We start from the raw sequence: 72,089 nt of genomic DNA, 5'->3' as shown, positions 1-72,089 counted from the left end.
AAATAAATGTCCGTGAGGTGCCACCTCACGCCAGTCAGAATGGTCATCATTAAAAGTCTACACGTACTAAATGCAGGAGCAACAGGAACCCTCCTACCCTGTTACTGGGCATGTAAATTGGTACAGCCACTATGGAGAACAGTATGGAGGTTCCTAAAACAACTGAAAATAGAGTTACCATATGATCCAGCAATCCCACTCCTCGGCATATATCTGGAAAAGGCAAAAACCTAATTCAAAAAGATACATGCGCCCCAGTGTTCATAGCAGCACTGTTTACAATAGCCAAGATGTGGAAGCAATCTAAATGTCCATCGACAGATGAATGGATAAAGAAGATGTGATATACATACACACACACAGACACACACAGACACACACACACAGACACATGCACACACACACACACTGGAATATTACTCAGCCGTAAAATAGAAATAATACCATTTGTAGCAACATGGATGGAACTAGAGATTATACTGAATGAAGTAAGTCATAGAATGACAAATGTAATATGATTTCACTCATATGTGGAATGTAAAAAATTTGATACAAATGAACTTATTTACAAAACAGAAACCGAATCACAGACATAGAAAACAAATTTATGGTTTCCAAAGGGAAAAGGTGGGGAGGGATAAATTAGGAGTTTGGGATTAAGATACATACTACTATATATAAAATAAACAACAAGGACCTACTGTATAATACAGGGAACTCTATTCAATATCTTGTAATAATCTATAATGGAAAAGAATCTGAAAAAGAATAGCTCTAAAATATGAAAAAATATATGAAAAACATAATTTAAAAGATGATATTCTCCCAACACTAACAGTCATCATAGCACTACTCCACCTATGTTTATACATGTGGCTAAAATCCTCCACACCAGTAACTATACTTTCATTGATAAACAACAGAAACATAAAATGAGAATTCTAACATACAAAGTAAATAAACTTCCTATCATTACTAATCCTAATAGCCACATTATTACTACCCTTAACACCCATTCGATCAGTGCTGGACTAGACGCTTGGGTTAATATAGACCAAGAGATTTAGAAGGTGTGAGGAAGTATAATTTACTTAATTCCTTAAAATAAGGATTACAGAACTCTATACCAACTGAATGCAAATCAGTTTAAGTTAAATCCTTACTGTATTGATGTGCTTCCATCCCACACACATTTTGTTGACAGGTAAATCCTGTAGTCAACTGGCATCAATCTGTTTCTCCTGCCATCCAGAAGGAAAAGGTGGGAAAACGATTGGCAACATTGAAGGTGATATTTTTTTTGGATTTGCAATTCACCACAGGGCTTGGCACAAAGAGGGCATAACCTGTCTTTAGATTTACATTCCCAGGCTTGCTCAGCCATTTTACGTATGTTGACACACTGCTGATTATTCTGAACAAATCACAAAGATCAGCACTTTATATTTACTATTTGGTGCTTGAGCTGGAATCGTAGACACCGCTTTGCATCCATTACTCCATGCTGTAGTAGGCGAACCTGAAGCAGTACCTGAAGACGAACGAATTTACAGTGTCGTCATAACATGCCGTGCATATGTAATCATGTATTTAGTTATGCCCTTTATAATTGGAGGACTTGGAAACTGACTCGTTCCACTAATAATTGGAGTACCCAATGCAGCATTTCCTTGACTACATAATAGAAGCTTTTGACTACTTCTTCCAACATTCTTACTCCTACTCCTGTCATCAATAGAAGCTGATGCCAGCAGTCTGTGAACCGTACACGGATCTCTACTATCCTCAGGCTATACACTTAACACAACACGCACAAAGTTCAGTTCATGATTATATTTGTAGGAGTAAATATGACTTTCTTCCCGCAGCACTTTTTGGCTTTTCATGGATGCCCCCGAGTTGTTTCCGACTGCTCTGATGTATACACAAAGTGAAATATCTTTGTATTTATAGGCTCACTCATGTAACTAACAGCAGTAATGCTAACACTTTTCTTAATTTGAGAAGCATTTGGATCCAAAGAAGAAATCTCAGTAGTATAGGTAACTGTCACTAATCTAGAATAATTACATGGATGCCCTCAACCATATCCTATGTTTGGGGGGTGTATTTATGCAAATTTAAAATAAGAAAGGAAGGAATCAAAACCTCTTCAACTGGTTTAATGCCAACACCATAATCATTATGTCTTTTTCAATATGTGAGATGTTAGTAAAAAAATTACATAACTTTATCAAAGTTAAATCAGAGGTGAAAATCCTGTATATCTCTATAGTATATCCATTTCAACGAGGCTTCACAATGCAACATCACATATTATGAAAGAACTTTACATTTTCATGATCACCCATTCATCATCCTTTTTTGATAAGTTTTCTAGTTCTCTATATTATTTCTCTAATATTGACAGCTAAACTGACTCATACGCATACAATAGATGCATAAGAAGTAAAAACAAGTTAAATAATTCTACCAGCCATCATTCTAATCTTAATTATCCTACCATCATTATGAATTTTTTACATAATAAATTAGATTAATAACCCTTCCCTAACCGTAGAAGCTATAGGCTATCAGTGATATTGAAGCTAGAAATACACAGATTACGAAAACTTAAGTTTTGACTTTTTTTTTTTTTGCGGTACGCGGGCCTCTCACTGTTGTGGCCTCTCCCGTTGCGGAGCACAGGCTCCAGACGCGCAGGCTCGGTGGCCATGGCTCACGGGCCTAGCCGCTCCACGGCATGTGGAATCTTCCCAGACCGGGGCACAAACCCCTGGCCCCTGCATCGGCAGGCGGACTCTCAACCACTGCGCCACCAGGGAAGCCCCAAATGTGTTGATTTTCTTTCTTTTTTTTTGCGGTACGTGGGCCTCTCACTGTTGTGGCCTCTCCCGTTGCGGAGCACAGGCTCGGGACGCGCAGGCTCAGCGGCCATGGCTCACGGGCCCAGCCACTCGGCGGCATGTGGGGTCTTCCCGAACCGGGGCACGAACCCGTGTCCCCTGCATCGTTAGGCGGACTCTCAACCGCTGCGCCACCAGGGAAGCCCTTGACGTCTATATACTACCCACACCAGGTCTGAAAACCAGAATTGTGACTACTAGAAGTAGACAACTGAGTAGGTCTACTTGCTGGGATAACAATTCATACATAATTTCATCTGAATGTATTTTACACTCATGAGCTGTTGTTTCTTTAGACCTAAAAACAAATGCTATCCAGGGACGCTTAAATTAAAGAACCCTTATATTGACAATCAGGCCTCTATTGTGAGCAATGCTCAGAAATTCGTGGGTTAAAGCATAGTTTTATGCCTATCATCATTGCGTCCACTCCACTAAAATGTTTTGAGAAATAATCTCTGTTCACACTATAGATTCATGAAGAAGTTAAATAGCATTACCCATTTAAGTTGAAGACTGGCAGTTTAAACCTCCTGTTAATGATATGCCACAACTACGTACACCAACATGATTTATTATCATTATATCAATATTTTTAGTTCTATTATATTTTAGGTAAAAATGTGAATATTTATTTATATATGAAGCTACGAAGTAAGATGAATTCAAATACCAAAATACTCCACCCCTTGAGAAACAAAGTGAATGAAAAATCTATTTGCTTTGCCTAATGTTATTTTAAATATTAGGTTTCCAAGTATCTTATTCACCACACCCAAGTGAGTGATTAACAAATGTATAATTTCTCTTCAACAATGAGTAGTTTAACTCATGTCAGAACAAATAATGGCCATCAAGAACTATAAAGTATAAATTTGAAAATTACTGCTTGTATTATTCATCAGCTGGACAAACTTACTAGCTGTCTTACCACATCCATTTACAATTCTGACGCCGCTTTCAATACATTTGGAAATAGCCATCTCTTTGTGAGCAGGAACCGTAATAAGCAGCTTCTGTCATAAAACAAAATCATCTCTATCCAACTTTCTACCACAAGGAACATTAACCCTTCTAATCCCTGTGCTAATAATTATTGAAACTATTGGGTTACTTACCCAACCGATAGTTCTAGCCATATGACTACTTGCGAATATCATGGCTGGCCATGTATTTATTTACTTAATTGGAGGGGCAATCCTGGCCCTAATAAGTAGTAGCCTTCATGAAATTTGTTATTCTAATTCTACTCACTTTACTTGAATTTGCAGTGTTATTTGCAGTATTATTCAAGCTTACATATTCACGCCGTTAGTAAGCCTCTACTTCCATAATGACCCACCAGACCCATGCATATTATGTAGCAAATCCCAGCCCCCGACCTCTTACAGGAGCCTCTTCAGCCCTTCTCGTAACAATTAGTCTAACATGTGGTTCCATTTAAACTCAAGTGTTTTTTATTATACTTGTGCTTGTGACGAAACATCATCCGAGAAGGCACTTTATTTATTACTTTAGAAGCTCTCTTTTTTTAAAAAAAATAATTTATTTTATTTATTTATTTTTCGCCGCATTGGGTCTTCATTGCTGCGCGCGGGCTTTCTCTAAGTTGCGGTGAGGGGGGGGCTACTCTTCATTGCAGTGAGCGGGCTTCTCTTGTTGTGGAGCACGGGCTGTAGGCACGCAGACTCAGAAGTTGTGGCTCAGGGGCTCTAGAGCGCAGGCTCAGCAGTTGTGGCGCACGGGCTTAGTTGCTCCGCGGCATGTGGGATCCTCCCGGAGCAGGGCTCGAGCCCATGTCCCCTGCACTGGCAGGCAGATTCTTAACCACTGAGCCACCAGGGAAACCCCCTATAAGCTCTCTTTTTTTTATCCACTTCTTAAAAGCTGTAATCACTCAGGTCTTGCCCCTACACTTGTACTAGGCAGTTGCTGACTACCGACAGGCATTTGCTCCGTAATGCAGTAGAAGTAAGTACCACTTCCCAACATCTCCGTCTTACTGGCCTCTGGAGTGTGTATTCCTTGAGCTCACCACAGCCTGGTAGATGGAAACTGTAAGAATATACTTCAAACAGTTTTTATTGCAATCTGTTTAGGAGTTCACTTTACACTCCTGCAAGCCTCAGAACATTACTAAGCACCTTTTCCGGTCTCAGATAGAGTATACAGATCAACATTCTTCATAGCTACAGGCTTCCATGGCCTATGCATGATCATTGGCTCTTGTTTCCTAATTATCTGCTTTTTACATGAACTAAAATTTCACTGTATCTCTGATCATCGTTTCGGCTTTGAAGCTGCTGCGTGATATTGACACTTCTTAGATGTATTATGGCTGTTCCTGTACATCTCCACTTATTGATGAGGGTCTTATTCTTTTAGTAGTAATTACTAAAATTGACTTCCAGTCAAATAGTTTTGGTAGAATCAGAAAAAGAATGATCAACTTTCTATTATTAGCATTATTCATGAATATATTACTAGTTTCGTTACTTGTGTTTATTACATTCTGATTTCCTGAAGGAAAGAGATAGAAAAATCAAGTCCGTATGAGTGTCTGGCCCTATAGGATCACCATGCCTATCTTATTCTATAAAATTTTTTTAAGTGGCTGTTATTTTTTTCCTCTGTGATGTTGAAATTGCCCTCCCTTTGCCTCTGCCTGTAGCATCCCAAAGAAACAAATCTGTAGCAACACTAATTATAGCTCTAATCCTAATTTCACTGTTAGCAATAAGTGTAGCCTACAAGTGAAGACAAAAGAGGTTAGAGGGTTCCAAATATGATAATTAGTTTAAATTAAAACATACAATTTTGAGTCATTACATTTGATTAAATTTATAGTTACTAAATTCCTTTAGTATACATAAATATTCTTCTGTCCTTTCAGTTTCCCTCTTAGGGCTATTAATGTACTGATTCTGGTTAACACCGTTCCTACTATGCCTAGAGGGAATAATATTATCCTCATTCATTATAGCAACTCTAATAACTCTTAACACTTATTTCACTCAAGCTAGCTTAATACACATCATCTTAGTAGTATTTGTTGTTTGTGAGACTACGGTACTTTTATCCCTTTCAGTAATAGTATCAAACACCTATGGCATAGGGGCAGGACAGGAATAAAGATGCAGATGTAGAGGATGGACTTGATGATATGGGGAGGAGGAAGGGTAAGCTGGGACGAAGTGAGAGAGTGGCATTGACATATATACACTACCAAATGTAAAATAGATAGCTAGTGGGAAGCAGCCGCATAGCACAGGGAAATCAGCTCGGTGCTTTGTGACCACCTAGAGGGGTGGGATAGGGAGGGTGGGAGGGAGACACAAGAGGGAGGGGATATGGGGATATATGTATACATATAGCTGATTCACTTTGTTATACAGCGAAACTAACACACCATTGTAAAGGAATTATACTCCAATAAAGATGTTAAAAAAAAACAACAAACACTTAGGGCATCAATTATGTATACAATCTCAACCTTTCTCAATTTAAAACATTACTATTCAAGCTATTATATTAATACCACTGGCATAATTGTCCAGAAATAATACAATTTGAATTAATACAACTTACAATTTGCTAATTAGTTTTATTATCCTATTTCTTTTTAACCAATTTAATTGCAATAGCCTTAACTTTTCATTAACCTTCTTTGACTGTCAGCGTCTTTACTGCCTCTAAAAATACTCCTCATCAGCTCATTCCATCTACCTAAAGACTTACTACTTTTTACCTTTTTTTTTTTTTTTTTGTGGTATGCGGGACTCTCACTGTTGTGGTCTCTCCCGTTGTGGAGCACAGGCTCCGGACGCGCAGGCTCAGCGGCCATGGCTCATGGGCCCAGCCGCTCCGTGGCACGTGGGATCTTCCCGGACCGGGGCACGAACCCGTGTCCCCTGCATCGGCAGGCAGACTCCCAACCACTGCGCCACCAGGGAAGCCCAACACTTACTACTTTTTAATAATTCAGTACTGAGCTCAAACATTATCTAAGTCTTCATCCAGTGTTTTCACTTGATTATCATGCAGGTTAGCTTTTATAGTCAAAATACCCCTGAATGGGTTAGAGCTCTGACTGCCAAAAGTGCATGTAGAAGCTTCCATTGAGAAATCTAGAGGTCTTTCAGGTATGCTACTGCAATTGGTGCACGAGGTATACCATGAATTACAATTCTAAACCCATTAACATACTACACAGTGTACCTAATGCTTATGTAATTTTTATGAGGAATAATTATAACCAGCTCAATCTGTGTGTTCCTAATAGACTTACTGCTTCACTGGTCAAGGGCACTTGTCATTGTATTATCCTCATCCAAACACCCTGAAGTTATATAGGGAACCACTCTCTAATAATTGCCCATGGACTCACATCACGTGTACTCTTTTGCCTGGAAAACGTTTGATATCTTTGCCTGTGCTTGTTGACAAATCATACATCTCATCTAGGGAAAGGTCTATTCAAGTCCTTTATTCATTTAAAATATGGGCTTGTTTGTCTTTCTGTTGATCAGTTGTAACAGTTCTTGATATATTCTGGATGGCAGTGTTTTATTACATATATAATGTGTCAGTATTTTCTATTTTTATTTTCTTTACACTTTATGGATAGTGTCTTTTGATGCACAAAAGTTTTTAATTTTGAGGAATTGCATTTATTTTTCCTTTCATTGATTGTCTCCTGGTGTCAGATCTAAGAAACCATAGCGAAACCCAAGGTCGTGAAGACTTATAGCCTTGTTTTCTTTGCGATTTGATATAGTTATTCTTCAGTATTCCTTGAGGAATGGTTCCAGATGTGCCCCGTGGATACCAAAATCCACAGATGTTCATGTCTCTTATATAAAATGGTGTAGTATTTGCATGTATCGTTCGTGCATAATCTCCTGTATACTTTAAATTATCTCTAGATTAGTCATAATACCTAATATAATGTAGATGCTATCTAAAGAACTAACTGGAAGTGAAATTCAGTATTTACACTTTGGAACCTTTGGAATTGTTTTCTGCAATATTTTATATCCATAATTGTTTGAATTCATGGTTGTAGAACCCACGAATATGAAGGGCTGATTGACATTTATTTTAAGTGTCTTTATGGTGTGAGGCAAGGGCCAAATTTCATTCCTGTGCACGTGGATAGTCAGTTGCCTAGCACCATTTGTTGAAAAGACCATTCTTTCCTTAACTGAATGTTGTCTGCCTATGTCAAAAATTATTCTAGCAGGATGGGTTTATTTGGGGGTTGTTTATCCAGTTTCATTTATATGTATATCTTTATGCTAGTATCACAGTGTTTCATTTATGTTGCTTTGTACTGAGATTTTAAATTGGCAAATGTGTGCCTCCAACTTTGATTTTATTTTTCAAGTTTGTTTTTGCTTTTTAGGGGTCCCTAGAAAATCCATATGAATGTTATAATCAGCTTGTGTATTGCTTCCCAAATTTTCACTGAGATCACCTTGACTCTAGATCTCTTTGTGCATTATTGCCATATTAACGATATTAAGTTTTCCCATCACCACGAGATGGCTTTGTATCTATTTAGGTTTTCTTTCATTTATTTCAGCCATGTTTTTTCATTTCTGTGTACCAGTCTTGAACCTTGATTAAAGCTATTCCTAAATATTCTAATCATATTGACATTATTTAAAATGGAGCTCCCTTCATAAATTCCATTTGAGTTTATTAAGTGGTAGTTATAAAAGTAAGTAGAGGGACTTCCTGGTGGTCCAGTGGTAAAGAATCCACCTTGCAATGCAGGGGACGCCGGTTTGATCCCTGGTCAGGGAACTAAGATCCCACATGCCTCGGGGCAACTAAGCCCGTGCCACAACTACTGAGCTCTCGCACCTCAACTAGAGAGCCTGCGTGCTGCAAACTCCAGAGTCCACGTGCTCTGGAGCCCGTGTGCTACAGTTAGAGAGAGAAAACCCGCATGCCACAACTAGAGAGAGAAAACCCGCGTGCCACAACTACAGACAAGGCTGTGCACCGCAACGAAGGTACCGTGTGCTGCAACTAAGACCCGATGCAGCCAAAAAAAGTAAATAAATAAAAAATAAATCTTTAAAAAAGAAGTAAATAGCTTTTTGTGTATTGATATTTTGTCTTGTTAATTTGTGAATTAGTTGGCTAGCTGAAATTATTATTATTATTATTATTATTTGAGGTACGCGGGCCTCTCACTGTTGTGGCCTCTCCCGTTGCGGAGCACAGGCTCCGGACGCGCAGGCTCAGCGGCCCTGGCTCATGGGCCCAGCCGCTCCACGGCATGTGTGATATTCCCGGACTGGGGCACGAACCCGTGTCCCCTGCATCGGCAGGCGGACTCTCAACCACTGCGCCACCAGGGGAGCCCTGAAATTATTTATGCTTTAAACTTGTATATATACAGATGTTGTCAACTGTATAGTGAAAAGACTTGGTTTTAATTTCTACTTTCATATCTGGATCCCTTTTATGTCTTTCCTCATGGATTTGGGTAGAACTTCCAGTACAACATTGAGGAGCAGTGGTTAAAGGCACCATCCTGACCTTGTTTCTGATGTTCAGAAGTAAACCCTTCAGTCTTCAGTAATGACATTTGCTGCATGGTTTGCACAATGCTCCGCATCATTGTGAAAAAATTTGCTTTTACTCCTACTTTTGGAGTGTTTATATCATAAAATAGGACTGGAATTTGTTTAGAGCTTTTTCTTCATCTAGTGATATAATCATGTTTTTAAAAAATATTTATTTATTTGGTTGCACCGGGTCTTAGTTGCGGCAGGTGGGCTCCTTAGTTTTGGCTCTCTGGCTCCTTAGTTGCAGCATGTGGGCTCCTTAGTTGCGGCAGGCAGGCTCCTTAGTTGTGACTCGACAACTCCTTAGTTGTGGACCACGGGCTCCTTAGTTGTGTCATGCGAACTCTTAGTTGTACATGCATGTGGGATCTAGTTCCTGACCAGGGATTGAACCCAGGCCCCCTGCATTGGAAATGTGGAGTCTTATCCACTATGCCACCAGGGAGGTCCCTAATCATGTGTTTTAACTTCTCACAATTATTGTCATGTATTGCATTGGTTGGTTCTATTTAATAATTTATTACATTGCTTGGTTTAAATGTTAATGATGTGGAATTTCTGGTGTAGAGACATTTGTTAGTGGTGCAAAATCTTTTCAGTGGGGTGTCGTTTCATACCACTATTATGTTGTGGAAGATTCTTACGTCCATTTCTGAAGTTTTATTGCTCTTTTTGTTTTTGTTATATACTTATGTGCTTGGATTACACTGTGGATGCCGTAGGTGGTTCAGAGAACTAAGACTCTGGCTGCAGGTAGTGTGGAAGCAGACCGGCTGTAATGAGGTTAGGGTTTATGGCTATAGTATGTGGCAAAAAGTTTTGGTTGGGGGTAGGAAGATGAGGGAATAGGGGTTGAGGGTTAGGGTTAATGTTAGGGGTACTCTTTAGAGTTGAGGGTTAGGGGTTGGGGGTCGGGGTCAGGGTCAGGGTCTGGGTCCAGGTTCTGGTCAGCCTCGAGGTCAGGGTTAGGGTTAGGGTATGTGTGTATTGTTAGGGCCCATGGCAGGTCACTTCAAAATATCTCTTAAAGACATATTGATTATTTTAAATTAATGTTACTGAAGAAAAGACACATGCAAGACAGACACTTTCCACCTCCTGTTTGTCTCCTTGAAAGCAGGGAATAACTCTCTCCTGCAATAGGTACACACCTGGGGCTGAGGTCTGAGGGCTCAGGGCTGCAGGTGTGCTGGCTCCTGCAACTCAATTCATTCTGGGAACCTTATGTCGTGACTACTGAGGTGCCAGTTAGCTTTGTGGCGACCAAAGCCAGCTCCTCTCTCTGCCTGTTTCTGAGAAAAGGCCTGAGTCTGAGCCACTCTAGACTCTGGATTTCTTGGCATATGGACTGACCCGCACCCTCTCATCCTGCTAACCCCTCATCCAGAAAATAAACAATGCGTGCACCCCCCTTCCCAATACCCAACAAACAAGCAGATATCCAGCTGCTCTCTTCCACCTCAGCCTCTCCAGAGGGTCACTCTCTTAGAAATATCTTAAGCTCAATGACATACCGCTGTCTCCCTCTCTCTGGCACAATGCCATCCTTGGGTGAGCCCCGTCTTACGTTGGCACGATGGCCTTGCTCAGGTGAGCTGGAGACAAAACCCAAAGTGGCCCAATGGTAGCATTGTACATCGAAAATGACCTACACACCAAATGGGCCATAAACGTGGTGCCCAGAGACCAGAGATGTGCGTGTGCCTCCAGCGAGGATGTGCGTGTGCCTCCAGCAATGCTCAGGAGACCCCGGCATCTCTCATCCATCTTCTTCACGGTGTTCTGACCTTTGGTCTTCTTCTTTTCAGCTGGTATCTTGCTAGATTGTTCATGGAGAAGTTAGATCCTACCTTGCAAGAGCAGAATCATCTTCCAAACACATGAGAAGGGAACAGGCACGGTCTGCACCCATCTCATCCTCCTCTGCCTGCCCAGCCCATCATGTCAGAAACATGTGTCCCTCCTCCTGTCAGAAGCCAACCCCCAGGGAAAGGACTTGGATGTGAAGGAAACCAGAATATTGTCTTGAGCTACAGACACTTTAAAAAACAGCAAAAACAAAGCAAACCCCCCCTATACGGCAGGTGCAGAAGGGCGTGCTGGGCCTTCCCCTCTTTCTTCCTGGAAGCAGGAGGTAACATCTCCGTCTCGCCATCCACTGACCCCCATGGAAGATGTCCATCCTCTGCTGGAAGGGGAATGACGTTGTTGTCAAGGGCAGAGCGTGGAGAGTGAGAGAATTCTGTGCAAACAGACCTTGTTCAACATAATTCTCAACCTCCTTAGCCTCCCCACATAGTGTAGTTCCTTTTCCGCAATCACCTCTCTTTGTTCAACCCAACGGAAAAGCATTTAGGTTTTGCCACTTCTCTGGATCTTTCTTCATTTCCTTAGGAGGGCGCCCTGGGTCATGTAAAACTCATGGGAAATAAATGTGGATGCCTCTCTCCTGTGAATCTATCTCATGTCCATTTAATTCTCAGGACAAGCTGTCAACCCTAAGTGGATGAAAGTATGGTTTTGTCTTGGCGACATCTTTCTTGCCGACATCATTGAATTCTACCTCCTTCTTTGGCTTGATTCCTCAGTATGCTGACATACTCTCAGCTACCATCTTCAGAAACTGAAAACGAAGCACATTCTTACCATGTGATCCAGCCCTCGATCTCCTTGGTATCAATGGACCCAAATGAGTCAAATGCTTATATCTACACAGAAACCTGCACCCAGACAGTTAGGGCAGCTTTATCCATAAGTTGCAGAACTTGGAAGCAACCACGATGTCCTTTAGCAGGTGAATGGACACACAGACTGGACTGCATCCATGCAACAGAATGCTCTTCAGCACTGAAAAGAAATGAGCGATACGGAGCCATGGAGAGATGGGAGGGGCACCTTAAGTGCATATCACTCACTGAAAGAAGGCAATCTGGAAAGGTGGCATAGCTTAGGGTACCAGCTGCATATGACCTTCCAGAAAAGGCCAACCAAGAAAGGGTGAAAAGAGCAGTGCATAGCCAGGGGCTTGTGACAGGGTTGAGTGGTGGTGGGTGATAAATAGGTCAAGGACAGAGGATTTTTAAGGCAGTGAAGCTATACAGTGTGGTACATTCGTGGTGAGATACATTTGTCAAAACGCATCGAATGTACAACACTAGGAGTGATACCTAATATAAACGCTGGACTCGGGTGTCCGGTGGATTCATCTGTAGTAACCAGCACACAGAATGCTGATAGGGTAGTTGGGGAGGCGGAGGCTTTGAGCACCTGTGTGTGGGGCTGGGGGTGGGAGGGTGGGATGACGGAATAGCAGCAGCAGAGCAGGGTCCACATGACACTTCTCTGCACTCCACCCAACTTTGCTGTGAACTCAAAACTTCTTTAAAAAAGAAAGCCTATTTACAGAAACAAACATTACAGTAGTATCCCTTGGCTGCTCTCTTAAAGTCCTGTTTGTGCCACTTGAGAGTCAAACTTCAGCGGACATTGTCCTTTCAACCCGCACCCTTTATTTATTTTTAAAATTTATTTATTTTATTTGTTTTTAATTTTGGCTGCGTTGGGTCTTCGTTGCTGGGTGCGGGCTTTCTCTAGTTGCAGCAAGCGGGGGCTACTCTTTGCTGCAGTGCGTGGGCTTCTCATTGCAGTGGCTTCTCTTGTTGCGGAGCACGGGCTCTAGGCGAGCAGGCTTCAGTAGTTGTGCCTCGCAGGCTTTAGAGCGCAGGCTCAGTAGTTGTGGTGCGTGGGCTTAGTTGCTCCGTGGCATGTGGGATCTTCCCGGCACCAGGGCTCAAACCCGTGTCCCCTGCATTAGCAGGCAGATTCTTAACCACTGAGTCACCAGGGAAGCCCAACCCGCATGCTTTTAAAGTTTCATCTGACATCTGCTTTTTATCTCACTACACTCTTTTCTTTTTTTTAAGATAGTATTTTTTTCTTCTTTTTTATTTTTAAAATTAATTAATTAATTTTTTGGCTGTGCTGTGCGGCTTGCGGGATCTTAGTTCCTCAACCAGGGATTGAACCTGTGCCCTCGCCAGTGAAAGTACCGAGTCCTAACCACTGGACTGCCAGGGAATTCCCTTTTTCTCTCTCTTTTTTAAAAATTGATGTATAATTGACAGGTAATATTATGTTAATTTTCTGGTATACAACATAGTGATTCTATATTTTTAGACATTACAAAATGATCACAAGGGTAAGTCTAGTTACCATTAGTCACTGTACAATGTTATTACAGTATTATGGACTCTATTCCGTATTCTGTACATTACATCACCCTGACATTTATTTGTTTTATAACTGGAATTCGGTACCTCCAATCTTTCTCACCTTTTGCACTCATGCCCCCACCCCTCTCCCCTCTGGCAACCACTAGCATGTTCTTGGGATCTATGAGTCCATTTCTGTTATGTTGTGCTTGTTCACTTTTTTTTTTAATTAATTAATTTTTGGCTGCGTTGGGTCTTCGTTGCTGCGTAGGCTTCTCTCTAGTTGCAGCAAGCGGGGGCTACTCTTCGTCGTGGTGCATGGGCTTCTCACTGCAGTGGCTTCTCTTGTTGCGGAGCACGGGCTCTAGGCATGCGGGATTCAGTAGTCGTGGCTCGCAGGCTCTAGAGCACACGCTCAGTAGTTGTGGGGCACAGGCTTAGTTGCTCTGTGGCATGTGAGATCTTCCCAGACCAGGGCTCGAACCCGTGTCCCTTGCATTGGCAGGCGGATTCTTAACGACTGTGCCACCAGAGAAAGACCTGTTCACTTATTTTGTTTTGTAGTTTCTACATATAAATGATGTCATAAGGTATTTCTCTTTCTCTGTCTGCCATATCTCACTTAGCATGATAGGTCCATTCATGTTGTTGCTAGATATCATTTTTTTTATGGCTGAGTCATATTCCATTGTGTGTGTATATGTGTATGTATATATATGAAAACTTCTTTATCCACTCGCCAATCGATGGACACTCTGGTGGCTTCCATGTCTTGGCTATTGTCAATAAAGCTGCCGTGAACATAAGGGTGTGTATATCATTTTTCTTTTTTAAAAATCTTTATTGGAGTATAATTGCTCTACAATGGTGTGTTAGTTTCTGCTTTATAACATGGTGAATCAGTTATACATATACATATATCCCCACATCTCTTCCCCCTTGCGTCTCCCTCCCTCCCACCCTCCCTATCCCACCCCTCTAGGTGGTCACAAAGCACCGAGCTGATCTCCCTGTGTATATCTTTTTGAATTCGTGTTTTTGTTTCCTTCAGAAAGATACCCCCAAGTGTAATTCCTGCGTCATATGGTAGTTCTATTTTTAATTTCTTGAGGAACCTCTGTACTGTTTTCCACAGTGGCTGCACCAATGAGAATCCCCAAGAGAATGCGTAAGGGTTCTCCTCATCCTCGCCAAGGCTTGTTATTTGTTGTCTTTTGGACCATAGCCAAGTTTTTAGGTGTGAGGTGATAATCTCATTGTTCTTTTGATGTGCGTTTCCATGATGATAAGTGATTTTGGCCATAGTTTCATATGTCTCTTGGCCATCTGTACGTACCCTTTGGAAAAATGTTCGGTCCTAATTTTTAATTGGGTTTTTGGTTTTTGGAGGTTCAGTTGTGTGGTTCTTCACCTATTTTGGATATGAACCCCTTTTCAGACATATTGTTTGCAACTATTTTCTCACATACGGTAGGCTGCCTCTTCATTTTGTGGATGGTTTCCTTTGCCACTGAAAAGCTTTAAAGTTGGGTGGAGTCCCATTGGTTTATTCTGCTTTTGTTCCCCTTGCTTGGGGAGACAGATCCAGAAAAAGTTGCTAAGACAGATGTCAAAGAGCATACTGCTTATGTTTTCTTCAAGGAGCTTTATGGCTTCAGGTCTTACGTTGAAGTATTTGATTCACTTTGAGGTTGCTTGTGTAGGTGGTATAAGAAAGGATTCCAGTTTGATTCTTGTGCATGTAGCTGTCCTGTTTTCCCACCGCCATTCGTTGAAGAGGCTATCTTTTCCCCATTGTATAGTCTCACCTCCTTTGTCATAGATGAATTGACCATATATGCATATGTTTATTTTGGGGCTCTCAATTCTGTTCCATGGATCTCTGTGTATTTCTTTTGTTCCTATACCATACTGTCTTGATTATTCTAGATATGTAGTATAGTTTGAAACAGGGAGTGTGATATGTCCAAATTTGTGCTTCCTTCTTAAGATCATATTGACTATTCAGGTTCTTTTCTGTTTCCTTACACATATCAGAATTCTTTGTTCTAGTTCTCATAAAATTCCATTGGTATTTTGATAAGAATGGCATCAAATCTCTAGATTGCTCTGGGGTGTGGAATCATTTTAACAATATGAATTCTTCCAATCCATGAACACATTATATCTGTCCATTTGTTTGTGTCGTCTCCAATTTCTTTCATCCGTGTCTTCCAGTTTTCTGAGTACAGGTCTTTTACCTCCTGGGTTAGATGTATTCCTAGGTATTTCATTTTTGTTAATACCATTGTCAATGGGGTTGTTTTCTTAATTTCTCATTCTGATAGTTTGTTGCCAGTGGATACAGATGCAACCGATTTCTATAGGTTAATTTTGTATCCTGCAACTTAACTGAATTTTCCAATGAATTCCATTTGTTTTTGGGGGGGGTCATCTTAAGGATTTTCTAAATAAAACATCATGTCGGGACTTCCCCGGAGGCGCAGGGGTTAAGACTCCACGCTCCCAATGCAGGGAGCCTGGGTTCGACCCTTGGTCAGGGAACTAGATCCCACATGCATGCCACAACTAAGAGTTCGCATGCCACAACTAAGGAGCCCACCTGCTGCAACTAAGGAGCTCACGTGCCACAACTAAGACCCAGCGCAACCAGAATAAATAAATGAATAAATAAATGAAATATAAAACATCATCTCATCTACAAACAGTGACAGTTTTACTTTTTCCTCTGCCATTGGATTCCTTTTATTTCTTTTTCTCATGTAATTACTATGTCTAGGACTTCCTAGACCATGTTGAATGTAAGTGGTGAGAGTGGTCAGGGTTAGACTTAGGTTTAAGCACAATTCGCCTTCTTCCCCTTCCTCCCTCCCCATCTCTCTGAGGACTCCAGGAAGGACAGGACTAGTCCTGGGTCACACATGACTCAGGGAGTTGATCTGGACCACTGTTTCTCTGCCCCCTCAGTCCTGGGGATAGTTTTGTGTAATATCTGTGTACCTTCTTTGACCAGGTTTCCATTTAGAGGTTTCCCTATTTTTAATGGGGTTGTGTTGTAGTGCTTTTTATATTTTGAGACAAATTCTTTATTAGATACGTTTGCAATTTTTTTCCCCCAGTGTGTGTTGTCTTTCGATTTTCTGAATGAGGTTTTTCACTCAGTAAAAATCTTTAATTTTATAAAGTCCACAGAATCCCTTGTTTTTCTTTCTGGACTGCTTTTTTATGTCGTGTGTTAAAACCACAAAGCTTGTGATCTACATGACCAAGCCCAAGCTCATATCAATTTTCTTTTATGCTTTCTACTATAATTTTGAATAGTTTTGCATTTAATACTTGTCTCTGAATCATTTTGAGTGAATTTGGTGTAAGCTGTAAAGCTTGTGTCTACATTCATTTTATTCCATATGGTTTCCAATTCATTGTTCCTTAACTACTTTGAAGAAACTATGGCATATTGTCTTCCTTTGAATTTCCACAATTTAATGGGTTCAGCCAGCATGGGGCGTTGTCTCCAGTGAACCCTGTGGAAGCGCGGCCAACACTTCCCGCACCGACCACAGGGTGGCGCTGAGCCCGCCTGTCTGACCCACAGCGCATGCGCGTTCCCCGCAGACCCGGCTCTGAGCGCAGCTGAGCGGAGTTGTGTGTCCTCAGGCAGCGCCAGGCTGCGGTTGCTGACGGGCGCTCGGGCTCCTCAGGACTCGCTGGAGTTTCGGCTTCAGGACAACGTGGGGCTGCGTCCACGCTGACGGGACCTGGGTTTCCTGAGGACGGAGGCGTCGCCGGAGGAACAGGTGAGGAGACAGTGAGGAAAAGTGTGGAGAAGCTTCCTGGGGGCGACTGACGGATGAGGGGGCCCGTATTCGTGCGACCCAGGAAGGGCTTGGTGTGCAAAGCTGGGGTTTTGGTCAGGCTGGTGCGTGGTGGAGCCGCGTGGGTTATGGGCTGTGCAGTCTTCCCCGCACCGTTTCCCGAGGGGCTGCCCTTCCGCTCGGCGTGTCCCTGGCCCCCTTGTCGTAACTTAACGGCCCCCTCCCCCGCCACAGTGCGGGGTGGGTTCTGGGCTCTCCGTCCCGTCCCTCTGGTCTGTGCTCCTGTTTTGAGCCAGTTCCACACTGTTTTGGGGACTGTAGCTTCGTGATGAAGTGTGAAGTCAGGGAGGGAGATGCGTGCGGCCCGTTCTTCTTTCTCAGGGTCGCCTTGGCTCTTCGGGGTCCTTTGTGGCTCCACACACATCTTAGGAGGATTTGCTTCATTTCTGTGAAAAACACCGTTGGAATTTCAGGACGGCCTGCCTTCCCTGTGTGCACCGCTTTGGGTAGAACGGACATTTTAGCAACAGTAATTCTTGCATTCCATGAGCACGGGGTGTCTCTCCACCGACTTGTATCTGCTTCAGTGTCTTAAAGTTTTCAGGTCTTTCACATCCTCGGTGAAATTTATTCCTTGGTATTTTGTTCTTTTTGATGCAGTTGTAAATAGGGTGTTTTTCTCTTTCTGATGGTTCATTATTAGTGTTTAGAAAGGCAGTTGAGTTGTGTGTACTGATTTTGCGTCTTTACTCAATTCATTTATTATTTCTAACAGTTTTTTTTGGTGGAATGATGTGGAAAATTGAACTTCCAAAATCCCGCTGTTTCTACCACATCCAAGTCATCCACAACAGGGAAGAAAGGGAAGTCCTTTATATTGGCAAGTCCTAATAAGTCTTTCCACAGTGCCCCTAAATGACATGTGGACTTGGGGTGAACTGGATCTGGGTAAGGCTTGGCCTCTGTATGGAAGTTTGATGTTTCCTCTGCCTTTCTGGCATGGTTTTGACATGGTGTTTTGAAAAGTACTTGACTTTCCAGTAATTTCAAACATACAGACAGCTTTACATACAGAAAAGCAAGTCTTGTATCTTGATTAAATATATTCGTAAATATTAATGTTGACATTATTTAAAATGGAATTGTTTTCATAAGTTCTTTTTCAGATTATTTATTGCTAGTATATATGTATAAGATAGATTTTTTGTGAATTGATTTTTTTTCTATAATTTTGCTGAATTACTGCTTAATCAAATAATTTTTTGTTGTTATAGGAAGCTTTATATATAAGATGGTGTGATCTGTGTTCTGTGAATAGACACAGTTTTAGTTTTTCCATTCACATATGGATGCCTTTGGTTTCTTCCCTCAAAACTCTGGGTAGGAACTTCCAGTACACTATTATCAGTGGTGGAGTCCGGCTTCCTGGCCTTGTTCTTTATTTCAGGAGTGAATCTTTCAGTTTTTAACATTGAGCATGGTGTTTGCTGTGGCTTTGCATACTACTCTTTTTCATATTGAACAAACATCCTTTTATTCCTACCTTCTTGAGTGTTTGTATCATGAAATAGCACTGGAGTTTGATTATAGCTTTTCCTGCAGTAATTGATAGGATCATGTGCTTTGACTTCACTTCCTTATAGTTCTTCAGTACATTGCTTAGGTTTACTATGTTGAACAACCTGACATTTCCAGTGTGGAGATACTTGCTTATGGCATCATCCATTTAATATTCTGTTGGCTCCATGTTGTTCTAATTTTGTGGAGGATTCTTGTGTTCATATTTGTAAGGTATACTGGTGTACTTTTCCTTCTCATGATGTATTTGTGTGACTTGATTAGATGTGGCTTGGTGTTGGTGCTTTGAAGGGTCAGCATTAGGGCTGGGACTGGGTTATGGTTGCCCTAAGCGACCCCGCCCGTCGCAGCCCGGGTCGCCAGCCTCTGACCGCCGCGTCCCCCCCGCCCCGCCAGCTCCGGCCCGGCCCTCTAGAGACTCCCCCGTACCCGGAGGGCAGGGCTGACCGTCCCTTGGACTCCCTCTCCCCTCTGCCCGTCCGTCCGTCCTCCCTGAGTCAGGACACCGCGTCCTCCTTGAGGCTCCTGGATTCCGGCCTGGGGGACCCACACGCCCCCACGAGCTGTGTCGAGCACGAGGATTGTCACCTGAAGAGGCCCCGGAAGACAGACTCCCGGGACCTCAGCATGGGACTTTGTGTGCAGATGGACCACTGCAGAGCTGCCCAGGGTGAGCCGAGGTCACTAACCTGTGTGCGGGCATCCTCATGGGGGGCATTTGGAGCCAGACACATGGGGGAGAAGGCGATGTCATGGCAGAGACGGAGACGGGGCTGGGAGTGGCCTGGGACCGACTGACCCCAGAACCCGCGGAGGAGCGGGCCCCCAGCACCTTGACCTCGGGCTCCAGGCCTGAGAGGAAGTGTCCCCTCTCCGAACCCCGCCCCTCATCTGGTGTTCTGTGCTGGGGCCACAGGAATCCCACACCCGGCCTTCGGGGCACGGCACTGTGCCTGCTGACACCCAGGACCGTCACTGGTCGCCCGCCCTCTGGGCATGACCCCCACTCCTCCTCAGGGAGGGACCCAGGGCCCAGGAACCCCGTCCCACACTTCCCCATCACAGCAAGCTCCCCTGCTCCCCCAGCCACCCCTGGGCATCTCAGGCCCCAGAAAGGAGCCGCAGCAGTGAGGTGACCTCGGGGAGTGGCCACAGGCCACCGCACCCACCCAGAGGCCTGAGTGTGGCCATCTGAGAAGGGACCCACCAGCCCCCTGACCCAGGCGCCCCGTTTCACAGGGCAGGTCCTGTTGCCAAGTCTCTGGAGGGGGCTGTCGAGCAGGGGTGACTGAGGCCTGTGAACATGTGGGCCAGAGAGGTCCTCCCCAGGAGCCCAGGCACAGTGAGCCCGGGGAGTGTGCATCCCTCCCCTCCTGTACTCCATGGAGTGAGGATAAAGCCCCAGTGACCCCGAAGAAGAGACAAGACACCCAGAGGAGTAGACCATCCATAGACAGGGGACTGAGTGTCCGCCTCATTTCCCCGGAGAGAACAATGTCTTCACCGGGACTGCAGACAGGCCCATGTGCCCACAGACAGCCAGCTTTAGTGAACCAGCCACACAGAAAACCCCCTTCCAGGGGCCCCTGTGTTAGTAGATGCAGCCTTCGGGGGAGGGGGCCGGCCCGAGCAAGAATGCACATGCTCCAGCGCCGGACATGCACTGCCTGTCCCCCTGCCCATCCCCCTGGCCCTCTCCTGCGCCCTGTGGCCTCACCCCCTCAGGAGCCCTCCTCTCCATTCTTCGAGCACCTGCATTTCCCACCTCCACCCCGTTACTCTCCACTTCAATGTGCCCGTTTCCCCGCCAGGTGAAGAGCACGGCAAACGTCCCGCACTGGTGTTTTCAGCAGCATAGACCGAGCTTCCTTTCTCTTGCCGGCTGGGGTCTGGCTGGACACCAGGAGCTTCCATCGGTGTGGGGCTAGGCGCCGCCCTGCAGGGAGCAGCCCTGATCCCGCCCTGAGTATAACAGCTTCAGGGAATTCTGGGAGCAAGAAAATAGAAGCCGCGGAAGGGGTCCCCTACCCTGCAGTTGGGGGTCAGAAGTCGGTGGGGAGGATCTTGTGGCCCTGGAATCTGAAGGGCCCCCCTACCAGGGGAGGGGTGGGAGACCCTGGGTGGTAGTTAAGCTGAGTCCAAGGCCCTCCTGCGTAGGAGGCTTCCTAGCCCCGGGGATCCTGAAGAGGCCAGCTCCCTCCTCCCGTCCACCCCCAGGCCTGGTCCCTGCTCTTGAGAGATTCCCTAGGGTGGGGTCCTGGTGCTGGAGGTGCCCCGATGCTGTGGCCTCCTGAGTCTCCAGTGAGGATAATGCGAGTGGGGGAAGACCTGTTCACAGAAAGGGAGCTTCTGCCGGAACAGAGCCTGGGTCTGCTGCCCCCGACGCCAGGTGCACTGGGGCAGGAATGTGGGAGCTAGAATTTGGCTAGAATGCAACTGTGAGCCCCTGAGGGGCGAGGATTGGCTGACCTGGGCAGCCTCACCCTGCCGGCCAGCCCTCTCCAGGTGTGCCTGCGTTGAGGTCAATATAAACACCGCTCCAGGTAGCAAGAGCCCCTGCAGCTGGGCCTGACGCCGTATTCTCTGCCCCGTCAGCAGTCTCGGGGCTGGGCTTGTGGTAGGGAGTGAGGGGCCACGGCTCTGTTGGTGGACCGGTGTGAGTGGGGCTCTGCTGGACTTTCTGCAGGAGTTGCTGGGCTGTCACCTTCTAAAGGAGAGGATGTGTCACCCATACCTTCTGCTGGAATTTCTCCCTGGGCAGAGGTGAGGAAGGAAAAATGCAGTGGGGGCCGGGACAGGAGGGGTACCTCAGGCAGGGAAATGGAAAGCTTCCAGAAGAGCGCCCGGGGCCAGGACCATCCTGGCTGGCCTGCAGGCACCAACTCGGCCTGCGTGCTGTGGCTGGTGTGACTCCAAGCCCTTTTCTCTAGGCTTTCAAGTCCTTGCACACATTCAGGTGTTTTACCTGGGAAGGGTGGGAACAGTTCAGCAGCAGCTGGCCTGGGGCTCAGCTCACGTTTACTCACAGATGTCTCGGAACCGTTCCCCAGCCTTGCAATGAGGACACTCCTTGCGGGGGGGCTGCTGGCTGCATGGGAGACGATTCCCCACCTCTGACCAACTTCAGAATTGTTTACCACTGGAGCAAGTGCCCTGATAGGGTTTTCATCTGTATAACTAGTGGGTTCTTAATTAGCAACGTGAAGGGTGACATCAGAAGTCCTGAATCAGGATGGAAATACTTATCCCGAACAGGTACAGGCGTAAAAACCTGGGGAGGCCGTGTGCAGCCGGCACCCTTAGGGATGGGTTTCCGACTGACCCCTCAACATTATGGTGTCCAGCCACTGCTTTAGGATTTCTGAGGCTGAATGCTGACCCTAAGGGTTCTGTAACCCAGCCTCTGTTGGCCTTTAATGAGACCCGCACTCTAGGGTCCTACAGAGCAGGGTCTGTGTGACCGTTGTGTGGCTTCTGTAACAAATGACCACAAGCTGGGTGGTTCAAAACAAGAGGAATTCATCCTCCCCCAGTCCTGGAGACCAGACATCTGAGATCAAGGTGTTGCAGGATAGAAGTCTCTCCAAAGGCTCCAGGATAGGGTTCTTCCTGCCTTTTCCAGCTTTTGGGGGCTCCAGGCATTCCCAGGCTTGCGGCTGCATCCCTCCCGTCTCTGCCTCTGTCTTCACGTGGCTTCTCCTCTGTGTCTGTGTTTCTCCTCTTTTGTCTCTCATAAGGACTTTCTCAGTTGGATTGAGGACCACCCTAACCCAGGATGACCTCACTTCGAGCTCTTTAACTACATATAGAAAGACCCTTTTCCCAGATATGGTCCTGTTCACGTGTTCTGAGGGGTGCACATCTTTCGGGGCCAGCATTCAACCCATTGCCTGTGTATAAAATAACCCTCATTTTAGGAGATTGCCAAGGTCCCGTATAGACTGGCACAGACAGCAGCCATGTGGGTGGGGTCTGGGCAGAGTGAGGACCCTGGAATCACCTGGAAAGGATGAAGTCCTGGCTGCATTAGGTGAGCTCTTCTACCACGGGGCACGTGGAAACAGCCACTCCACTCTGTCCATGGAAAGGGACCCAGTGCCGAGTCCAGAAATGGTTATATTGGAAAGCTGGCTCTCCTGGGATTTCATCATCAATAGCATCCTGTAACCAATAGCTACGGGCTTGGAATCGTTTTCTGGCACGTGATGACAGCACTGTCTCTTTAGGCTCATCCAGCCTAGAATAGGAATGTTTGAAGGAGAAGAGTTTGGGAGATTGTGAAGCTTGGTTGTCAAGGAAACTGAGAAGGTTTGTCAAGGAAACTTCTCCCTTAAACTGAAGGCAGGGCTGGGAGAGCTGAACTCCAGGGATCTTTTCAAGGGGCTTCTCTGAAGCACCATCACCCGAGAGGTGGTCTCAGCGTGAGCTGGGGTTTGAGAAAAGTGTGATGAGATGAAGCCTGACTTTCTGTGACAGCTGGGGAGGGCTTTGTAAAGCACCTTGGCTTTTAAGGTAAAGTTTGTTGCTGGAACAAAGTGTCTCCCCAATCTGGGCTGGAGCTCAAGATGTGTCTGTCCCCTTCTTGTGAGAGTCCAGGGCAGGTGAGTGTCAGGTCCCAGGCTCTGGCCCCCTTGTTTCTCCTCCCTGCTTCCAGGTGAGGTCTCCAACCAGCAGGCTTGGGTGATCAGCTGGGCTTCATGCCCTCTGTTGTAGGATGCAGGCTGGCCAAGGCCCTCACCACCTCCACCCGTTTACCTTGGTAATACGAGACACTACACCCCAGCTGGAAGGGGTGGGAAGGCTGGGAGGTGCAGGGTAGCTGTGAACAGGAAAAAGGGAAATGGGTTCTGATGGCCAGCTGCACGGCCCTGTTGTGACGGTCACCTGGACGGTAGCGCACAGACACTGGGTCCTGTGAAGCTTCAGTGCTTTGTGGTTCTGGAAATCCTATAGGAGACGGTCCACAGCAGGTGAAGCTAATGCTCTCAGTGGAGTTGGTGAAGCCAAAGGTCTGCAGTTCAGACTGAAGGTGCCGATGTACATACAGGACAAAACCATCTCGTGTGATTGGACTTCAGGCACATTTAACACGAATGCAGCCATGTTAATGCCTAGCATCTTCTATCTTGTGCCTCCCTTCAGGGACCCCCTCCTCAGTTCCTGGGGTTCCTGTAACTCACGTACAGGGGGATAGAGAGTGGGCTCCGTCCAGTCTGAGCCCTGAGTTAACCCTGCGTGTGAGTCTGCTCAGGCCCGCCGTAACAAATAGCACAGACAGGGCAGCTTGAATAACAGACCTATCTCCCAGTCCTGGATGCTGTCGGAGATCAAGGTTTGTGCATACTGGCTTCTCCTGAAGTCTCTCTCCTTGGTGCTTAGAAAGCCATCTTCTCCCCAGATCGTCACATGGTCTCCCCCTGTGCCTATCTGTGTCCTAATCACTTCTTATAGGACATCAACCTTATTGGATTAAGATCCACCCTAGTGACCTCATTTTTACCTTGATCACCTCTTTAAAAATCCCATCTCCAAATACAGCCACATCCTGGGGTCCTGGGGGTTAGGGATTCAGCATGTGAATTTGGGGGGACGTGATTGAGCCTATACCATCCTCCTTAGGAACCAAGTGTGCTTCAGTCCTTCCTTCCCTCAAATCACACGAGGTGATGTAATGGCTCAAGGAGAGGCCACTCGTGCAGAGTTTGTGTCCCAGCTGGGGACCCCTTCTCTGCTGTCTCTGATCAGGCCGTGGCAGTGCCTGCCGCGTCCTGAGGTGAGCAGTTCTGGGGTTTCTTGCCGTGTCTCCCAGCATGCTGAGGTGCTCATTGTCACAGAACTCAGGAGCCAGCAGCCTAGTGGGGATGCCGGGGACTCTCAGGGCCTTGGCAGATGTCTCTCCCGGCAGATACCCTAGCGAAAGTGGGGAAACATTTGGGGGATTACAGGCGGGAGAGAGTCAGTCTCGTTTATGCTTCAGAAAGACCAGGTTGGGGTGGGATGTGAGATGCACCATGCGGGCAGGGAGCTTTGTCAGGCCTGATGGAGGAACCAGGCACAAGATGGGGCTTGGGCCAGGGCTGTGGGCCTAGAGGGGAATTAGCGTGGGAAGTGGCCACAGACTGTTGTCGAAATCTCGGCTTCCCTGTGCACCGAGGCCAAACAGAAATACGGAGACAGGGATTTTGGAGGAAGAGAGAGATGGCTTTATTTTTCTGCTAGGCAGAAGGGAAGACACAGCTGGATAGCGCCTCAAGAACTGAGCACACCCGTCTCCTTGAGAATCAGGGAAAATTTTATACGTGGGGCTCTCGCAGTCCGGGGTATAGGGTGAGGATAAAAGTAGTGAAGGTCTTGCATTCTTCCTTTCCTTTGCATTATTTCAAAACAGTCATAGCTGGCATCAGGCCGCCTGGTAATTGGGGTCCAGCAGTCTGGTAATTGCATACGTTTGCCTCTGATTTATCGGCGGTGACCTGGTTTCTGAAATGCAAAAGCTATAGGGGGTGATTTGTTATGAGGGGCGTATAGAATGTAAGTGCTGGACATAATAAGTTTAGGGGGTTGGAGGCAGGGGATGTAACTCACAGAGTCAGGGGTGATGGGTGCTGAATGTAAATTACAAAGTGTTAGGGAGTGAGGTTAGCTTTGTAAAGTACAAATGTAGTTATTACATATTAGTGACAAAGTAAAACAAGGAGTGATGAACTCTTTCTGGCCAGGTTATGTTTCTTCTCTAGCCTGTTCGCTGTTCCCTTTGTTTTCCGTGTTCTTAGGGGAAGGAAACTTCATTTCTACTTTTGCTGCAACAAGACTGGAGGAGCAGATGACAGCTACTGGGGCACAAGGAGGGTGGGAGCCTGGGAGGCCCCAGTGTTACCAAACAAAACTTGGGTCCCCTTGCCCGAGTGCAGTAAAGCCAGTCTGCTGACACCGGGTGTGGTGGAGGAAAGTGCAGCTTTAATTGTAAAAGTGCCAATACAAGGAGGCCAGGTGGCTTGTGCTCTAAAACCCCAAACACCCTGAAGGATTTCAGTAAAGCAATATTAAAGGCCAGGTGAAGGAGGGGCGTCGCAGGGTATGTGATCAGCTGGTGCACAATTCTCTGGTTGATGGTGAGGTAACAGGCGGTTAACGTTATAAATTCTTAGGCTCCAGAAGCTCCGGGGCTACCTGTTCTTGATCATCAAGTAGTTAATTTCTTCCACTTGGTGGTGGAGGAAGTGTGCATCAGACCCTGTTATCCAGGCACTTCAGAGAGGAGCTACAGCAGAGGCTGTGGGGGAGGGGTCTGTCCTGGGAAGGCCCCGTAGGGCCCTGCTTGGTTACACCTGGTGCCTGGGCTCAGCAACCTGGGAAGTTGGGGCTACTCCTGAGTGTGTGGAGCTGCAGGCCCAGTCCTCTGAGGGGCCTGTTAGCCCCCAAGGTGAGATGGGGGTGCAGCGGCTGGACAGAGGCATCTGGCCTGGGAGAGGGGTCAGGGCTGGAAATGACACGGGAATCATCACAGGGAGGGAGAGGAAAGGCCAATGGGGGCAGGTAAGTCACAGCAGACTACGTGCAGGTGACTGCGGTCCTGGTGGAACCAACTCAGTGACAGAAAGGAGTGGCCATCAGGGTCTCAGCTCCATTTTCCTGTCCCTTTGTAAAACTGCTGTGTCAGAGTTTGAGACACGGCCAGGAGAAGTCTGGGCCCTGTGCTGCCATGGCTTCATCAAATGGCCCAGTGGGAACAGAGAACCACTGCAGGCCCTGCCCATGTCCGCACTGGGAATGAATCCCATCGGGGCTCCTGGGCTCACAGACTTGGGGGAACCTGTGTCCTCAGGACCGGTCTTCCTCCCTCCTCTCACCTGCTGGTCAGAGGCCCAGGAACCCCCAACATGGCTCCACACCCAGGGCCTGGATTCTGGGACAGCTTAGGGGTAAGCAAGACCCTCATCCTCCTTTATCTGCCTGGGGGTGAGAATGTCTTAAACGCTGCAATTGACTGATTATGGAGGGCTGAATGTTTCTAGCAGGTATGGGTGGAAAGATGGGGTGTGAAATTCCTATGTCTGCAGGGTCTTCCCAGCATGAAGATCTGTGTGTGTTTCCCCCGGCCAGTCAGCATCCTCCCAGGAAGCCCAGATCCAGGATTACGAGGGCAGAGGCTCTCCCCTTGCTTATCTGTAACTTCCCACTGGCACAGCAAGGCTGTGGCTGGCTCCCTGGCTCCCACCATCTGCCATTTATCTGTGCATTGCTCCTTTCCAGGTTACATGTGCAGAGGTTTCAGAATTGTTAGCTACTACACCCTGGAAAGAACTTCGTAGAATAAAGCCCACTGTTTATATACAGTCCATTTTGCCTTTAGTCTACAGATTCCATTCATTTCCAAAGGTAACTTAGGTCAGCACCTTTTATCCCATCCCCTACAGTGAGTTGTTTCCATATATTTCTAATACAGTTAGATTCTGTGACATTATGTATTCCATCCTGCAACACTCCTACATCCTAAATAACTAAATTTGAATAGATTATGATTGGCCCCTTGGGCTATGCACATCTGTGGGCTTAGACAAATGCATAGTGACAGGTATCCACCCTAGAGTATCACATGGACTACTTCAAAACCCCCACTCCATGATCTGCTTATCATCTACGTAGCTTTGCCTTTCCCGGAATGTCATCAATGGGATCATACTGTGTGCAGCCTCCGCAGACTGGAGTCTTTCCCTTAGCAGTGTATACTGAAGATTTATCCATGTCTTTCCATAGGTTGGTGGTGCATTCCTTTCTGCTGAGTAGTATTCCACTGCACGTGTATGGGAGGAAAAACAATTTTCCCTCTACCTTTCTAGGTTCTTGGTTGAGGCCCCCCCTGCCCCTGTAATAAAAGACAGATTACCAGGAGAGAAGCCGAAGTTTAATCACATGTATACCTTCTGAATACAGGGGGGATACCACGGAAAACTGAGTCACTCCTTGAAATGACCAAAACCATCCCCTTAAATACTGTCTTCAGCTAAAAACAGAAGAAAGATGCTGGGGAAGGGGTAAGGCTAGTTATGGCAGGTTATCATGCAAAGCACAGTAAACAAGGGTATGACTATTTGCACATTTACGTCAGGACTTCCCCATTGAAAAGAGTTGCTTAAGATTTAATTATCCTTCTATTTTTGGTGCAAAGAGGGACATACCCTTATAAATGGAGATTTCTCTGTTGTAAATGCCCTTCATAAAACGGCAATCTCAGTTTTCTGAGAGTTTTTTTTAAATTTATTATTTTTGGCTGCATTGGGTCTTTGTTGCTGCGTGCAGGCTTTTCTCTGGTTGTGGCGAGCAGGGACTACTCTTCATTGTGGTGGTTTTTCTTGTCGCGGAGCACAGGCTTTAGGCGTGTGGGCTTCAGTAGTTGTGGCACACAGGCTCAGTAGTTGTGGCTCGCGGGCTCTTGAGCGCAGGCTCAGTAGTTTTGGCTCACAGGCTTAGTTGATCTGCAGCATGTGGGATCTTCCTGGACCAGGGCTCGCACCTGTGTCCCCTGAATCGGCAGGTGGACTCTTAACCACTGAGCCACGAGGGAAGCCCTTTTTTTTAAAGCAGACCAATAATGCTTATGCCAGAGAGACATATTTTGGGGTGGCATATTTTACTCGCCTTGACATGGATGTACCCCAATTTGCTTATGCATTGATCTTTTGAAGGATATCCTGATTTCTTCAAGTTTTTAGCCATTACGGAAGTGCTGCTGTGCATAATTGCATCCTTCTTTGCATTTGGACATAGATTTTCAAAGCAGTTTCCTAAATACTGGGAGTGTGATTGTTGGATCCCAACGTGAGACTTGTCTAGCTTTGGAAAAAACTGCCAAATTTTCTTACAAGGTGGCTGCACATGCATCCCCCCAGCTATGAGGGAGAGTTCCTTTTGTTCCTCACCCTCTAGCAATTGGTATTCTCATATATTTGGAGCTTAGCAGTCCTAATAGGTGTGCTGTGATAGTTCATGATTTTAATTTGTAATTCCCTAATGGTATATGATGTTGAGCTTGTTTCTTTTTCTTTTTTTTTTTTTGCAGTACGCAGTCCTCTCACTGTTGTGGCATCTCCCATTGCGGAACACAGGCTCTGGACATGCAGGCTCAGCGGCCATGGCTCACAGGCCCAGCCGCTCTGCGGCATGTGGGATATTCCCGAACCGGGGCACAAACCCGTGCCCTCCGCATCAGCAGGTGGACTCTCAACCACTACGCCACCAGAGAAGCCCTTGAGCTTGTTTCTGTATGACTTTTACTATCTGTATATCTTTTTTGGTGGGATGTCTGTTCAGATCATGCTGTTCGTGTTCATGCTGAGAGGAGCCCTGTCTCCTCAGGACCTGCTGGGGCTTTGGCTTCTGGAACACGTTGGGCTGAGTCCATGCTGATGTCCAGGCTTCGGGACAAGCCGGGGTTGAGTCCACACTAACAGAAGCCAGGTCTCCTCAGGACCCGCTGGGCCTTCAGCTTTGGGACACTGTGGGGTCCAGTTCATGCTGACAGGAGCCTGGTCTCCTCAGGACCTGCCGGGAGGTTATGCCACTGAGGGAGAAGGTGAAGAAAAGTGGGCAGAAGGTTCCTGTGCGTGGCTGACCGCTGAGGGTGTCTGTCTTCCGAGGACCCAGGAGAGGAAGGGCTTGATGTGGAAAACTGGGTTTTTGGCCCCTTTTGTGTGTGGTGTAGACCGAGTGCAGTGTTGTTCTTTGGCATGTGGCGTCCGGTTTTCCCAGCACCGTTTATTGAGGGGACTGTCCTTTCCCTGGTGTATGTTCTTGGCTCCTTTCTTATGAATTGACTGACCACATACCTGTAGGTTGATTCGTGGGTTCTCTGCTCTGTTCCTCTGGTCTGTGTGCCTGTTTTTGTGCCAATTCCACACTTTTTGGGGACTGTAGCTTCGTAATGTAGTGTGAAATCAGGGAGGGAGACGCCTCCAGCCCGTTCTCCTCCCTCAGGGTCACTTTGGCTCTTCTGGGTCCTTTGTGGTTCCACACACAACTTAAGATTATTTGTTCTGTTTCTATGGAACATGTCATTGGACTTTTGGGAAGGATTGCATTGAATGTGTACATTAATTTGGCTAGACTGCATATATTTTTTTAAATTAAACAAAAATTTGGGTCACACCATGTAGCATGCAGGATGCAGGATCTTAGTTCCCCAACCAGGGATCGAACCCACGCCCCCTGCAGTGGGAGCGCAGAGTCCCAATCTCTGGACGGCCAGGCAAGTCCCACCTTAGAATGCATATTTTCACAGTATTCTTTTTTTTTTTTTTTCTTTTTGCGGTACGCGGGCCTCTCACCATTGTGGCCTCTCCCGTTGCGGAGCACAGGCTCCGGATGCACCGGCTCAGTGGCCATGGCTCACGGACCCAGCTGCTCCGTGGCATGTGGGATCCTCCCAGACCGGGGCTATAACCCATGCCCCCTGCATCGGCAGGCGGACTCTCAACCACTGCACCACCAGGGAAGCCCTAGTTTTTTTTTTTGCGGTATGCGGGCCTCTCACTCTTGTGGCCTCTCCTGTTGCAGAGCGCAGGCTCAGCGGCCATGGATCACGGGCCCAGCCGCTCTGTGGCATGTGGGATCTTCCCGGACCGGGGCACGAACCTGCGTCCCCTGCATCTACAGGCGGACTCTCAACCACTGTGCCACCAGGGAAGCCCCTCCATTTATTTTTGTCTGTTCTGTTTCCTCTGTCAGTGTCTTCCAGTTTGCAGTGTGCCAGTCCCTCACGTCCTTGGTTAAATTTACTCCTAGTTATCTCTTTGGATGCAATTGTAAGTGGGATTTTTTAAAAAAATCTTTTTCTGATGGTTCATTATCAGTGTATAGAATCACAAATGATTTTTGTGGATTGATTTTTCTTTTCTTTTTTTTTGTATCCTACAGCTTTACTGAATTCATTTTTCAGTTGTAACAGTTTTTTGGTGGTTGAATGTGGAAAACTAGAATTCAGAAATCTCACTGTTTCATCTACATCCAGGTCCTCCACAGCTCCCAAGACATAGTGGCTCCCAATATAATCTTCCCATGGTGCCTCTTCTAGTATGTGGACTCCTGCAAGGGTGATTAGCAACCCCACTGTGGGTGAACTTTATCTGGGTAGGGCTTGGCCTCTATAACAGAGTTTGATGTCTGTATTTCTGGCATGGTATGACATGGTTGTTTTGATAAGTACTTTATTTTCTAGTAAATTTCAAGTGTATAAACGACTTTAAATTGCAGTATAAAGTTTTCCACCTTCACAGAATACTCCAGTTTGTTTTACCTTGTGAGAGTGAGAGGGCCACTCTCTCAGGGAACTAGCACATAACCCCAAAGTGAGGAATAATTAAGGTTTCCACATTATAATCCTATCCACAGACCCGCTTCAACTTTCACCAGCTGCCCCAGCTTTGTGGAAATGTATTTTTCTATTCGAATCCAGTTTTCTCTTCTTGGAACCATCACTGGGGCTTTTCCTCACTTTAAAAACCATGCTGGATTGAAAGTGTACAAGATGAGCATGATCTGGGTGGGTTGTCTGTATGGCTTCTTTCACTTGGGATGTTTCACTGTTTATCCACATTGTAACATTGATCATTATTTCATTCATTTTGTCCATTGTGATTAAAAACACATAACCTTTGCCATTTAAACCATTTTTTAAAACCTTTTTAAAAAATTATTTTATTTTATTTTCTATTTTTTGGCTGTGTCGGGTCTTTGCTGTTGCATGCAGGCTTTCTCTAGTTGCTGCGAGCGGGGGCTACTCTTCGTTGCCGTGTGCAGGCTTCTCATTGCGGTGGCTTTTCTCGTTACAGAGCACGGGCTCTAGGCGCATGGGTTTCAGTAGTTGTGGCACGAGGGCTCAGTAGCTGTGGCTTGCGAGCTTAGTTGCTCTGCGGCATGCAGGATCTTCCAAGACCAGCCCTTGAACCCGTGAGTCCTGCAATTGGCAGGCAGATTCTTAACCATTGTGCCACGAGGAAAGCCCCATTTAAACCATTTGTAAGTATCCAGTTCTATGGCCTTAAGTACATTCACATTGTTGTAAAAATGTCGTCACCGTCCATCTCCAGAACTTTATTTTCCGCATGTGAAACCGTAGCCATTCAACACTAACTCCCCTCAACCCCTGACAACCTTATTCTACTTTGTCTTTGGATTTGACTTATCTGGATACCTCATACTAGTGGAATCATAGAACGTTTGTCCTTTTTGTGTCTGGCTGGTTTCACTTAGCATAATGACTTCAGGGTTCATCCACATTGTAGCATGTTTGAGAATTACCTTAGTTTTAAAGGTTGGATCGTATTCCATTGCGTATATACTACGCTGTACTTATCCATTCATCTGTTGAAGGATGTGTTGTGTTGCTTCCACCTTTTGGCTATTGTGAATAATGTTGCTATGAATATGGGGTACAGATATCTGTTCCAGTCCTTGCTTTCTAATATTCTGGGTGTACACCCTGGAGTGGAATCAAGGGATCATACATTTTCCATGTTTCTGAGGAGCCACCATACAGTTTTCCACAGCGGCTGTATAATTTTACTTTATTCCTTTACATGACAGAATAATGCAGCTTATGGATCTACCTTATTTTGCTTATCCGTTTACCTGCTGATGGACATTTAAATCTTTCCTACCCTGGGCTATTGTGAACAGTGCTGCTATGAATAACTGGTGTACAAGTTTTTGTTTGAACGCCTGTTTTCCATTTTTTTGGTATATATCTAGGAGTGGAGTTGTTGAACCACATGGTAATTATATTTTATATTTTTGAGTAAATGCTAAAGGTTTGTACACATAGACTGCACCATTGTACATCTCCACAAGTAACTTTAAGGGTTCCAATTTCTCTGCATTGTTGCCAACATTTGTTATTTTTATTTACATATTTTAAAATTTATTTAAAAATTTATTTTTATTCTAGTGTGTGTGAAGGGGCATCACACTGTGGCCTTAATTTGCATTTTCATCATGACTCCTGACATTTGACATCTCTTCATGTTCTTGTTGACCATTTGTATGTCTTGCCTGGATAGCAGTCCATGCAAGTTATTTGTCTGTTTCAAAAATTGTATTGTTTGTCTTTTTGTTGATGAGTTGGAAAAGTCCTGGGTCCATTCTAGGTAAAGAGTCTTATGAGATATATAATGTGCCAATATTGTCTTCCATTCTGTGGGCTGTCTTTTTACTTCCCGGATAGCCTCTTTTGATGCACAAAGGTTGGTAATTTTGAGGAAATCCAATTTATCTTTTTTTTTTCTTTCATTTCTTATGCTTTACTGTCAAATCTAAGAAACCATTGCTAAATTCATGGTCGGGAAGATTTAATTCCTCGGTTTATTTGAGAGTTCATTCAGTCATCCGTCGGCGCCCACTAGGCCAGGCTTTAGGCCTGGGGCTGAGTCAGTGTGAGGGTTCAGCGGTCACGGTTTAGGGTTATGGGTCGTCGTTGGAGAGTCATGGTAGAGGGTTGTGGTTAAAGGGTCAGGGATTATTGTTTAGGGCTCCGTGGCGAGGATCTAGGGGTCTGGGGCTAGGGTTGTTAGGGGGTTACGGTTAGAGGTTAGGGTTCTTAGGGTAAAGGTTAGAGTTAGGTTTAAGCACAATTGGCCCTCATTGCCCTCCCCTGTCCTTCTCTGTGAAGCCTCTTGCCCAGGGTCATGGATAGGATTTGCCCAGGGTCAAACAGGAGTCAGGGAGCTGAGGTGAATAACTGTTTTTCTGGCCTCCCTTCCCCGAGTCCTGGGCTCTGAGAGAAGAATGAAATGTCTATTCTTGTCTAGGACTGTTTCTCATCCAACTCAACCTCTGTCAAGGATTGGGGAGGGTGTCAGAAGCCATGCATGGTTTCCTTCTGCCCTCCTACCTGGGAAGGGTGATGCTGGCCCTACTCTGCCTGGGCAGCCCCAGGTTCCAGCAGAGCCCAGACAGGAGGGCACTCAGTGGACATGTGTGGATTTATACCGGACTGGGTGCAGTGACCTGCCAGCCCCCAGATGCTGCCTTCTTGAGGGCTGGTGGAGCCCTCCTGGCACTGGAAGCATCCTTTGTCCCATCTGAGTGCGAATGAATAGATGATCAAGTCTCAGGCAGGACAGCCCTCGACCTCTGACTATCCAGGCAGGCATCTGTGGTCCTCTAGCTCAGTCCAGCCTGAGCATTGTCAGGCCCTCATGTACAGTTACGGAGCTGACCATGATGCTGGGCAATTGCAGAGCTACCTGGGCAGTGTAGACATTCCTTTGAGAAGTTTCAACTACCAACATGCATGTGGCTGAGAAAAAGGCCTCCCGCTCACAACCTCATAGGCTGCCAAGAGAGGTGATAATCCTCTAGACATTGCAGTGTGGCCCTGACACAACACCCATACAGAAGACCATGGCCCTGCAATCCTTTGTCCTTTCAGTCATTAGAAACTTTTGACATGCATATTCATTAAGAATCAAAGATATGGGAGCAACTGGACCTCCCAGTGTGAGGTTTACACTGCCACTCGCATAGTCTTGGAGAGCCATATGCATCCATGTGGGCTCTGGAAAGCCTGTCAATTATGGGTTCCATGGCATGGAATAATTCTCAAGCCTCCCGTTACGTCATTGCACAAGAGTTTCCTTAGCACCCTAGCATTTGGTTTCTTCCTCTTAGTAAAGGAGAGAGAAGAAACTGGAAAAGGAACAGTATTGTGTTTCAGGGATGGGCAATTAATATGGCCGGGGAGATGGCATAACTCAGGGCTCCCACCTCTCAGGGGCAGGAATGAGGTGTGTGTGTCTTCTGATGGCACACGGGCTGCTCTGGGCCAGCCTCTGAGATGTGAGGACCTGATGCTCAAGGAAAGAGACTTGAGTTTACCACCACCAATGATCCTGACTTTTCAGCAAGTGAAAGAACTTCTTGCCGTCTTGGGAGGGACCGTAAGAGCACTGGATGAGTTGCTGCAGCCCCTGACCCTAAGTGAACCCCTTTCTTCCTTTTGTGTCAGATTCTGTGCTGTGCAGTGAGCCTTCAATGACATAGAATATGGTGCTTTCTCCCAGCCAGCATCTGTTCTCAGGCCCAAGGGCCTCAGTTTTCCTTTGGGAATTACATGTCACCTGCTTCCAGTCCAAACAGTTGCAGAAGGATGACCCCATGTTCCACCCAGCCCGAGGATAGGTTTACAACCCACATCTAGCCAGTCCCATTTTCCATCTTCTGGTGATGGGTCAAGGATGAGAATGCAACCCAAGCCAGACCAAAGGTATTTAAAACCATGACTTTCTTGGAATCCAAGAAAAGGAGAAACTCTTTCTCGGAAAATGGGTGGTGAGTGGTTGTCAGCCTAGAACTGCTGTTGGCCCAAGTGCAGTGAGAGAGCCTGTGCCTGTGAATGGGGTCCCCCAAAGGCACTGAGCGGGACAAAGGTTTGGAGAGAAGGAAAGTCACACTGAGACAGTGTGAGCCCCTGGACCTGCCAGGTCCAAACCCATTCTTCAACTTGCCACTTGCAAGTATTAATGTATTTCTACCCTTACAATAAATACTAATTTATTTTACTTCCGTAAGTGTGTCCAGTCACTGGGAAAAGAAAAAGTCCTGGTTGATACATCTGAGTCAATAATCCCTGACCCTTCCTCAGGTGTCCTCACTGGGTAGGCGTGGCTGGGATAGGTGAAGACACTGGGTGGGGTTATATACTAAGGGAGCTGCCAAACAGCTCTGTCCCTGCCCCTTCCCTGTCCCGGGAGAGGGAAAGCCTGGAACAGTGATAGGATAGCCAGTAGGGGAAGAGGTTCCTCAGTGGTTAATTGGCCTTTTTGTGTTTTCCTTCATTTAGGGTCCATTTTGGTAATGTGTTTTTACAAAGAAATCCCCCTTTTCCTCTAGATTTCCAGTTTGTTTCAGTAGGTTTCTCTTATTTGATGTTTAATTTTTCCTGTCTAATTTTCTACAGAATCATGACAAATAATGAACAAATACTGATACTTTACTATTAACCGAAGTCCCTATTCACATTCCCTTTGTTATACCTTTCCTTGTTCCAGGGTCTCAGAGGACATGGGGTCATCATGTCTGTTTAGTCTCTTCTGGGCTCTGACAGTTGCTCAGACTCTCCTTGTTTCCATGACCTTGACAGCGTGGAGGAGGGCTGCTCAAGTATTGTATAGACTGCCGGGCGCTGGGGTTTGCTTGGTGGTTTTGTCGTGGTTAGACTTGGCTTTGAAAAAGCAGACCACAGATGTGAAGTGCTTCCTCTTCACTATATATCAAGAGGACGGGCTCTTAAGGGAAGTTCTCCCTTCTATTCTTAATTTGGTCACCCAGCCGAGGTAACGTTTGTCAGGTTTTCCCACAGTGAGGTTAATTTTTTCCCATGTCCATCCTGTGTGTCTTATGTAGGAGGCAGTCATAATGCAGAAGCCACACTTGAGGAGAGAGGGGTTAGCTTCACATCCTTGATGGACAGCTGAGTGGCTATATACATTGTTTAGAAGCTTTCTGCATAGGAGATTTCTATTTAACACCATTCATTTAAAACTATGTAATTTATTTGTACCAGTTTGGACACGTGAATAATTATTGTAAACTTTTGTTTATAATCCAGCACTACATTATTAGACTGCTTAGTTAATTCTTGCTTTGGCTGTTGAGAGCTTCTTCCATTTGCTCTTGTTTTCATTTTACATATTTTTTCTTTTGTGGGTTTAAAAAAGTTTGGTACTTCTTTACTTTCTGATATTTTAAGTTTATCCTGCTTCATATATTTACTGTCTCAGCCCTAGCAGCAGCCCTTTCTTCACAGAGCCCTTGTTCCTTTTATTAGAGAATAGTATTAAAAACTTACATGTGGGAGCTAAATATGCTCAGCCGACAGTGCATAGAAATACATGCATGTATCCCAGCCTGTGCATGTACACATAATTATAAAGATTTCCATGTGGAACTATGTGTAGGCTAAAGAGAGTTTATACTGATATCTCCAAGCGGATCTGTTGGGACATGGATATTGTAACCTTCTCCCTTTGTTTGACTGTAACATCCAACTCCAGTGGTAAGAAACCTGGCTTCCACCATTTGTCATTTATGAAATTCAGTGCCTGTTCCATTTGATGACTGACGTAGTTTCAGTATTGTTAGCTGCTACCCCTCATGGGAAAGAACATAGAGTCCACTGTGTATGTATGGCACATTTTGTCTTTGGCCTACAGATTCTGTACATTTCCAAAGTTAACTTAGGTCAGCCCATTTGTCCCACTACCAACAGTGAGTTTTTTCATACATTTCTGAATCAGTTAGATTCTTTGTTACATTCTGTATTCCAGTCTTTGACACTCCCATATCCTAAGTAGCTAAGTTTGAATAGATTGTAAATTACTTATTGGGTTGTAAAAATCTGTGGGTGTAGCCAAATGCATAGTCACAGGTATTCACCACTAAAGTATCATATGGACGATTTCAACCACATATTCCGTAAAGTGTTTACCGTGTCAGTTTTGCCTTTTCTAGAATGTCATATAAATGAGGTCATACACTGTGTAGCACTTCAGAATGGATTCTTTCACTTAGCAATGTAAGTGTTAGATGCATCTATTTTTTTTTTTTTTTGCACGGGTTGATGATCTATTCCTTTATATCTCTGAATACTATTGCACTGCATGTATATGAGAGGAAAAATAATTTTCCCTCTACACTTCTATGTTCTTTATTGAGATCCCCCTTGTAATGAAAAAGAGACGAACTGGAGAAAACAATCAGAAGTTTAATATATACCATGCGTACCTCCTGTATACTTGAAAGATACCCAGGAAAACTGAGTCACTCCCTGAAATGGCCCAAGCCGTTACCTCAAATGCTTCTGCTGAGAACAAAAAAAGATGTTAGGGGATGGAGGCAGCCATTTAAGGGATGTTATTAGGCAAAACCCAGAAAACAAGGGTATGGTTGTTACACAGGTTTCCATCCAGGCCTATTTCATTGACAAGCTTTCTTTTTTTTTTTTAAACATTTATTTATTTGGCTGCGCCAGGTCTTAGTTGTGGCCTGTGGAATCTTTAGTTGTGGCATGCAGGCTCTTAATTGCAGCATGCGGGATCTAGTTCCCTGACCAGGGATTGAACCCTGGTTCCATGCATTGGGAGCATGGAGTCTTAACCACTGGACCAGCAGGGAAGTCCCAACAAGCTTTTCTTGGTATTTAGTCATCATTCCATTCCTGGTCCAGAGAGGGACATACCCTTACAAATGGAGATATCCTTAATAAATGTAAATTTACCTCCTAAAAGGGCATTTTCTACTTGGTTTTGAAAGATTCTCCTGGGTCTGCTGTTTCTTAAATTAATCTGTCCAAAATAATCCTTTTGGCAAATGGGCATATTTTGGGGTGGTGTATTCTGCTCCCCTTGACATGTATGTGCCCTAATTTGCTAATGAATTCATCTACAGAAGGACATACTGATATCTTTAAGTTTTTAGCCATTATGAATAGAGCTGCTATGTATTACTTGATGCTAGTTTTGGTTTGAACACAGTTTTTCAAAGCAGTTGTCTAACCACAAGAGGTACACTTCTTGGATCCTAAGGTGAGACTTTTTGATTTGGATAAATCTGTCAAACTGTCTTTCAAAGTTGGTTGTACATGCATTCCACCAGCATCTTGAGTTTATTCTTGTATGCTTATTTACTGCCTGTTTATCTTCTCGGGCCAGGTGTGTGTTTCAATCTTTACCAGATTTTAATGGCGTTGTTGGCATAATTTGAGTACAAATCCTTTATCAGATATGTGTTTTGGAAATAGTTTCTTGCAGTTTGTGGTTTGTCTTCCGGTTTTCTGAATAAGGTCACCAGACCCAAAGTCATGTAGATTACCTTTTTTTTCCTAGGATTTTTATAGTTTGGTAATTTAAATTTGTCTATGGGCATTTTGAGTGAATTTTGGTTTAAGTCGTAAAGTTTGTGTCTGCATTCATTTCATTACATATGGTTTGTAATTAATTGCTCCTTAACCATCTTTTGGGAAGATACAGTGAGATACTTGTCTCCATTTCAGTTTGGATTTCCGAACTTAGCATATACAACAGAACTGCCTCCCAGACCAGGCCTCTGGGTTTGTGAGTGCGGCACTCCCGGCACTTTTCTCACATCCCACAGGGGGCGCCGAACCCACCTGTGTGACCCTGGGGGCACAGGTGCACCCTGCCCACAGACTTTGCTCTGTGACAAGCAGACAGGCGCTTTGTCTCCTGTCAGGGCCTAGGTTTCTGGACCGTGAGGCATTGTGCACACTGACAGGAGCTGGGTTTTCTCAGGAACCACTGGTGAGGAGACTCCACAAGAGGAAAAAATGAGCAAGTTTGGAGAATCTTCCTGTGCAGCTGACTGCTGGGTGGGTGGGGTGCATCTTCAGGGGACTCAGGAGAGGAAGCGCTTAATGTGGAATACTGTGCACTTTTAGTTAGTTTTATGTGCAGTGTAGATGGTAACCAGTGTCGTTCTTTGGAGACTGGTGTCTACTTTTCCAGGCACTGTCTGTTGATGGCTTTAGGTAGAATAAACATTATTTTTTTTACACCTTTATTGGAGTATAATTGCTTTACAATGGTGTGTTAGTTTCTGCTTTATAACAAGGTGAATCAGTTATACATATAAATATGTTCCCATATCTCTTCCCTCTTGCCTCTCCCTCCCTCCCACCCTCCCAATCCCACCCCTCCAGGTGGTCACAAAGCACCGAGCTGATCTCACTGTGCTATGCGGCTGCTTCCCACTAGCTATCTATTTCACGCTTGGTAGTATATATATGTCCATGCCACTCTCTCACTTTGTCACAGCTTACCCTTCCCCCTCCCCATATCCTCAAGTCCATTCTCTAGTAGGTCTGTGTCTTTATTCCTGTCTTACCCCTAGGTTCTTCATGACATTTTTTTTTTCTTAAGTTCCATATATATGTGTCAGCATACGGTATTTGTCTTTCTCCTTGTGACTTAGTTCACTTCGTATGACAGACTCTAGGTCCATCCACCTTATTACAAATCGCTAAATTTCATTTCTTTTTATGGCTGAGTAATATTCCATTGTGTATATGTGCCACATCTTTTTTATCCATACATCCGATGATGGACAATTAGGTTGTTTCCGTCTCCTGGCTATTGTAAATAGAGCTGCAATGAACATTTTGGTACATAACTCTTTGAATTATGGTTTTCTCAGGGTATATGCCCTGAGAAATGTAATCCTTGCCCAGTAGTGGGATTGCTGGGTCATATGGTAGTTCTATTTGTTGTTTTTTTAAGGAACCCCCATACTCTTCTCCATAGTGGCTGTACCAATTCACATTCCTACCAGCAGTGCAAGAGTGTTCCCTTTTCTCCACACCCTCTCCAGCATTTATTGTTTCTAGATATTTTGGTGATGGCCATTCTGACTGGAATGAGATGGTATCTCATTCTAGTTTTGATTTGCATTTCTCTAATGATTAATGATGTTGAGCATTCTTTTATGTGTTTGTTGGCAGTCTGTATATCTTCTTTGGAGAAATGTCTTTTAAGGTCTTCTGCCCATTTTTGGATTGGTTTGTTTGTTTTTTTTGTTATTGAGGTGCATGAGCTGCTTGTAAATTTTGGATATTAATCCTTGGTCAGTTGCTTCATTTGCAAATATTTTCTCCCATTCTGAGGGTTGTCTTTTTGGTCTTGTTTATGGTTTTCTTTGCTGTGCAAAAGCTTTGAAGTTTCAGTAGGTCCCATTTGTTTAGTTTTGTTTTTCTTTCCATTTCTTTAGGAGGTGGGTCAAAAAGGATCTTGCTGTGATTTATGTCATAGAGTGTTCTGCCTATGTTTTCCTTTAAGAGTTTGATAGTTTCTGGCCTTGCATATAGGTCTTTAATCCATTTTGAGCTTATTTTGGTGTATGGTGTTAGGGAGTGATGGGATCTCATACTTTTACATGTACCTGTCCAGTTCTCCCAGCACCACTTATTGAAGAGGCTGTCCCTTCTCCACAGTATATTCCAGCCTCCTTTATCAAAGATAAGGTGACCATATGTGCATGGGTTTATCTCTGGGCTTCCTATCCTGTTCCATTGATCTATGTTTCTGTTTTTGTGCCAGTACCATACTGTCTTGATTACTGTAGCTTTGTAGTATAGTCTGAAGCCAGGGAGCCTGATTCCTCCAGCTCCATTTTTCGTTCTCAAGATTGCTTTGGCTATTCGGGGTCTTTTGTGTTTCCATACAAATTGTGAAATTTTTTGTTCTAGTTCTGTGAAAAATGCCAGTGGTGGTTTGGTAGGTATTGCATTGAATCTGTAGATTGCTTTGGGTAATAGATTCATTTTCACAATGTTGATTCTTCCAATTCAAGAACATGGTATATCTTTCCATCACTTTGTATCATCCTTAATTTCTTTCATCAGTGTCTTATAATTTTCTGCATACAGGTGTTTTGTTTCCTTAGGTAGGTTTATTCCTAGATATTTTATTCTTTTTATTGCAGTGGTAAATGGGAGTGTTTTCTTGATTTCACTTTCAGATGTTTTCATCATTAGTGTATAGGAATGCCAGAGACATCTGTGCATTAATTTTGTATCCTGCTACTTTACCAAATTCATTGATTAGCTCTAGTGGTTTTCTGGTAGCATCTTTAGGATTGTCTATGTATACTATCATGTCATCCGCAAACAGTGACAACTTTACTTCTTTTCCGATTTGGATTCCTTTTATTTCTTTTTCTTCTCTGATTGCTGTGGCTAAAACTTCCAAAACTATGTAGAATAAGAGTGGTGAGAGTGGGCAACCTTGGCTTATTCCTGGTCTTAGTGGAAATGCTTTCAGTTTTTCACCATTGAGGACGACATTGGCTGTGGGTTTGTCACATATGGCCTTTATTATGTTGAGGAAAGTTCCCTCTATGCCTACTTTCTGGAGAGTTTTTATCATAAATCGGTGTTGAATTTTGTCGAAAGCTTTGTCTGCATCTATTGAGATGACCATATGGTTTTTCTCCTTCAATTTGTTAATTTGGTGTATCACATTGATTGATTTACATATATGGAAGAATCCTTGCATTTCTGGAATAAACCCCACTTGATCATGTTGTATGATCCTTTTATTGTGCTGTTGGATTCTGTTTGCTAGTATTTTGTTGAGGATTTTTGCATCTACGTTCATCAGTGATATTGGCCTGTAGTTTTCTTTCTTTGTGACATCCTTGTCTGGTTTTGTTATCAGGGTGATGGTGGCCTCGTAGAAGGAATTTGGGAGTGTTCCTCCCTCTGCTATATGTTGGAAGAGTTTGAAAAGGATAGGTGTTAGCTCTTCTCTAAATGTTTGATAGAATTCGCCTGTGAAGCCCTCTGGTCCTGGGCTTTTATTTGTGGGAAGATTTTTAATCAGTTTCAATTTCAGTGCTTGTGATTGGTCTGTTCATATTTTCTATTTCTTCCTCATTCAGTCTTGGCAGGTTGTGAATTTCTAAGAATTTGTCCATTTCTTCCAGATTGTCCATTTTATTGGCATAGAGTTGCTTGTAGTAATCTCTCATGATCTTTTGTATTTCTGCAGTGTCAGTTGTTACTTCTCCATTTTCATTTCTAATTCTATTGATTTGAGTCTTCTCCCTTCTTTTTTTGATGAGTCTGGCTAATGGTTTATCTATGTTGTTTATCTTCTCAAAGAACCAGCTTTTAGTTTTATTGATCTTTGCTATTGTTTCCTTCATTTCTTTTTCATTTATTTCTGATCTGATTTTTATGATTTCTTTCCTTCTGCTAACTTTGGGTTTTTTTTTTTTTTTGTTCTTCTTTCTCTAATTGCTTGAGTTGCAAGTTTAGGTTGTTTATTCAAGATGTTTCCTGCTTCTTAAGGTGGGCTTGTATTGCTATAAACTTCCCCCTTAGAACTGCTTTTGCTGCATCCCATAGGTTTTGGGTCGTTGTGTCTCCATTGTCATTTGTTTCTAGGTATTTTTTGATTTCCTCTTTGATTTCTTCAGTGATCACTTCATTATTAAGTAGTGTATTGTGTATTGTTTAGCCTCCATGTGTTTGTATTTTTTACAGATCTTTTCCTGTAATTGATATCTAGTCTCATGGTGTTGTGGTCGGAAAAGATACTTGATACAATTTCAATTTTCTTAAATTTACCAAGGCTTGACCTGTGACCCAAGATATGATCTATCCTGGAGAATGTTCCATGAGCACTTGAGAAAAATGTGTATTCTGTTGTTTTTGGATGGAGTGTCCTATAAATATCAATTAAGTCCATCTTGTTTAATGTATCATTTAAAGTTTGTGTTTCCGTATTTATTTTCATATTGGGTGATCTGTCCATTGGTGAAAGTGGGGTGTTAAAGTCGCCTACTATGAATGTGTTACTGTCGATTTCCCCTTTTATGGTGTTAGTATTTTCCCTCTGTATTGAGGTGCTCCTATGTTGGGTGCATAAATATTTACAATTGTTATATCTTCTTCTTGGATTGATCCCTTGATCATTATGTAGTGTCCTTGTTTGTCTCTTCTAATAGTCTTTATTTTAAAGTCTATTTTGTCTGATATGAGAATTGCTACTCCAGCTTTCTTTTGGTTTCCATTTGCATGGAATATCTTTTTCCATCCCCTCACTTTCTGTCTGTATGTGTCTCTAGGTCTGAAGTGGGTGTCTTGTAGACAGCATATATATGGGTCTTGTTTTTGTATCCATTCAGCCAGTCTGTGTCTTTTGGTTGGAGTTTTTAATCCATTTACATTTAAGGTAATTATTGATATGTATGTTCCTATTCCCATTTTCTTAATTGTTTTGGGTCTGTTATTATAGGTCTTTTCCTTCTCTTGTGTTTCAAGCCTAGAGAGGATCCTTTAGCATTTGCTGTAAAGCTGGTTTTTTGGTGCTGAACTCTCTCAGCTTTTGCTTGTCTGTAAAGGTTTTAATTTCTCCATCAAATCTGAATGAGATCCTTGCTGGGTAGCGTAATCTTGGTTGTAGGTTTTTCTCCTTCGTCACTTTAAATATGTTCTGCCAGTCCCTTCTGGCTTGCAGAGTTTCTGCTGAAAGATCAGCTGTTAACCTTATGGTGATTCCCTTGTGTGTTATTTGTTGTTTTTCCTTTGCTGCTTTTAATATGTTTCCTTTGTATTTAATTTTTGACATTTTGATTAATATGTGCCTTGGTGTGTTTCTCCTTGGATTTATCCTGTATGGGACTCTCTGTGCTTCCTGGACTTGATTAACTATTTCCTTTCCCATAGTAGGGAAGTTTTCAACTATAATCTCTTCAAATATTTTCTCAGTCCCTTTGTTTTTTCTCTTTTTCTTCTGGAACCCCTATAATTCGAATGTTGGTGCGTTTAATGTTGTCCCGGAGGTCTCTGAGACTGTCCTCAGTTCTTTTCATTCTTTTTTCTTTATTCTGCTCTGCAGTAGTTATTTCCACTATTTTATCTTCCAGGTCACTTATCCGTTCTTCTGCCTCATGTATTCTGCTATTGATCCAATCTGGAGTATTTTTAATTTCATTTATTGTGTTGTTCATCGTTGCTTGTTTCCTCTTTAGTTCTTCTAGGTCCTTGTTAAATGTTTCTTGCATTTTCCCTATTCTATTTCCAAGATTTTGGATCATCTTTACTATCATTATTCTGAATTTTTTTTCAGGTAGACTGCCTATTTCCTCTTCATTTGTTAGGCCTGGTGGGTTTTTATCTTGCTCCTTCATCTGCTGTGTGTTTTTCTGTCTTCTCATTTTGCTTATCTTATTGTGTTTGAGGTCTCCATTTTGCAGCCTGCAGGTTCATAGTTCCCGTTCTTTTTGGTGTCTGTCCCCAGTGGCTCAAGTTGTTTCAATGGGTTTTGTAGGCTCCTGGTGGAGGGGACTAGTGCCTGCGTTCTGGTGAATGAGGCTGGATCTTGTCTTTCTGGTGGGCAGGTCCACATCTGGTGGTGTGTTTTGGGATGTCTGTGGACTTATTTTTAGGCAGCCTCTCTGCTAATGGGTGGGGTTGTGCTAATGGGTGGGGTTGTGTTCCTGTCTTGCTAATTGTTTGGCATAGGGTATCCAGCACTGTAGCTTGCTGGTCGTTGAGTGAAGCTGGGTGTTGGTGTTGAGATGGAGATCTCTGGGAGATTTTCGCCATTTGGTATTACGTGGAGCTGAGAGGTCTCTTGTGGACCAGTGTCCTGAAGTTGGCTCTCCCACCTCAGAGGCACAGCACTGACTCCTGGCTGCAGCACCAAGAGCCTTTCATCCACACGGCTCAGAATAAAATGGGTAAAAAGTAGAAAGAAAGAAAGACAGAGGACAATAGAAAATAAAATAAAGTAAGGTAAAATAAAATAGTTATTAAAATAAAAAATAATTATTAAGAAAAAAGTTTTTTAAATGTAGAAAAATGAAACCAAAAAAAGGACAGATAGAACCCTGGGACAAATGGTGAGAGCAAAGTTATGCAGACAAAATCTCACACAGAAGCATACACATACACAAAGAGGAAAAGGGGAAAAAGTCATAAATCTTGCTCTCAAAGTCCACCTCCTCAATTTGGGATGATTCGTTGTCTATTCAGGTATTCCACAGATGCAGGGTACATCAAGTTGATCGTGGAGCTTTAATCCGCTGCTTCTGAGGCTGCTGGGAGAGATTTCCCTTTCTCTTCTTTGTTCACACAGCTCCCAGGGCTCTGTTTTGGATTTGGCCCCGCCTCTGCGTGTAGGTCGCCAGAGGGCATCTGTGCTTCGCTCAGACAGGACGAGGTTAAAGGAGCCGCTGATTGGGGGGCTAGGCTCACTCAATCCGGGGTGGAGGGAGGGGCATGGAGTGCAGCACAGGCCTGCGGCGGCAGAGGCCACCATGACGTTGCACCAGCCTGAGGAGCGCCGTGCATTTTCCCGGGGAAGTTGTCCCTGGATCCCGGGACCCTGGCAGTGGCGGGCTGCACAGGCTCCCCGGAAGGGGGGTGTGGACAGTGACCTGTGCTTGCACACAGGCTTCTTGGTGACGGCAGCAGCAGCCTTAGCGTCTCATGCCCGTCTCTGGGGTGCGCGGTGTTAGCCGCGGATCGCGCGTGTCTCTGGAGCTCCTTTAAGCAGCGCTCTGAATCCCCTCTCCTCACGCACCAGGAAAGAAAGAACGAAGAAGAAGTCTCTTGCCTCTTTGGCAGGTCCAGACTTTTCCCCGGACTCCTTCCCGGCCAGCCGTAGCGCACTAACCCCCTGCAGGCTGTGTTCAGGCCGCCAGCCCCAGTCCTCCGACCAAAGCCCGAGCCTCCGCTCCCAGCCCCGCCCGCCCCGGCGGGGGAGCAGACAAGCCTCTTGGGCTGGTGTGTACCGGTCGACACCGATGCTCTGTGCGTGAATCTCTCCACTTTGCCCTCCCCACCCCTGTGGCTGCCCTCTTCTCCGCGGCCTGGAAGCTTTCCCCCTCTGCCACCTACAGTCTCTGCCCGAGAAGGGGCTTCCTAGTGTGTGGAAACCTTTCCCCGTTCACAGCTCTCTCCCACTGGTGCAGGGCCCGTCCCTATTCTTTTGTCTCTGTTTATTCTTTTTTTTTTTTTTGTCCTACCCAGGTACGTGGAGAGTTTCTTGCCTTTCGGGAGGTCTGATGTCTTCTGTCAGCGTTCAGTAGATGTTCTGTAGGCGTTGTTCCACGTGTAGATGTATATCTGGTGTATCTGTGGGGAGGAAGGTGATCTCCGAGTCTTACTCTTCTGCCATCTTCCCCCTCTCCCAAACATTTTAATAATAGTAATTTTTCTGATGCATGAGCATGGAATATTGTTTCCTATTGTGTCTTCAGTTTCTTTATCAATGCTTTATAGTTTTCTGAGTATAGGTCTTTCATGTCCTTGGTTAACTTTATTGCTAAAGAGTTCGTTCTTTTTGATGGAATTGTAAATGGGATTGTTTTCTTAATTTTTCTTGCTGGTGGTTCATTATTAGTGTATAGAAACAAAACTGATTTGTGTATATTGATTGCATATTTTGCAACTTTACTGAATTTATTTTTTAGCATATTTTTTGAAGTAATGTGAAAAATTGCAATACTAAAATCTCACAGTTTCTACTGCACCCCAGGTAATCCACAGGACCCAAGAGATGGTAGCTACTAATATACTCTTCCCATGGTGCCTCTTCATACCATACGGACTCCTACAAGGGAAATAAGTATCACAACTTTGGTTGAATGTGGTCTGGGTAAGTCTTGGCCTCTATCACAAAATTTGATGTCTCTCTTATCTGATTTTCTGGAATGATATTGACATGGTTGTCTAGAAAAGTAATTTAGTTTCCAGTAATTTAAAATATACCGAAAAGTTGCAATAATGGCAAAAAGTACTCACGTCTGCCACTTCACACAAAATGCTCAGTGTGTTTTGCCCAAGGAACCAGCACATAACCCCTAAATGAAGAAATCCTGATGTCCACATTATAATTGAATACTCAGCCCCACCTCAGCTTTCACCGACTGTCCCAACTGTATGAAAATGTCTTTTTCCATCCTGATCCAGTTTTCTTTTTCTGGAACCATTCCTGAGTTTCTCCCTCATTTGGACAACCTTGATGGATTTGAAGCAGACAAGATGAGTATGGGACCTAGGTGGCCTTTTCTGTATGGCTTTTTTCAGTAAGAATATTTTTAATCTTCATTTTTGTAACAAATACCAGTGCTGTACTTTTTTTTCATTGTCATTAAAAATACAAAACACGACTTTAGCATTTAATTCACTTTACGTATACAGTTTTGTGGTATCAACTACCTTCATATAGTTGCACAAGCAAGTTAACTAATGTGTGTACCTCCTGTGTGCATGGCAGATACCAAGGAAATTGAGTAACACCCAGAAACGGCCCAAGACATCACCTTAAATACCGTGTTCATGTAAAAGGCAAAACAAGGAAGGCTATAGTTGTTTCTGTCTACATTCATTTGATTGTATATGGTTTCCAATTGATGTTGTATAACTAGTTGTGGAGAAGTCATGGGATAGGTGGCTTCATTTCAGTTTGAATTTCCAAATTTAGTAGATTCTGCAGGCTTGATACAAGGTTTACAAACTTCATATCGGGTCAGGACATCCCGTGGTGTAACTCGTATTCATGGTTTGTTCAACAATTAAAGTTCTGTGAGATACGAGTTCATCCCAGAGTAATCCAGGTTAGTTTCTGTTATACATTTGTCCCAGGATGAAAGGACAAGAGTAATAAGACCTGATTTATAAAAGTGCCTTCAAACTAATTGATACTGAAGTATAGTTGACCTACAATGTTGTGTTAATTTCTGCTGTAGAGCAAAGTGATTCATATATACATACATACATATACACATATTTTTCATATTCTTTTCCATTATGGTTAATTACAGGGTATTGAATACAGTTCCCTGTGCTGTGCAGGAAGACCTTGTCTATCCATCCGATATATACTAATTTGCATCTACTAATCCCAAACTCCCAATCCATCCCTCTCCCCTGTCTTCCCCTTGACAACCACAAGTCTGTTTTCTATATTTGTGAGTGTGTTTTTGTTCTGTAGATAGGTTCATTTGGGTCTCATTTTATAATCCACATATAAGTGATATCATATGGTATTTGTGGTTCTCTGTCTGACTTACTTCACTTTGTATGATAATCTCTAGGTCCATCTATGTAGCTGCAGATGGCATTATTTCATGCTGTTTTATGGCTGAGTAATATTCCATTGTATATATGTACCACATCTTCTATATCCATTCATCTGTTGAGGGACATTCAGGTTACTTCCATGTCTTGGCTATTGTGAATAGTGCTGCTGTGACAGCTGGGGTGCACGTATCTTTTCGAATTATAGTTTTGTGTGGATGTGTGCCCAGGAGTGGGATTGCTGGTTCATATGGTAATTCTATTTGTAGTTTTTGAGGAACCTCCATACTGTTTTCCATAGTGGCTGCATCAATGTACATTCCCACCAGTATTGTATGAAGGTTCCCATTTCTCCACACCCCTTCAAGCATTTATTTGTAGACATTTTAATGATGGCCATTCTGACCACTACGAGGTGATAACTCACTGTTTTGATTTGCATTCTCTAATAATTAGCAATGTCGAGCATCTTTTCACGTGCCTCTTGGCCATTTGTATGTCCATGGAGAAATGTCTAGTTAGACCTTCTAAAATTCTGCCTATTTTTTGATTTTTTTTCTTTTTTGAGTTGTATGAGGTGTTTGTATATTTTAGAATTAAGCCCTTGTTGGTCGCATCATTTGCAGGTATTTTCTCCCAAACAGTGAGCGCACGTTCTGGAAAACTGGATACCCACGTGCAGAAGAGGAAAGTTAGACTTTTACCTCCCCCCACCCCATATACAAAATCAACGCAAAATGGACCAAAGGCCTAGATGCAAGAACCAAAATTATAAAGCTCATAGAAGAAAACATGAGAGTACATCTTCATGACCTTGGATTTGGTCATGATTTCTTAGATCTACCAAAAACACAAGCAACAGCAAAAAAAATAGATGAATTGGACTTCCTCAAGATGAAAAACAGTTGTGTATAAAAAGAGTAAGGAATAAGATAATCCACCATCCAGAATGGCCCAAGATGTTTGCAAACCATGTATCTGATAAAGGACTGTAGCCCAGCAGCCAAGCCCACGGTGGTCCAGGGGAGTGTCTGTGCGGCCCCTCCCGTCCTCGGTGATCAGGGGATTTCAGGCCCCACAGCACCCGAGGGGTGGACACGGGTCATCATCCTCAGCACCCTCAGGGAGTGAGTGCTGGATGGTTTTGAGCCCAGATGCACTCCCATTACTGCCCTCAAAGGGTGAAGGCTTCAGCACGCCTCCAGAAGGACACAGAGTGTTTGCAAGTCTTTGAGAACCAAGAGAACAGTCTTCACTTTTCTGAAAGGGCATCTTATTATTTCACAGCATGACCATTTTCCAACTGGCTGTCAGCGGTGCCCTCCCACCTCCCTGATTTCTCTGAGAGTGGCCATGGGGATTTGGCTGTCCCCAGTCCCCACACCAGGTGACAAGGCCAGTGGTGCAAAACCCTAGTGGTCCTTAGCTTTGCTGGAGACTAACCCAGACTCTCAGCCTGCGATTGAACGTGGACGCCCCTCCTTCTCCCTGTCACTGATTCTTATCTCCTCCTCTGTCTGTCTTTCTCTTGCTTTTCAGTCACAGATTTACCTGACGGCCACCACTCACAGCTCCCGAAGAGCCCAGAGATTTCTCCTGGAAGGAAAGGTTCTGGAAAATCAGAGGGATAAATAAAGGATGCAGCTGATTCCCGCCTTGTGCTGACGCCCAAGAGGGTGAGGAGAGTGAGTGTTTTCTCATTAGAATTTTGAATCCTCCAAGTAATAGATCATTGGGGGGGCATCCAGTGTTCTCCTGCTCATTCTAAGAATGTCATTCCTGGATTTTAATGTGGTAAATAGTTTATATTATAAATATGCAGAGCGGGGCATATCCATTCAAAAATGTGAGAGGTAACTCCAAGGGATTTACAACAAACAAGGACACAGAACCCTGTGTCCAGACACTGGCTGAGAGGCTCCTACCCTGAGCCGCAGTCCCCTGGAGGGCGGAGTGACCATGACTCTCCTCCTGCAGGTGAGCCTACACAGGCACATCTCACGTGGGACCACTGCATCGCAGAATCTTAGAGTGGCCGATGGCAGGTAGCTGGCTAGAGATGCGGACAAGAGAAAACTGCCCAGCAGCCTGGGACAACCCCGGGGTGAGGCCTTAGGAAGGGCCAGTGTCAGAGCCTCAGAGATAACTTGAAGAGAGTTCAGGCTGTTCAGGACATCGTCAGAGATGCACTTAGGGACATATTCAGGGCCTTACTTATGGACAGGATCAGGGCATTATTTAGTGACAGCTTAGACTATAAGGGACAGCATCAGGACCTAAGTTAGGGAGAGTGTCAGTGCTTCACTTAGAGATAACGTGAGAGCCTTAGTTAGACACAGTTCAGGCTGTTACTTAGGGATATCTTCAGGGCCTTAGAGCCAGCATCATGGCCATAATTAGAACCAGTTTCAGGGCGTTAGTTAGGGCCAAAATTAGGGTGTTAGTTAGGGAAAGAGTCAGGTCATTAGTTACAGACAGTGTCAGGGTTTTAGGTAGGGACAGCGGCAAGTCCTTAGTTAAGAAGAGTGTCGGGGCCTCACTTAGAGGCAGCGTCAGGATGTTAGTTAGGGAGAGTCAGGACATTAGAATTTCAGATTCTGAGGTAGAGACAGCATCAGGGCCTTAGTTAGGGACAGCATCAGAGACTTACCTAGGGACATCTTCAGGGCCTTAGTTATGGACAGGATGAGGGTGATACAGAGGAACACCTAAGGTTATTAGTGACATCTTTGGGGCCTCAATTGGCGATAGCATCAGGGTATTAGTTAGGGAAAGAGTCAGGCCATTATTATAGATAATATCAGTGCCTTATGTAGAGAGAGCATCAGGGCCTTTGTTAAGGACAGCGTCAGAGACATACTTAGGGACATCTTCAGGGCCTTATTTATGGACAGGATGAGGGTGATACAGAGGAACACCTAAGGTTATTAGTGACATCTTTGGGGCCTCAATTGGCGATAGCATCAGGGTATTAGTTAGGGAAAGAGTCAGGCCATTATTATAGATAATATCAGTGCCTTATGTAGAGAGAGCATCAGGGCCTTTGTTAAGGACAGCGTCAGAGACATACTTAGGGACATATTCAGGGCCTTAGTTATGGAGAGGATCAGGGCGTTATTGAGAGATACATGAGGCTATTAGGGACAGCATCAGGGTGTTAGGGAAAGAGTCGACCATTAATATAGACAGTGACAGTGCCTCAGGTAGAGACATCATCACAGCCTTAGTTAGGAAGAGGGTCAGGGCGTTGGTGAGGGACAGGGTCAGGGCAACAGTGAGGGACATCTAAGGCTATTAGGGACATCGTCAAGGCCTTAGATTGGACCAGCATCAGGGCTGTAGTGTCAACCAGTGTCAGGGCATTAATGAGGGACAAAATTAGGGTGTTAGTTAGGGAAAGACTCAAGTCATTAGTTACAGACAGTTTCAGGGCCTCAGGTAGAATTGGCATCAAGGCCTTAGTTAGGAAGAGCATCCGGACCTCAGTTAGGTTCAGCATCAGGATGTTAGGGCCAGCAACAGGGCCTTAGTTAGGGACAGTGTTGTCAGGCCCTCAGAGATCACTTGAGGGCCTTCGTAAGAGACGGTGTAGGCCGTTAGTTAAGGACACTTCAGAGACTTTCTTAGGGATATATTCAGGGCCTTAGTAACAGAATCAGGGTGTTATTTTGTGACTGCTTAGGCATTAATGGACAGCATCAAAGCCTAAGTTAGGGAGGGTGTCAGAGTCTTAGGGATAGTGTTAGGGACTTTGTAAGTTATAGCTTAGGCCATTAGGTAGGGACAGTGTCAGGGGCTTATTAAGGGCAGTGTCAGAGACTTAATGAGGGACATCTTCAGGGCCTTAGTTATGGACAGGATCAGGTCCATACTTGGGATCAGTGTCAGGCCGTTCTTTAGGGGCAGTGTCAGGGCCTTCTGTAGAGACAGCATCAAGGCCCTTAGTTAGGAAGAGGGTCAGGGCCTTAGGACAGGGTCAGAGACGTCCTTAGGCACATATTCAGGGCCTTAGTAATGGACAGGATCAGGACGCCAGTGAGGGACATCTAAGTCTATTAGGGACATCGTCAGGCCCTTAGATAGGGTCAGCGTCAGGGCCGTAGTTAGGACCAGTGTCAGGGCGTTATTTAGGGACAAAATTAGGATGTTAGTTAAGGAAAAAGTGAGGAAATTAGTTACAGACAGTGTCAGCATCTCAGGTAGAGACTTCAAGGTCTCAGTGAGAGCGTCAGCATCTCAGGTAGGAGCTGCATCAGGCCATTACTTACAGACAGTGTCAAGGCCTTAATTAGGGAGAGTGCCAGGGCCTCAGAGAAAAACTTGAGGGCCTTAGTAAGAGACACTTCAGGCTGTTCGTTAGGGACATCATCAGGGCGTTAGTTATGGACAGGGTCAGGGTATTAGTGAAAGACAGCTCAGGCAGTTAGGCACACCATCAGGGCGTTAGTTATGGACAGGGTCAGGGTATTAGTGAAAGACAGCTCAGGCAGTTAGGCACACCGTCAGGGCCTTGGGTAGGGGCAGCATCAGGGAGTAGTTGGGGAAAGAGTGAGGCCGTTAGGTAAAGCCAGACTCGGGGCCTTAGGTAGAGACAGTGTCAGGTTCTTTGTTAGGGACACTGTCATGGCCTCAGTTAAAGATAACATGAGGGTCTTAGTTACACATAGTGTCAGGGCCTTAGTTATGGACATCTTTAGGGCCTCAGAGGTAATTTGGGGGCCTTAGTAAGAGACATTTTGGGTCATTAGTGACATCGTCTGGACCTTAGTGCCGTCTTCAGTACATCATTTATGGGCTGCAACAGGGCATTAATGAGGGACAGCGCAAGTTATTACGGACCGTGTCAGGGTCTTAGTTAAGGAATGTGTCAGGACCTTTGCTAGGGAAAGAGTGAGGCCAGTAGTTAAAGACAGACTCAGGGCCTTAGGCAGAGACAGCCTCAGTCCTTAATTAGGGAGAGTGTCAAGGCCACAGTTAACGATAAGTTGAGGGCCTTTGTTAAGGACAGCCTCCAGGCCTCAGTTAGGGACAGGTTCATGACCTTGGGACGAAATTCAGGGCCTTAGTAGGAACAGCATCAGGGATTTAGTTAGCATTAAGAGCCTCGACATTAGCTAAAGACAAGGTTAGGTTAAGGTCTAGGAATAGCGTCAGGAAATGATGTAGGGATAGTGTCAAGACCATAGCTACTTAGAGTATCAGTGCCTAATTTAGAACCAGTGTAGGCCTTCATATAGGGACACTGTCAGAGCCTGACGTAGGGAGAGCGACAGGGACTGAGTGAGGCCTAGAGTCAGGGCCTTAGCTGGGGACAGTGTCAGGGCATGACTTAGGAACAGCATAAGGGCCTCAGTAGGAACAGCCTAAGGGGTTTGTTAAAGACATTATCAGGGCCTCTGTTAGAGACAGCCTCACGGCCTCACATAGGGACAGCATCAAGGCTTACTTTGGGACAGTTTCAGGACCTTAATAAAACATGGATCAGGATATAATAAGCTCAGGATACTGTCAGGACTTTAGATATTGACGGCAACAGGGCCTTAGTTAGGGACAGTGTCAGGGCCTGCGTTAGGACTAGCATCTGGGCCTCTGTTAGGTACTGTGTCAGGACCTGATTTAGGAATACTGTTAGGGCTTTAGTGAGGGACAGTTCTCGGCCAGATTTAGGAAGAGCATCTAGGCCTCAGTTAGGGACAGTGTCACGGCCTTGGGTCTAAATTCAGGGCCTGAGCTAGGCATAGCATAAAGGCTTCAGTTAACATAAGAGGCAGGACACTTGCAAGGCACAGGTTTAGGGTGAAGTTTAGGGATCGTGTCAGGAAATGACCTAGGGGTAGTGTCAAGACCTTCGTCACTGAGAGTATCAGGGCCTTAATTAGAACCAGTGTCAGGGCTTCAGGTAGGGACAGCGTCAGAGCCTTTGTTAGGTACAGTGTCAGGGTCTGAGTTAGGTGTTGTGTCAGGGCCTGAGTTAGGACGAGCCTCCAGGCCTCTGATAGGGAGAGGTTCATAGCCTTGGGACTAATTTCAGGGCCTTAGTTTGACAGCATCAGGGATTTAGTTAGCGCCAGAGGATCGACATTAGTTAAAGGCAAGGTTAGGTTAAGGTCTAGGGATAGTGTCAGGACATGACTTAGGAATAGTGCCAAGACTTCAGTTACTTAGAGCATCAGGGCCTAGTTTAGGACCAATGTCAGGACTTCAGGTAGGGACAGCGTCAGAGCCGGACTTGGGAAGAGAGACAGGGCTTGAGTGAGGTGTCAGGGCCGTAGCTAGGGACAGTATCAGGGTATGACTTAGGAACAGCATAAGGGCCTGGGTAGGATCGGCCCCAGGGGCTTTGCTACAGCCATTATCAAGGCCTCTGTTAGGGACAGCCTCAGGGTCTCATTTAGGGATAGAGTCACGGCTTACTTTGGGACAGTTTCAGGACCTTGTTAAGAGATGTTTTAGGAAATGAGCTCAGGAGAGTGTCAGGACATTATATATTGACGGCAGCAGGGCCTTAGTTAGAGACAGTGTCAGGGCCTGCGTTAGGACTAGCATCTGGGCCTCTGTTAGGTACTGTGTCAGGGCCTGAGTTAGGAAGAGTGTTAGGGCTTTATTGAGTGTCAGTTGTGGGCCCGATTTAGGACGAGCATGTAGGCCTTAGTGACAGTGTCACTTCCTTGGTCCTATATTCAGGGTCTGTGTTAGGCACAGAGTAAGGGCTTCAATTAGCATAAGAGGCAGGACATTCGCTATGGCTAGGTTTATGGTAAACTTTATGGATCGTGTCAGGAAATGACCTAGGGATAGTGTCAAGACCTTAGTGACTGAGAGTATCAGGGCCTTATTTAGAAGAAGTATCATGGCTGCCGGTAGGGACAGCGTCAGTTCCTGACTTAGGGAGAGCAACAGGGATTTCTAAGGGACAGTGTCAGGAGCTTGTCTAGAAATGGGTCAGGATATTAGCTCAGGATAGTGTCGTATTTTAGTTATTGCCGGTAGCGGGACCTATATTAGTGAAGATTTCAGGCCTTAGTTAGTGACAGTGTCAGTGCCTTAATTAGGACTCTTCTGGGCCTTAATTAGGGATAGCATTAGGTCATCAGTGAGGATAAGAGGCAGGAAATTATCTCGGGACAGAGTCAGGTTCCAGGCCAGGGGTAGTTTCAGGAAATGAGCTAGGGATAGCGTGGTGACGTTAGTTACTGAGAGCATCAGGGTGCTAGTTAGGACCAGTGTCAGGTCTTTAATCAGGGCCAGTGTCAGGTCTTTAATCAAGAGCAGTGTCACGGCTTGATGTAGGGACAGCGTCAAGCCTAACTGAAGTACGGCAACAGGGCCTATGTGAAGCCTATCCTTAGGGCTTGAGTCAGGGACAGTGTCAGGGCATGCCTTAGGAGCAGCATAAGGGCCTCTGTAGGAGCAGCATTAGGGTGTTCGTTAAAGTCACGCTCAGGGCCTCTTTTAGGGACAGCGTAAGGGCTTCCTTTGGGACAGTTTCAGGACCTTAGTAAGACATGGGTGAGGATATTAGCTCAGGATAATGTCAGGAGTTTAGAGATTTATGGCAGCAGGGCCTTAGTTAGATACAGTGTCAGGGTCTGATTTAGGATTAGCATCAGAGCCTTTGTTAGGTACAGTGTCAGGGAATGAGTTAGGAGTAGTCTCAGGGCCTTGCTCAGGGAGAGTATCAGGGTTTGAGTTAGGTGTAGTGTCAGGGCCTTATTTAGACTAGAGACTCTAGGACCCTCCCTGATTTCCAAAGGGCAGATTAGAACAGTTGCTAATCAGGGAAGGGAGGGCATGCAGAGACAATGGAGGAACCATCAAAAAACAATAGTGCAGCCTTGGGGCAGGGTCCTGGTTTTGCCTCAAGGGATACAGGTAAGCATATCTTTGGGCTCTTTAGCAACCTAAAACCCCCACAAAATAGAAGGTTTTAGTCTTCTTTATTTCAGAGAAGCTCATCAAGAGACCGGCTGAGGCCAGATCAAAAGGGAGTTAAGACCCTGTACACACACGAAACCTTAGGAGCAACTGCGTCCTTAAACCATTGCTGTAAAACTCCTCACCAGATCCTCCTGCATTGGGACGCATGGTTTTTGAGGGCACGAGTTTTCTGTGTCCCCGTATGGCTGCCAAAGCAGTAAAGCTATTCTTTTCTACTTCCTCCAAACCTCTCAGTCTCAGATTCGATTTGGCACTGGTTCACAGTGGTTGAGTTTTCGACATCAAATTTAGTACCCAATGTGGGGCTCACTTGGGGATGGCCCCTGTGGGTCCCCTGACTCAGTCGGGCACTGAGATTTTCTCCACGCCAGCCTCTTTCGAGAGAGTGTAGTGTTGGAGAATTCCTTTAGAGGCCAGACCACCTGGGACCCTTGCCTGGAAAGGCTGTGCCCCAGTCATGCCAGCAGTTAGAACTCTGGGGAGGGAATAGATGGTGGAAGAGGGACCACCCTAGCAGCTGCTGAGGCCGTCTTTGCCTTGAGGACGTTCCTCTCTTCCTCCTGCCTGGGCTGCCCCGAATGTCCTACTCCAAGGGATTATTTTGGGGAACCAGAAAAATAGCACTTGGGAGGTTGCAGCACCTCAGCCAGCGTGTGGTAACTCCCCTGGCATGCAGTCTGAGGTCCTTTTAACCCCATACATTTGGGGGAACCTTGGTTCCCATTTGGGTGACTTTTCATTCCAGGAAATCTCATTTGGAAGGTGCACCACTTGGACAGAAGTCACAGGCTAAGTTGAGACTTGGAAGATGATTTGAGTCTTGTGCTGTTTGGTTTTTGGTTTCTGTTTGGTTTCTGGTTTCTTTGGTTTGAGGCTTCCATTGGTGTTTAGGATTTTGTTTGTTTTTAGTCCATGTATGAGTGTTCTGTGGTTCAAGCATAAGAAGTGCTTCTTCTTCAGTTCCATGTGATAGCCAATGGGCAAAATCCTGGCAGGCTGGTCAACCTATAGTTGTCAACCTAAGACTAAGAAAAGAATGAAATTCTATTGTCATTTTGTCTGGCCAATGTATGGATACATTCTTGAAAAATGAGGAATGGTGGTCTTTGAGTGGGAGCCTAAATGACTATACTATCCTTCAGCTAGAGTTCTTTTGTCACAGGAAGAGAAAGACAAAAGAAGTTCCATATGTTCAAGCCTTTATGAAGCCACGTAATAAAGAAAGTGAGCAGCTAGGTAACAGGCTGATGGTACAAAGAGAAAAGAAAGTCCCTTTGTAGTAGAGCTGGTTGTGTCTGAATGCGGAAAAAAATAAGGGGCAGCATAAGATGGATACAGAAGGTGATGAACATTTGTGCAAAGGGAACACTGAGGAAAGAGTTGTGCATGACCAGGATTTTCTAAGTGGAAGTGGGTTAGGGCAAGCCTGGATTTGGTTTCTCCCTCCAAAGTTGTCTTGGAATGCTGCTTTTGATTGTGAACAGCTTGTGAGTTCCTCTGCCTGTGTCTGTGATCTGTATTGTTGTTCGAAATCTCTTTACTTTGGTTCAGTGAATAAGTGTTGTTTGGCCAATTCTAACAGTTCTTTTGATCTCCAGCTAACTTTGAGCTGCTTTCGAAGGCCCTTTAGCCATCTCAGAGAGAAATGTTTGATTAGTATGTTAAATTACATGGAATTCCGAAAAAGCTAGTATGTACTGGTAAAGTTTTATCAGTCATCATTCTAGTTATTTTTTAATGTTGTATGTAACAGCAATAATGGTTTCTTTTGTCATTTACATTGTGGTCAAATGCTTAACCATGACCTTTTAAGTCTTTATGTGATTTATAGATAGTTACTGTTGTGCTCTAACACTTTGCAAAAGTGCTCCATCTTCAAGAAGATCTATGTGAAGGACCTTTTGGCAAGCACAGGTCTCTGATAAATTTCATATCATAATGCCACACTGGGTAAGAAATGAAAAATCTTAATGGAGAATCGGATGGCTTCGTAAACAGTTAACAGAAGGATTGGTTATTCAGTGAACTGGTGAATATGGTTATAATGTTTTTGTTTTTGTTTTTGTTACTGGCGTTGATCTGTGTTTTCCAGACACAGGGAAGTCCTTCCCTTCAAGCTACTTAGGACTTGGAGCAATTGGCTATATGACACCTCTGTACGGAAGTGTGTATTTATGAAAGTTACTGTGTTGGCTTCCTTTTGCCCTGATGTGTAAGAGGAAAGGAAAATTACCTAGTGAAGTTATGAGAATGTAACTACTCATGATGAATCACTGTTTGCTTTAGGTCTACTGCTAAAAGCACATGTGCAATGCATGTTCACGATACCTGATCAGTATTCCCCCAATGTGGATTAACTAGGCAGATATACAGGAGGCCTAGCGCTGAGGGACATGATCTACACGTGGGCCAAACAGCTGAATCATTCTGGCACTGAGGGATTTACATTTTGATCATCGATGCTTTCTATTGAAAGACTTGTAATCAAAAGGGAAAAAAACTCTTCACATATTGAGGTATGAGGAAGTCACTCTGGCTTATACATGGTTTAACTTCAATTTTACTCACCAAAGTGGCCTGTTTTGTGGTCTTTTGGATATGAATTGTACATCTGCTTTGGCATTGAGGAGGGGAATGCATTTGACTGTCAAAAAGGAGTAACTGTGCTTCAGACATACAAGATAAACCTAAGTGTCCATTGTAGATGTGATTTCGATGCATTCCCGTATTTTTGTTTTCTTTTTACTTTTTTTTTCTAAGTCTTTATTGGAGTATAATTGCTGTACAGTGGTGTGTTCGTTTCTGCTTTATAACAAAGTGAATCAGTTATACATATGCATATGTTCCCATATCTCTTCCCTTTTGCGTCTCCCTCCCTCCCACCCTCCCTATCCCACCCCTCTAGGTGGTCACAAAGCACTGAGCTGATCTCCCTGTGTGTATCTTTTTGAATTCGTGTTTTTGTTTCCTTCAGAAAGATACCCCCAAGTGTAATTCCTGCATCATATGGTAGTTGTATTTTCAATTTCTTGAGGAACCTATGTACTGTTTTGCACAGTGGCTGCATCAATGAACATTCCCAAGAGAAAGCGTGAGGTTTCTCCTCATCCTCGCCAAGGCTTGTTATTTGTTGTGTTTTGGACGATAGCCAAGTTTTTAGGTGTGAGGTGATAATCTCATTGTTCTTTTGATGTGCGTTTCCCTGATGATAAGTGATTTTGGTCATAGTTTCATATGTCTCTTGGCCATCTGTACGTACTCTTCGGAAAAATGTTCGGTCCCAAGTTTTAATTGGGTTGTCGATTTTTGGAGGTTCAGTTGTGTGGTTCTTCATCTATTTTGGATATGAACCCCTTTTCAGACATATTGTTTGCAACTATTTTCTCACATTCGGTAGGCTGCCTCTTCATTTTGTGCATGGTTTCCTTTGCCATTGAAAAGCTTGAAAGTTGGGTGGAGTCCCATTGGTTTATTCTGCTTTTGTTCCCCATGCTTGGGGTGGGAGATCCAGAAAATATTGCTAAGACGGATGTCAAAGAGCATACTGCTTATGTTTCCTTCGAGGAGCTTTATGGCTTCCGGTCTTACGTTGAAGTATTTGATTCACTTTGAGGTTGCTTGTGTAGGTGGTATAAGAAAGGATTCCAGTTTGATTCTTGTGCATGTAGTTGTCCAGTTTTCCCACCACCATTCATTGAAGAGGCTATCTTTTCCCCATTGTATAGTCTCACCTCCTTTGTCATAGATGAATTGACCATATATGCCTGTGTTTATTTTGGGGCTCTCAATTCTGTTCCATGGATCTCTGTGTATTTCTTTTGTTCCTATACCATACTGTCTTGATTATTCTAGATATGTAGTATAGTTTGAAACAGGGAGTGTGATATGTCCAAGTTTGTGCTTCTTTCTTAAGATTGTATTGACTATTCAGGTTCTTTTCTGTTTCCTTACACATATCAGAATTCTTTGTTCTAGTTCTCATAAAATTCCATTGGTATTTTGATAAGAATGGCATCAAATCTCTAGATTGCTCTGGGATGTGGAATCATTTTAACAATATGAATTCTTCCAATCCATGAACACATTATATCTGTCCATTTGTCTGTGTCATCTCCAATTTCTTTCATCAGTGTTTTCCAGTTTTCTGAGTACAGGTCTTTTACCTCCTGGGTTAGATGTATTCCTAGGTATTTCATTTTTGTTAATACCATTGTCAATGGGTTTGTTTTCTTAATTTCTCATTCTGAAAGTTTGTTGCCAGTGGATAGAGATGCAACTGATTTCTATAGGTTAATTTTGTATCCTGCAACTTAACTGAATTTTCCAATGAATTCTATTTGTTTTGGGGGGTCATCTTAAGGATTTTCTAAATAAAACATCATGTCGGGACTTCCCTAGTGGTCCAGTGGTTAAGAGTCCGTGCTCCCGATGCAGGGGGCCTGGGTTCGATCCCTGGTCAGGGAACTAGATCCCACATGCATGCCACAGCTAAGAGTTCTCATGCCACAACTAAGGAGCCCACCTGCCGCAACTAAGGAGCTCACTTGCCACAACTAAGACCCAGCACAACCAGAATAAATAAATGAATGAATAAATAAATAAATAAATGAAATATAAAACATCATCTCATCTACAAACAATGACAGTTTGACTTTTTCCTCTACCGTTGGATTCCTTTTTCTCATGTAATTACTATGTCTGGGACTACCTAGACCATGTTGAATGAAAGTGGTGAGAGTGGTCGGGGTTAGAGTTAGGTTTAAGCAGAATCCGCCCTCTTCCCCTTCTCCCTCCCCATCTCTCTGAGGCCTCCAGGAAGGACAGGACTAGTCCTGGGTCACACATGACTCAGGGAGTTGAACTGGACCACTGTTTCTCTGCCCCCCAGTCCTGGGCATAGTTTTGTATACTATCTCTGTACCTTCTTTGACCAGGTGTCTATTTAGAGCTTTCCCTATTTTTAGTGGGGTTGTGCTGTAGTTCTTTGTATATTTTGAGACAGATTCTTTATTAGATATGTTTGCAGTTTTTGTCCCCCAGTGTGTGTTGTCTTTCGATTTTCCGAATGAGGTTTTTCACACAGTAGAAATCTTTAATTTTATAAAGTCCACAGAATCCCTTGTTTTTCTTTCTGGACTGCTCTTTTGCGTTGTGTGTTAAAACCACAAAGCTTGTGATGGACATGACCAAGCCCAAGCTCATATCAATTTTCTTTTATGTGTTCTCCTATAATTTTGAATAGTTTTGCATTTAAAACTTGTCTCTGAATCATTTTGAGTGAATTTGGTGTAAGTTGTAAAGCTTGTGTCTACATTCATTTTATTCCATACGGCTTCCAATTCATTGTTCCTTAACTACTTTTGAGAAGCTATGGGATATTGTCTTCATTTGTTTGAGTTTCCACAATTTAATGGGTTCAGCAGTTGTGCCATCAGGGTCGCTGTCTCCAGTGCCCCGTGAGGGAGGGGCGGCCTGCACTTCCCGTAGCGACCACAGGGTGGTGCTGATCCCGCCACTCTGACCCACAGCGCATGCACGTCCCCATGGATCCAGCTCTGAGAGCAGCTGAGGGCAGTTGTGTCTCTTCAGGCAGCGCCGGGTTGTGGCTGCTGACGGGCGCTCGGTCTCCTCAAGGACTCGCTGGGGTTTCGGCTTCAGGACAACGTGGGGCTGCGTCCTCGCTGACGGGAGCTGGGCTTCCTGAGGACGCAGGCGACGCCGGAGGAACAGGTGAGGAGACGGTGAGGAACAGTGGGGAGAAACTTCCTGGGGGCGACTGACGGCTGCCGGGGTCCGTCCTTGTGCGACCCAGGAAGGGCTTGGTGTGCAAAGCTGGGGTTTTGGTCAGGCTGGTGTGCGGTGGAGCTGCGTGGGTTATGGGGTGTGCAGTCTCCCCCGTACCGTTTCCCGTGGGGCTGCCCTTCCTCTCGGTGTGTCCTTGGCCCCCTTGTCGTAACTTAATGGCCCCCTCCCCCGCCACAGTGCGGGGTGGGTTCTGGGCTCTCCGTCCCGTCCCTCTGGTCTGTGGGCCTGTTTTGAGCCAGTTCCACACTGTTTTGGGGACTGTAGCTTCGTGATGAAGTGTGAAGTCAGGGAGGGAGATGCGTGCGGCCCGTTCTCGTTTCTCGGGGTCGCCTTGGCTCTTCGGGGTCCTTTGTGGCTCCACACACATCTTAGGCGGATTTGCTTCATTTCTGTGAAAAACACCATTGGAGTTTCAGGATGGCCTGCCTTCCCTGTGTGCACCGCTTTGGGTAGAATGGACATTTTAGCAACAGTAATTCTTGCATTCCATGAGCAAGGGGAGTCTTTCCACCGACTTGTGTCTTCTTCAGTGTCTTCATGAGTGTCTTAAAGTTTTCAGGTCTTTCACATCCTCAGTGAAATTTATTCCTTGGTATTTTGTTCTTTTTGATACTGTTGTAAATAGGGTTTTTTTTTCTCCTTCTGTTGGTTCATTATTAGTGTTTAGAAATGCAGTTGAGCTGTGTGTACTGATTTTGTGTCTTTACTGAATTCATTTATTATTTCTAACAGTTTTTTTTGGTGGAATGATGTGGAAAATTGAACTTCCAAAATCTGGCTGTTTCTACCACATCCAAGTCATCCACAACAGGGAAGAAAGGGAAGTCCTTTATATTGGGAAGTCCTAGGACCCTTCCAGGTCTCCCCGCCTGTCTACCCGTGGTCGGTGTCCTCAGTCCACCTGTGCAGACAGGTGAGGATCCCCTCCAGAGGCTCCGAAACGCTTCACCCCTACATCCTCCCCAGGGTCGGCCCATGTCCTGTCGGGATGTTCCACCCTCAGCAAGCCCCCAAGTACATGGCAAGGGCAGGCATCAGGCCTGCTGCGTGCACTGCTGTGCGTCCTGCTCTATACACAGGCATGACCGTGCCCAGGGTGCAGGAAAGGCAGCCTTACCTCGGGACGTGGGGAGAGGGGCTGCCCACTGGGTGGATGTCAGCTCTCGGCTCCCCAGGCAAGGGCAGCCGGGTTCTCGCTCCTTGGACCCTTTCTCACCCAGCCGGACCATGACCCGGCTTTCTTCCCACCCCTGTTGTCCCTCCATTGGCCTCGCTCTTGTGAGCAGAGCAGGACAGTGTGGTCTGTGGTTACAGGCTGAGACACACAGACACAGGCTGACCTGCGTTTACCCAGCTGACCCCACAGAATGGGCACTGCACCAGGGCCTGTGCGTTGTGGGTTCGCCTGCCCACAGAGAGGCCGGGCCTCTGTCCTGGCTCCATAGGTCACCTTGAGTCTGACGGGAGTGTCCATGCTCCTACAATGTTGTGTTAATTTCTACTGTACAGCAAAGTGATTCATATATACAAACATACATATATACATATTTTTTCATATTATTTTCCATTATGGTTAATTACAGGATATTGAATACAGTTCCCTGTGCTGTGCAGGAAGACCTTGTCTATCCATCCTATACATAATAATTTGCATCTACTAATCCTGAACTCCCAATCCATCCCTCTCCCCTGTCTTCCCCTTGACAACCACAAGTCTGTTTTCTATATTTGTGAGTGTGTTTTTGTTCTGTAGATAGGTTCATTTGGGTCTCATTTTATAATCCACATATAAGTGATATCATATGGTATTTGTGGTTCTCTGTCTGACTTACTTCACTTTGTATGATAATCTCTAGGTCCATCCATGTAGCTGCAGATGGCGTTATTTCATGCTGTTTTATGGCTGAGTAATATTCCATTGTATATATGTACCACATCTTCTATATCCATTCATCTGTTGAGGGACATTCAGGTTACTTCCATGTCTTGGCTATTGTGAATAGTGCTGCTGTGAATGCTGGGGTGCACGTATCTTTTCGAATTATAGTTTTGTCTGGATGTGTGCCCAGGAGTGGGATTGCTGGTTCATATGGTAATTCTATTTGTAGTTTTTGAGGAACCTCCATACTGTTTTCCATAGTGGCTGCATCAATTTACATTCCCACCAGTAGTGTAGGAGGGTTCCCTTTTCTCCACACCCCTTCCAGCATTTATTTCTAGACATTTTAATGATGGCCATTCTGACCACTACGAGGTAATAACTCACTGTAGTTTTGATTTGCATTCTCTAATAATTAGCGATGTGGAACGTCTTTTCGGGTGCCTCTTGGCTATCTGTATGTCTTTGGAGAAATGTCTATTTAGACCTTCTGCCTGTTTTTTGATTTTTTTTCTTTTTTGAGTTGTATGAGGTGTTTGTATATTTTAGAATTAAGCCCTTGTTGGTCGCGTCATTTGCAGGTATTTTCTCCCAAACAGTGAGCACAGGTTCTGGAACAACTGGATACCCACATGCAGAAGAGTAAAGTTGGACCCTTACCTCCCCCCAACCCATATAAAGAATCAACACAAAATGGACCAAAGGCCTAGATGCAAGTACCAAAATTATAAAACTCCTAGAAGAAAACATGAGAGTAAATCTTCATAAGCTTGGATTTGGTCGTGATTTCTTAGATCTACCAAAAGCACAAGCAACAAAAGAGAAAATAGATGAGTTGGACTTCCTCAAGATGAAAAACAGTTGTGTATAAAAGGAGCAAGGAATAAGATAATCCACCATCCAAAATGGCCCAAGATGTTTGCGAACCATGTATCTGTCAAAGGACTGTAGCCCAGCAGCCAAGCCCCCGGTAGTCCAGGGGAGTGTCTGTGCGGCCCCTCCCGTCCTCGGTGATCAGGGGATTTCAGGCCCCACAGCACCCGAGGGGTGGACACGGGTCATCCTCAGCACCCTCAGGGAGTGAGTGCTGGATGGTTTTGAGCCCAGATGCACTCCCATTACTGCCCTCAAAGGCTGAAGGCTTCAGAATGCCACCAGAAGGACACAGAATGTTTGCAAGTCTTTGAGAACCAAGGGGACAGTCTTCACTTTTCTGAAAGGGCATCTTATTATTTCACAGCATGACCATTTTCCATCTGGCTCTCAGGGGGCCCTCCCACCTCCCTGATTTCTCTGAGAGTGGCCATGTGGGTTTGGCTGTCCCCAGTCCCCACACCAGCTGACAAGGCCAGTGGGGCCAGACCCTGGTGGTCCTTAGCTTCGCTGGAGACTAACCCAGACTCTCAGCCTGCGATTGAACGCCCCTGCTTCTCCCCGTCACCGATTCTCATCTCCTCCTCTGTCTCTCTTCCTCTTGCTTTTCAGTCTCAGATTTACCTGACGGCCACCACTCACAGCTCCCGAAGAGCCCAGAGATTTCTCCTGGAAGGAAAGGTTCTGGAAAATCAGAGGGATAAATAAAGGATGCATCTGATCCCCACCTTGTGCTGACGCCCAAGAGGGTGAGGAGAGTGAGTGTTTACTCATTAGAATTTTAAATCCTCCAAGTAATCGATCATTGCGGGGGCATCCAGTGTTCTCCTGCTCGTTCTAAGAATATCATTCCTGGATTTTAATGTGGTAAATAATTTATATTATAAATATGCAGAGCGGGGTATATCCATTCAAAAATGTGAGAGGTAACTCCAAGGGATTTACAACAAACAAGGACACAGAACCCTGTGTCCAGACACTGGCTGAGAGGCTCCTACCCTGAGCCGCAGTCCCCTGGAGGGCGGAGTGACCATGACTCTCCTAATGCAGGTGAGCCTACACAGGCACATCCCACATGGGACCACTGTATCGAAGAATCTTTGAGTGGCCGATGGCAGGCAGCTGGCTAGAGATGCGGACAAGAGAAAACTGCCCAGCAGCCTGGGACAACCCCAGGGTGAGGCCTTAGGAAGGGCCAGTGTCAGAGCCTCAGAGATAACTTGAAGAGAGTTCAGGCTGTTCAGGACATCGTCAGAGATGCACTTAGGGACATATTCAGGGCCTTACTTATGGACAGGATCAGGGCATTATTTAGTGACAGCTTAGACTATAAGGGACAGCATCAGGGCCTAAGTTAGGGAGAGTGTCAGTGCTTCACTTCGAGATAACGTGAGAGCCTTAGTTAGACACAGTTCAGGCTGTTACTTAGGGATATCTTTAGGGCCTTAGAGCCAGCATCATGGCCATAATTAGAACCAGTGTCAGGGCGTTAGTTAGGGCCAAAACTAGTGTGTTAGTTAGGGAAAGAGTCAGGTCATTAGTTACAGACAGTGTCAGGGTTTTAGGTAGGGACAGCGGCAAGTCCTTAGTTAAGAAGAGTGTCGGGGCCTCACTTAGAGGCAGCGTCAGGATGTTAGTTAGGGAGAGTCAGGACATTAGAATTTCAGATTTTGAGGTAGAGACAGCATCAGGGCCTTAGTTAGGGACAGCGTCAGAGACATACCTAGGGACATATTCAGGGCCTTAGTTATGGACAGGATGAGGGTGATACAGAGGAACACCTAAGGGTATTAGGAACATCTTCAGGGCCTCAATTAGCGATAGCTTCAGGGTATTAGTTAGGGAAAGAGTCAGGCCATTATTATAGATAATGTCAGTGTCTTACGTAGAGAGAGCATCAGGGCCTTAGTTAAGGACAGCATCAGAGACATACTTAGGGACATATTCAGGGCCTTAGTTATGGAGAGGATCAGGGCGTTATTGAGAGATACATGAGGCTATTAGGGACAGCATTAGGGTGTTAGGGAAAGAGTCGGCCTTTATTATAGACAGTGACAGTGCCTCAGGTAGAGACATCATCACAGCCTTAGTTATGAAGAGGGTCAGGGCGTTGGTGAGGGACAGGGTCAGGCCAACAGTGAGGGACATCTAAGTCTATTAGGGACATGGTCAGGGCCTTAGATAGGGTCAGCATCAGGGCCGTAGTTAGGACCAGCGTCCGGGCGTTATTTAGGGACAAAATTAGGATGTTAGTTAAGGAAAAAGCCAGGAAATTAGTTACAGTGTCAGCTTCTCAGGTAGAGACTTCAAGGTCTCAGTGAGAGCATCAGCATCTCAGGTAGGAGCTGCATCAGGCCATTACTTACAGACAGTGTCAAGGCCTTAATTAGGGAGAGTGTCAGGGCCTCAGAGAAAAACTTGAGGGCCTTAGTAAGAGACACTTCAGGCTGTTCGTTAGGGACATCATCAGGGCGTTAGTTATGGACAGGGTCACGGTATTAGTGAAAGACCGCTCAGGCAATTAGGCACACCGTCAGGGCCTTGGGTAGGGCAGCGTCGGGGAGTAGTTGGGGAAAGAGTGAGGCCGTTAGGTAAGGACAGACTCAGGGCCTTAGTTAGAGACAGTGTCACGTTCTTTGCTAGGGACACTGTCATGTCCTCAGTTAAAGGTAACTTGAGGGTCTTAGTTAGTGTCAGGGCCTTAGTTATGGACATCTTTAGGGCCTCAGTTAGAGGTAATTTGAGGGCCTTAGTAAGAGACATTTTGGGTCATTAGTGACATTGTCTGGACCTTAGTGCCGTCTTCAGTACATCATTTATGGACCGCATCAGGGCATTAAGGAGGGACAGCTCAGGTTATTAGGGACCGTGTCAGGGTCTTAGTTAGGGAATGTGTCAGGACCTTTGTTAGGGAAAGAGGGAGGCCAGTAGTTAAAGACAGACTCAGGGCCTTAATCAGAGATAGCCTCAGTCCTTAATTAGGGAGAGTGTCAGGGCCTCAGTTAAAGATAAGTTGAGGGCCTTTGTTAAGGACAGCCTCCAGGCCTCAGTTAGAGACAGGTTCACGGGCTCGGGACTAAATTCAGGGTCTTAGTTAGGGATGGCATCAGGGATTTAGTTAGCATAAGAGACTCAACATTAGCTAAAGACAAGGTTAGGTTAAGGTCTAGGAATAGCGTCAGGAAATGATGTAGGGATAGTGTGAAGACCATAGCTACTTAGAGCATCAGTGCCTAATTTAGAACCAGTGTCAGGGCTTCATGTAGGGACAGCTTCAGATCCTGACTTAGGGAGAGTGACAGGGACTGAGTAAGGCCTAGAGTCAGGGCCTTAGCTGGGGACAGTGTCAGTGCATGCCTTAGGAGCAGCATAAGGGCCTCGGTAGGAACAGCCAAAGGGGTTTGTTAAAGACATTATCAGGGCCTCTGTGAGAGACAGCCTCACAGCCTCACATAGGGACCGTGTCAAGGCTTACTTTGGGACAGTTTCAGGACCTTAATGAAACATGGGCCAGGATGTAATAAGCTCAGGAAACTGTCAGGACTTTAAATATTGATGGCAGCAGGGCATTAGTTAAGGACAGCGTCAAGGCCTTAGATAGGACTAGCATCTGGGTCTCTGTTAGGTACCGTGTCAGGGTCTGAGTTAGCAAGAGTGTTAGGGCCATAGTTAGGGACAGTATCAGGGCCGGATTTAGGATGAGCATCTAGACCTCAGTTAGGGACAGTGTCACGGCCTTGGGACTAAATTCAGGGCCTGAGTTAACGCAGAGCATAAGAGCTTCAGTTAGCATAAGAGGCCGGAGAGTTGCAAGGGACAGTCTTAGGGTGAAGTTTAGGGATCGTGTCAGGAAATGACCTAGGGGTAGTATCAAGACCTTCGTCACTGAGAGTCTCAGGGCCTTAATTGGAACCGACATCATGGCTCCAGGTAGGGATAGCACCAGTGCCTGACTTAGGGAGAGCCACAGGGCCTGAGTGAGGCCTAGCGTCAGGCCCTTAGGTGGGGACACTGTCAGGGCATGATGTTGGAGCTGCATCAGGGCTTTTCTTGGGTGAGCAATAGGGTCTTCGTTAAAGACATGATCAGGGCCTGAGATAGTCACAGCGTCAAGGCCTCAGATAGGCATAAGTTTAGGGCCTGAGTTAGGCACAGCCTCAAGCCTTCACTTAGCGACAGAGACAGGGCTTTCGTAGGGACAGTGTCAGGACCTTGGTGAGAAATGGGTCAGATCCTTTACTCAGGATAGTGTCCGGATTTTAGTTATTGCTGGCAGCAGGGCCTATATTACGGAAAGATTCCGGTAGCAGGGCCTATATTAGGGACAGATTCTTAGGTAGAGACCATGTCAGGGCACTAGTTAGGACTAGTCTGGGCCTTAGTTAGGGAGAGCATTAGGGCTTCTGTGAGGATAAGAGGCAAGAAATTAGCTCAGGACAGAGTCAGGTTCCAGGCCAGGGACAGTGTCAGGAAATGAGCTAGGGGTAGCGTGAAGATATTAGTTGTTGAGAGCATCAGGGCCTTAGTTAGGACCAGTATCAGGGCCTTAATCAGGAGCAGTGTCAGGGCTTGATGTAGGGATAGCGTCAGAGGCTAACTAAGGTACGGCAACAGGGACAAAGTGAGGCCTACCTTGAGGGCCTGAGTGAGGGACAGTGTCAGGGCATGACTTATGAGTCGTATAAGGGCCTCTGTAGGATCAGCATTAGGGTCTTCATTAAAGACATTCTCAGAGCCTCTGATAGGGACAGCCTCAGGGCCTCCCTTAGGGACAGCGTAAGGGCTTACTTTGGGACAGTTTCAGAACCTTGGTGAGACATGGGTCAGGATATTAACTCAGGATAATGTCAGGACTTTAGATATTGTTGGTAGCAGAGCCTAAGTTAGACACAGTGTCAAGGCCTGCGTTAGCAGTTGCATCTGGGCCTCTGTTAGGTACCGTGTCAGGGCCTGAGTTAGGTACAACCTCAGGCCTTCACTTAGTGACAGAGACAGGGCTTTCTTAGGGAGAGTGTCAGGACCTTGGTTAGAAATGGGTCAGATTCTTAACTCAGGATAGTGTCCGGATTTTAGTTATTGCCGGCAACAGGTCCTATATTAGGGACAGACTCCGGGCCTTAGTTAGACACAGTGTCAGGGCCTTAGTTAGGACAAGTCTGGGCCTTTGTTAGGGAGAGCATTAGGGTTTCAGTGAGGATAAGAGGCAGGAAATTTGCTCAGGACAGAGTCAGCTTCCAGGCCAGGGATAGTGTCAGGAAATGAGCTAGGGATAGCGTGAAGACCTTCGTTATTGAGAGCATCAGGGCCTTAGTTAGGACCAGTGTCAGGGGCTTAATCAGGACCAGTGTCAGGTCTTGATGATGTAGGGACAGCCTCAGAGGCTAACTAAGGTATGGCAAAAGGGCCCAAGTGAGGCCTATCATTAGGGCCTGAGTGAGGGACAGTGTCAGGGCATGAAGTAGGAGTAGTATAAGGGCCTCTCTAAGATCAGCCTTAGGGTCTGCGTAAAAGACATTCTCAGGGCCTCTTAGGGGCATCCTCAGGGCCTCCCTTAGGGACAGCCTCAGGGCTTACTTTGGGACAGTTTCAGGACCTTGCTAAGACATGGGTCAAAATACTCGCTCAGGATAATGTCAGGACTTTAGATATTGATGGCCGCTGGGCCTTAGAGACAGTGTCAGGGCCTGACTTTGGTCGAGCATCAGAGCCTTTGTTAGGTACAGTGTCAGGGACTGAGTGCGGTGTTGTGTCAGGGCCTGAGGTAGGACGAGCCTCCATGCCACAGTTAGGGGCATCGTCACGGCCTCGGGACTAATTTCAAGGCCTTAGTTAGGGACAGCATCAGGGATTTAGTTAGCGTAAGAGGCTCGACATTAGTTAAAGGCAAGGTTAGGTTAAGGTCTAGGGGTAGTGTCAGGATATGACTTAGGAATAGTGCCAAGACTTCAGTTACTTAGAGCATCAGGGCCTAATTTAGGACCAGTGTCAGGACTTCAGGTAGGGACAGCGTCAGAGCCGGACTTGGGAAGAGAGACAGGGCTTGAGTGAGGCCTAGTGTCAGGGCCTTAGCTAGGGACAGTATCAGGGTATGACTTACGAGCAGCATAAGGGCCTCGGGAGGATCAGCCTCAGAGGCTTTGCTAAAGCCATCATCAGGGCCTCTGTTAGGGACAGCCTCAGGGTCTCACTTAGGGACATTTTCAGGGCTTACGTAGGGACAGTTTCAGGAACTTGGTAAGAGATGGGTCAGGAAATTAGCTCAGGATAGTGTCAGGACATTGGATATTGACGGCAGCAGGGCCTTAGTTAGACATAGTGTCAGGGCCTGCGTTAGGACTAGCATATGGTCCTCTGTTAGGTACCGTGTCGGGGCCTGAGTTAGGAATAGTGTTAGGCCTTTAGTGAGGGACAGTTCTGGGCCAGATTTAGGAAGAGCATCTAGGCCTCAGTTAGTGACAGTGTCATGGCCTTGGGCCTAAATTCAGTGTCTGTGTTAGGCACAGAGTAAGGGCTTCAATTATCATAAGAGGCAGGACATTTGCTAGGGCTAGGTTTAGGGTAAAGTTTATGGATCGTGTCAGGAAATGACCTAGGGATAGTGTCAAGACCTTTGTTACTAAGAGTATCAGGGCCTTATTTAGAACCAGCATCATGGCTCCAGGTAGGGATAGCACCAGTGCCTGACTTAGGGAGAGCCACAGGGCCTGAATGAGGCCTAGCGTCAGGCCCTTAGCTAGGGACACTGTCAGGGCATGATGTAGGAGCTGCCATCAGGGCCTTTGTTGGGTCAGCAATAGGGTCTTAGTTAAAGACATGATCAGGGCCTGAGCTGGTCACAGCTTCAAGGCCTCAGGTGGGCATAGCTTCAGGGCCTGAGTTAGGCACAGCCTCAGGCTTTCGCTTA

This window comes from Phocoena phocoena, chromosome 16 (assembly GCF_963924675.1).
Source record: "Phocoena phocoena chromosome 16, mPhoPho1.1, whole genome shotgun sequence".
In the NCBI taxonomy this organism is placed as follows: Eukaryota; Metazoa; Chordata; class Mammalia; order Artiodactyla; family Phocoenidae; genus Phocoena; species Phocoena phocoena.
This window is presented reverse-complemented; position numbering follows the sequence as displayed.